The 71,218-nt window shown below is 52.3% G+C and overlaps 1 protein-coding gene across 1 annotated transcript; it reads left to right on the top strand.

Annotated features, from left to right (window-relative positions):
• The first annotated feature begins 49,870 nt into the window (after positions 1–49,870).
• LOC143171591 (olfactory receptor 14A16-like) lies at positions 49,871–50,851 on the top strand. Its single transcript, XM_076360643.1, has one exon. The coding sequence runs from the start codon at positions 49,871–49,873 to the stop codon at positions 50,849–50,851; it is 981 nt and encodes a 326-aa protein (XP_076216758.1).
• Positions 50,852–71,218: the final 20,367 nt, after the last annotated feature.

Raw genomic sequence — 71,218 nt, 5'->3', positions numbered from 1 at the left:
GAAGAAAAACAGCAAAGCCGGGAAAAGGAAACGTATTCTGAACACATTTCAAATCTTGTTATTACCTGACATAAAACAGCAAATAGGCTTGCTGCCTGAGAACTGTATCGATGCCACAACCATCCACAGACGAATCGTTCATCTCGTACCACAGTCCATTGCTGGCCTGTAAAAAAGGGCAACGATATCTGGAGATGAACTGCATGGTTTCTCAGTGATAACAGAGGCAGAAAGCAACAGAACCAAGAGTACGCTAAAACAAATCCAATGCAGCTGGTAAGGAGACCTTCTCCCCCAAAGCCTTGGCTGCCAGTAACACTGCTGTGAAAGCGTGTCTTCCCCAGCACACGTTTTTCCCCTGCTAGGAAGGAAGTTGCTCTTTACCTTTGTGTAGCAGAAATAGTGTCCCGCATCACAGCTGCCACCGCTATGCACCAGGACAGCATACAAGGCGTAGAGGAGCGGTTCTCCAGCTGCCTGAGATGTGTATGGCCGAAGATCCAAGTACTCGGGATACTCCACCACCTACGGAGAGACCAAGAGGGCTCAGAAATGATCCTGAACTACTACATGAAAAAGCCTTCAACATGTAATGGTTTGGGTGGCAGGAAACTGTTCCCGGCCAAAGCAGCTCTGTCGGAGCGGAGTACATGCTTGTCTTCCCACGGGACCTCTCCTCTCCCCTCCCCAGAAGGGAACACGAAAAACTCAACCTGAACAGCTTGTGAAAGAGCGTGCTGCTTTGGGAAATCTCCTGCTCCGGGAAGAGAAAGTTGCGCACCACTGGCGTACACACCTTGCTGATCTTCCTGCCGGTGAACTCTTCAAACCTTTTCAGGCACACCGTGAGAACCCTGGGCACGCGGTGGATTGTAAACCTCTTGGAGGCGGCAACCATCTTGTCACACCTTGAAACCAAGCACAGAGCCAAGTGCTGAAATGCACCCTTTTTCCCACCCAGAAAGCCAGGCAAGCTTTCATGTCTCGCACATCCTTACCCTATTTTAAGGCTCTTCAGTTGCATAAGGACACATTAAACAAAACAGCTGCGTGTCATGATTGTGCGTTGAACATACGCGAAAAGATGACTTATGCTCGATGACATGCAGCACCTTCACGCAGGATCTAATATTAATATGTCGATGGCAATCATCTTACTTGCTACATTTAAAGCAGTTTTCGCCGTCCAGCTGCTCGGGTTTGACAAAGTCCTCCAGAGCTGCGGTGACAGATGAGGCTGCCTGGAGGAGTGAGAAAGGAGAGCAGTGAGCTCGGGGAAACGCCCTCGCCCAAACACTTCCTAGGAGCTGACAAGGCAGCCCAGGTACCTGAGGCTGAGGAGACCCACTGTGAACCCGCCAGCAGTGTCCAGAAGGAGGCAGAAAGCGGGTATTATGCTGAACATTTCCCTCCTTTCCCAGGGATTCCTGGGGCACTCAAGAGCTACCTCCCTGTGGCACCGCACAGTTCAGCTACCGATGGTGTGCAGGGTCATCAATAATGAAACCAATACAACCCCTCAGCCTGGGAGCCAGACGGGTGTTGAGGCAGGGCAGAGGGAAGAAGGATGAGAGTCCGCCAAGGGTGCGGAGAGGATAATGCGTGCTTGTCCAGCTTAAAGCCAGCACCTACAGGGGGACCGCTGCCACGGCCTCCCCAGAAGGACACAGTCCGTTCCACCTCCCACCCACCACTCAGCTCTCTTTTGTTCACAGTATGTGTTTTTCCGCCCCCTGTGTTTATTCTGGGAAGCTACAGGGGCCTTGGGACGTCTTGAATCACAGCTACAAACCCTCTTACTTTTATATCCAAAGGGACATCCAGGAAGGCCTCGTAGGAATCGGAAACCGCTTTGCAGCTCAAGCATGTGACTGGAAGGCAAATGGAAATGCTCAGCGATAAGGGAAGTGGACTGGCTGTGCCGGTTTACGTCCTCCATACCTACTACGCCAGTCACACGACCAGCTGTTTATCACAGGCAGACAGAAGGGCACAGACAATTCCAAGGAGAGCAATAGTCATGGGAAAGTACCTCTGGATCTCAGAAAGCCCCCAAATATTTGATGGACGATGGTAGTTGCTTGAGAAGAGATGTCCAAGCTGGAAACAAATGGCAGTTGGAGCTCAGAAGTAGGGCAGAGAGTTATCTCCCCCAAGAGTTTTGCTTTGTCTGAGAACCCTGGGTGTAGGGTTTCCTTGATGGGAGTACCTCAAGGAGTCCAAAGGGCTCAGGAACATTGAAAAGGTAATTTGCTCGTGCTTACTTGCTGCTTCCACTCAGACAAGCTCTCTGCATGGCATCGACAGTGTAGCGTAAGAACTCATGGGCGTCTTCCTGCATGCCATGCCGGAAATGTTCTCCTATTCCTAAGAAAGAAGAGGTTAACAGCTCTCCCCTCCAAGAAGGGAAGAAAACCTGTGAAAGCACCTGAAATTACTTACGTGTGAGGACACGGACGACAGTCCAAGGCTGGATGGCACTGGCTGAGAAATGCAGGACCTTGTTAACGTGCGCTTCCATTATGCACATCATGCAGAAGCCTTGCTGACGACCTAAAGAGGGAGGGAGGGAGGGAAGGAAGCTTCTCAGGTGAGCAAAATATCCCTAGCCATGGGAAACCTCATGGAGGTCTTGAAGTTATAAGAACAGTCTCCACTCCTCTTCTCCCAAGGTGCCAGCGTCCCAACAAGCCCGGGACATTTTAGTGCATAGAAAACTTTCCTCAGAGAGATGCTAAACTGACAGAAGTTTTCTGTGCAACGAGCAAAGAGAGTTTAACTTGCAGGAGTAGGGACCGAGACCCGGGGCTAGAAAGAGGTGCCTTTCTGAAGATGAGCACACCTAGGCATGACAAGCGGCTCCTAGGCTTGAGTGTTCAAAGAACACCAACTCGGGGGGTTGGAAAGAAGGGCTGCTTTTCTCCTAAACCCAATTCCAGATGCTGGGAATCCTTGGGATCAGTGCCCAGCTGATGTGCAAGGAGACGTTCCTAAAAGGACTCACAGGACCGGCTGTGCTCCCGAGAGAGCAGGTAGTTGGCCAGAGGGGGTGTGTACGTCAGGCACTGCAGGACGGAGTTGAGGAAGCACGTATTGCCCAGGTTGTGGAGTCCCGCTCCAGGTCTCTGTCTTTGCTGCCAGGCCATGCAAATCTTCTCCGGGGGAAAGAGGATCCTTTGTGGCGGAGCCATTCCCTCGGCAAGGACTGCAGGGAAATGACATTTGAAAAGAGAGGAGACGATATTGTTGCACGAAAGCGTATTTAAAAGTCAAGTTGTCTACAGGAGCGCGCAGAAGAACCAGCTCCAACCTCCAACACAGAACCGTCGGAGGAAGCCTAACACTGCCGTTGACAGTTACTGGTCAAGAAGCGGTTTTGGAAAATACTCTGTTCCCCCGCTTCCTTTGCCGAAAGGCCAATGAACCCACACTGATTTCTGTGCCTTGGGCTACCTTCCTTTCCCCCTAGAGTCATGAATTGGATTATCAGGTCAAGCCTTCCCTTCTCCTGACTGTAACCTGATGAAAACAAGCAAGTACCTAGCACAGAAAGTAACCCTACTGATGTCAGAACTTTCTACGAGCAACGTCATCTTTCAAAGTCTTGTACATAGTGGCAGAGGAGTGATAAAATGCGTTTTCCTGTGTCTAATCGAAAACACCTGGGTAAGTCTGGCTGCTACCAGGAAACGCCCCAGAATTCACTCGAGGCTGTCAGCACATCAACGTTCAGGGATGGAGCACCAGCCACGTCCGTTGCCTTTGGGGATTCACAAAGTCCAAGCCTGCTGGTGAAGTCGTTACTCACAGGAGTCGTTCCCCATTGCGGCCATCGCTCCTCTCGGGAACAGAGGGGACAGCTTTGGATGACAAAGGATGTCAGGACGCACTCCAGAAAGAGATCAGTGCCAATCCCGTCACCTGATGGCAAAGAAATAATTGTAGCTCAGCAAAAGGATTAAACCCCCCCCCGCAAACACAACCCACAGAACAGCATCCACCATCAAAAGTGTTTCAGTGGTACTGAAACTGGAGCGGAACTGCTGCAGAGCTGCAGGCTGATGGCCCTAGTGTCCCTGTCACAGGACTCCGATTGACAGCAATTACCAAGGCCCTTTTGAAAGACTGCATTGCGTGTCACCTTCTCTGAAGAGGACCTGCTGCTGATCTGTGGCTAGCGTTAGCGGCAGAGCCCTCTGGCTCTCCAGCTCACGTCTGCCCACCTTGTACGCAGGGGTGACCAGCTTTCGGCCGCTACTTTAGCGGCTGCCTTTGCTGTGCTCCTTTTCTGTCTCCCTTCCTACCACGTCAGTCAGGGTGGGCTTCTTGGCATTCTAGGCTGAGCCCAAGGCCTCAGACTACACTACCACCCCCGCTACTTACCTATCCTAGCATACGGTAAAGAAATAAGAATTAGCAAATAGGAACTCTACCCACAGCGCATATCTGGCCAGCCTACAGAGGTGTAAATAGCTCAGCCTAGAGCTCAGAAGGTACAGACCAGCCTATACTTTTATCCCAGTCTACCTACTCTATGAACTGTCCCGAAAGTCGACTCAGAATTACCTTTGAAAGAGGATGGAAGGTGAGGCGAAGTGGGCAGTAAATGATAAATGCTTGGAAAAAAGTAGGCACGCAAGTAGCAAGGGAAGGAGCCGAGTTATCCCGAAGGCCGGCTCAGCCCAACTACCTTTCGCTGGCCCGCTTTTCGGGATCCCAAGCCCTGGCCAGGTGAGGTCACAAGCGCCGGGCGGGTGCCACATCACTGCCCCTTTGTGACACGGGCCTGCACGGGGATGTGTCCCCTTGAGGCCACACGGCTGCCACGGCCCGGGCACCTCCCAGACCCCAGCAGCTGGCAAAGGGCTCTTCGTCCGCCGGCAGAGCTCCCACTTCTTCCTGGAGCCGCACCAGCCAGATGAATAAAACCTGCCCAGGGCTGTAAGCGTGCCTGTTCACAGCTTTGGCTGGCACGTTTGGGTTGCTGAGGGTTGCTTTTCCACTTGTTCCAGGTCCAGGACTGCGTCCATGAGACTCGTGTAGCAAAGCACCTGGTCTCTTACAGGTTCATATTCCATACCCCATGGTGTCACGCTCAGCAATAAAAGCTGGGGGAAGAAGGAAAAGAAAGGGGAGACGTTCGGAGTGATGGCGTTTTGTCTTCCCAAGTCTCCGTTAGACGTGATGGAGCCCTGCTTTCCTGGGCTGAACAGGTTTTCCAGCTTTCCAGGCTGAACACCTGCCTGCCAATGGGAAGTGGTGAAGGAATTCCCTATTTTGCTTGGCTTGCGTGCGCGGCTTTTGCTTGAATTAGTAAACCGTCTTTATCTCAACCCATGAGTTTCCTCACTTTTACCCTTCTGATTCTCTCCCCTATCCCATCGGTGGTGGGGGGGGAGTGAGTGAGCGTCTGTGTGGTGCTGAGCTGCCTCCTGGGGTTAAACCACGACACGGGGTCAGGGCTCAGGAGCTGGCAGCGCCCGATGCTACCCAGGGAAGCAGAGGATCCTGGCAACTGGATGTCGAGCAGGGTGTGCCTTTGCTGCCCGCTCCTCACTCACACACTTCAGCTACAGCTCTTGTGCTTGGGCAGCGTGACGTTCATTGCCCTTCACAAAATGCCACAGCAGGCGGGCTTGGTCAGGTGAACGTGGCTGAAGAATGCCTGAGCCCCGAGGGGCTCCTTTTCTGGAAGGCATCTTATCCATCAGGTGACCTGGCCAGAGTTTTTTCTTATTTCACTTTTTACTATTATTCCTATGAAGGTGCCCATCACTGTGGTATCTGACAATGCTTTGACTGAGAGAAACAAAAACGGAAATGCTCTAACTTTGCCATCGTTTTTTACTCCCAAAGCTGTTGCAGCGATCCAAACTTGATGCTTTGGGATCGTCTCTCTTCTACAAGGATCAATACTCTCTAGGTGGATTTCAAACACGCGTTGGGTCACCTGAGGAGGGTCTTCCTGGCCAAGAAGTTTTGTCACCTCTGTAGCTCTCTGCAAGTTCAGAGCACAGAAGGAGACCCAACTAGTCTGTGATGTTCCTGCCAGGCACCCCAAACTGTTCCCTGGCACCGCTGGAAACCAACGACTTTGCTAAACACAGGCGTGACTGTGCAGCCGAGGAGAGGATCTGCCTCTTGGCCGTCACTGCCTGCTCCTTTGCAGCACCCTAACGTTTCACTCCAGCACCTCAGCACCGCCTCCGATGCCGTGGGGACCGAGCACAGAGGAGCGATCCACAACAGGGCAGCAGGAGGGGGCTGCTCTTCAGCCCTCTTTCAACAAACCTCCTTTCCACCTCTTTGGCCTGGTTTGCAGGTGCTGCTCTTGATCTCAGTGTGCTCACAGGAGACGGATCATCAGCGCCTGATGAGATGTAGTAGCCTGTGGGCTGCCTGATCCGCCTTACGTCTTCTCCCTCTTTGACGACCTTGTCTCCTGGCTGCAGCAGGGCTGCTGGCAAAGCGCACAGTGAAAAGACAACACTCATGCCTCGCCCTGCTCAGCGATGGGGTAAGGACAGCAGATGCTGAATACGTTCACCAAAGAAAACTCTTCTGCTGTCCTGCTGCCCCGAGCCTGTCCCCCTGCTGTCCCTCCCCATCCAATCCAGGTCACCAGTGGCCTCCCGCCTAACCTGGTATTTGGGCCCTGCATTGCTGCCATCCCAGCACTTCAGGAACCATCTGATGGAGGCAATAAACAATTGCACTTGTGACCGGTACCTCCTGCTCCTGACCCCTGGTAATATGGTTAGCTTAACGAATGCTGTTTTGTGAGGCAAACGCGTGTCAGTCCCCTTTCCCCTCCTCCTCAGGCCCTGAAGGTCCTGTGCACCAGGCAGCCTTCTTCTCCCCCTCCCTATCGGCCTCAAGGTTCCTGGGCGCCAGGCTGACTTCTTCCCTCCTTACGGGCCATGAAGGTCCCGGGCACCAGGCCAGCCAGGTTGTGATGACCCCATCCCAGAACAGGGAAGCGCAGCAGCACACAGAGCACTGCCTATAAAATCAAGCAGTCTGCTTCCTCCAAGGACTGAGAGGGCGACTCGTATTCTTTTATGTGGTTTGAGTCTAGGTTATGATTGTTATATTGACATGGCAAGCCAAGTATTAAGATGTGACCCGATCTGCAGTGGGTCCAGGTGATTAGGAACCATAAGCTAAGCTGTGCTATAAAATTCGGTGCTACGCTACTTATAAAACTGTGCTACGCCGATGCTGCTTATAGAAATCCTGTGCTGCTCTGATCATGAAATCCTATGCTACGCTGATCATTAAATTCTGTTAAAAAATAAATCTTTAACTGTAACTATGACTTAGTGCCATCATCATTCTGCCCCGGATCCCCAGAAGAACCTCTCTGTCCCCGTAGTGTCGCATGAGAGCCCTGACCAAAAGGGGACAGAGGGAGACGCAGAGTGACTGTTCAGAAATGGCGTTTGGCTTAGGGGGGCGTGCAGGGCAACAGGGACCCAGATGAACTGATAGCAAGTCCCCACGGTCACCTTTTTCCCCTTTTTCCCTTCCAGGCGATGCTGGTCAAGCCCCAGGCACCTGCAGCTGTTCGCTGTACGCAACTCCCCTGATGCTGGGTAGCTGGTACGCGTTCAATAAAACAACGTACCGCCAGAGATTTTGTGCCTTTGCCTTGAGCTGGGGTGGAGGTGCGTGTGTGGGTGAGGAAGATCTGCTCGCTCCATTGAACTTTTATGCCTCAGCAAAAACACTGCAAGATTCAGACTGGAGGACGGCACTGAAATCAAAGGGTAAGCAACACAGAAGGCTCCACCCGCGCATTTCCCCCTGATTGCATCCTGCAGCGTAGGCTTTGAACTAGCCCTGCTGACAAAGCTGACCAGCAGACTGTGTTACGTACGAAAAAGCTCCTCTGTAAAGACGGCTTCGAAGACATGCGCAAGAGAATTGACTGACAGTGACCTGGCCTATACAAGTGGGTCTATTGTTAGAAGAAACCAGACGGAAACCGGCTGAAAGCGGCAAAGTTGCAACAAAATAGTGAAACCTCAGCTGAAAAATATGCATTAGGCGTGTTTGCACGGGGGGTTCGTGTGAACAACTACTCGGAAGTGAATGGTAACAGGCGATGTCATGGCCAAAGCCAAGAGGTTTTTTAGCTTGTACAAGTGAATGAGTAGCTTTAAGATCGCATCTAAGGAATCAAGAAGTGCAACACAGGGTCCATCTCGGGCTCCCAGCTGAGGCGCACCTTTATGGACTGCAACAAAAAGTGGTTTTAGCTAGTGTGTATGCCTGCTGCCTTCCTTCCTGTACCCACACATGAAGTAGAAGAGAAGAAAAATGCAAGCAAATCCATTTCGGTAACGATTTGGTGAGTCAGATGGGACTCTGTGGGTTCCCAACCTGGTGAGCGTGGCTACCGCATGCGACACAGCCGGCACTGGGTGAGTTCACCCGACTGTCCTTGCGGGATCTGCATTCAGCGGGAAGGTACTAAAACCGTGGGAAAGTCAAGTGCAGGTGCAGGGAATTGAGGGGCACCTTGTGACAGTGGGGATAAAAATCCCTCTATTAGTAGAGGTGGGTCCACATTTATTATACCATCAGTTTCTGATAGTGGAAGGCACTCCGATGAGTTTATTGGGAAGGGATTGACTGGAAAACTTGCAGGCAGGACTTATGTTTAGAAAGAAGCTTCTGTTTGGAAATCCATTCTGGTAACAGCCCAAGAAGCAGCGATGCAAGTAGAAACCCACACAGGCAGCGATGCTGAGCCTGCCTGGCCAGATGGGGCACGGCCAGCTTGCAGATGCCTCCCTTGCACCTGCCCAGGTTAGCTGGCTGGTGCTGGCTGTTGCGGAGGAGTTGCTGTCCTCTGGAGAGTCCTCCATGCCCACCGCCGTGTCCTGCAAAGAGAGAATGAGTGGGTGGCGGGACATTCAAACATTGGGACACACATTTAGCAAAGGCCACCTGGCTAGTCAGCACGAGGGGATCTGCCAATCGAGCAGGCCCTGCCCAGTCAGAACTTTTACGTACTGTAGATGGGAAGAAAGTCCCTGTAGTGCACATAAAAAATATGTTGGGGAAAACGGTTTGGGTTATTCCTGCCCCAGGCAAAGGCAAACCCATCCGTGGGATTGCTTTTGCTCAAGGACCTGGGTGCACTTGGTGGATAACGCGGACGGATGGGGAAGTCTGATGTGTACCTCAAGGGGATTTGATTGTGGGTGAGAATAGCCAATGATCTGAATTATGTGATGTTAAGTGCTACATAATATTATATGCCATACTAATGATATTACAATAAGAATCACCCAGACTAATGAAGAATAAACCTCGATGAAGCCAAGCAAAGCACAGTGATGATGGTACCAGGACTGACTTCCACATGACACAATCCAACACCACATACCATCTCCATTTTTCCTGCCCTGGAAGATTATTACGACAGATGGAGCCCGAAGTCATGGACTAAATGAACTCACCAAACGTTTTAGAGGGATGGCCCACAGACTAAGGGAATGATATCTGTGTGTATATATTTCTATTAAAAACCAAACAACCAAACAAACCAGGAAAAGGGGTGGTGATTAATGGAAATGTATTGGAAAACATGGGACTTGAGCATGACGTAGATGGTATAGAATAAGGGGTGGATATTGTCCTGGTTTCAGCAGGGATAGAGTTAATTGCCTTCCTAGTAGCTGGTACAGTGCTGTGTTTTGGATTTAGGAGGAGAACAAAGTTGATAACACACCGATGGTTTAGTTGTTGCTAGGTAGTGCTTACACTAGCCAAGGACTTTTGAGTTTCCCATGCTCTACCGACTGAGAAGGCTGGAGGTGCACAAGAAGCTGGGAGGGGGCACAGCCAAACTGGCCAAAGAAACATTCCATACCATGTGACATCATGCAACGCTACAGGCTTGGGGAAGAGTGGCTGGAAAGCTGCCTGTCGGAAAAGGACCTGGGGGTGTTGGTTGACAGCCGGCTGAACATGAGCCGGCAGTGTGCCCAGGCGGCCAAGGCGGCCAATGGCATCCTGGCCTGTATCAGAAATAGTGTGGCCAGCAGGAGTAGGGATGTGATTGTGCCCCTGTACTCGGCCCTGGTGAGGCCGCACCTCGAATACTGTGTTCAGTTTTGGGCCCCTCACTACAAGAAGGACGTTGAGGTGCTGGAGCGTGTCCAGAGAAGGGCAACGAGGCTGGTGAGGGTCCTGGAGAAGAAGTCTTCTGAGGAGCGGCTGAGGGAACTGGGGTTGTTTAGCCTGGAGAAGAGGAGGCTGAGGGGAGACCTCATCGCTCTCTACAACTACCTGACAGGAGGTTGTAGTGAGGTGGGTGTCGGTCTCTTCTCCCAAGTAACAAGCGATAGGACGAGAGGAAATGGCCTCAAGTTGTGCCAGGGGAGGTTTAGATTGGACGTGAGGAAAAATTTCTTTACTGAGAGAGTGGTGAAACATTGGAACAGGCTGCCCAGGGAAGTGGTGGAGTCCCCATCCCTGGAGGTATTTAAAAGACGAGTAGATGCAGCGCTTAGGGACATGGTTTAGTGGGCATGGTGGTGTTGGGTCGACGGTTGGACTCGATGGTCTTAGAGGTCTTTTCCAACCTCAATGATTCTATGATTCTATGATTCGATGCTCAGCACATAAACTGGGGAAAGCTGGCCGGGGGGGCTGCTGCTCGGGGACTGGCTGGGCAGTGGTCGGCGGGTGGTGAGTAATTGCACTGTGCATCAGTTGCTTTGTGTATTATTATTATTACATTATTATTATTGTTGTTGTTGTTATTATTTTATTGAAATTATTAAACTGTTTTCATCTCAACCCACAAGTTTTTCTCACTCCTACTCTTCCAATTCTCTCCCCCATCCCACCAGGGGCAGGGGGAATGAGTGAGCGGCTGTGTGGTGCTCAGTTGCTGATTGAGGTTAAACCACGACAGGCTGCTAACAGCTCCAGATCCTTTCTAAGGCATTTCCGAGGAGACTTTCAAGGATGACATCAAAGCTGCATTTTCCTGAAAGGGAAGGAATCTGTGCTTTCAGTTTTCTACTCTTGGTGAGCTGGGTGGGCAGTGGGAATTTACTTCTCCACTCTGGAGAAGGCACTGAGGCTGCAGTTCTGGTTAGGACTTTTCTGAGCTGCTCCTTAGACCCTGCACACGGAGAGATGACCCTGTGCGGTGCCCTGCTGCCAAGAGGGGTCTGCAGGGCAGAGTGTCGTGGTGTAAACTCAGTCGGCAACTGAGCACCACGCAGCCGCTCGCTCACTCCCCCCCACCCGGTGGGATGGGGGAGAGAATTGGAAGAGCACAAGTGAGAAAAACTCGTGGGTTGAGATAAAAACAGTTTAATAATGGAAATAAAATAATAATAACAATAAAAATAAAAATAATAGTAATAATAATACAGAAAGCAAGTGATGCACAGTGCAATTGCTCACCACCCGCTGACCGATGCCCAGCCAGTCCCCGAGCAGCGGCCCCCCCGGCCAGCTTTCCCCAGTTTATGTACTGCGCATGACGTCACATGGTATGCAACGTTTCTTTGGCCAGTTTGGCTGTGCCCCCTCCTCCCAGCTTCTTGTGCACCTCCAGCCTTCTCAGTCAGTAAAGCATGGAAAACTGAAAAGTCCTTGGCTAGTGTAAGCACTACCTAGCAACAACTAAAACATGGGTGCGTTATCAACTTTGCTCTCATCCTAAATCCAAAACACAGCACTGTACCAGCTACTAGGAAGGAAACTAACTCTATCCCTGCCGAAAGCAGGACACTGCCATTGATTAATGTTGCAATCATTTTCTCCAGTGCTTTGTTAGGTATTCAAGGTTGGGGAGGTTTGAAGTAAATTCTTGGCATGGCATCTAATCCCAAGGGAGATAAATCAGAAACATCCTGGACAAACCGGGCATCCTGGCTTGTATAAATCAGGCTGTTAGGAGATATCTTGTTTTATCAGCAAAACCACAGGAATTTGGCTGCAACAGCTGAAGCATGAAACTAAAGGTGAAGGAGAGTTAATTCCGGCAAGAGGAGATCACGACCACTGACTCACGGTCCACCGACTCAAGAAACCTTCCGACCCAAAAGAAGAGAAAGACTGAGCATGCGGACTAATTAGCATAAGAGGCGAGAGAATCGTTTGACCAGTCGGAGGCAGAATATAAATAGTGTGAAGTTTTGATAATCGGGGAGCTAGTCTTTTGCGGGCTACCACCTAGCTCCCTCCTTTGCGCCAACTGGACTAAAAGAAATGGAAATACCTCGCCTCGGTGTGTAAATTTGTGTTGCGCACTGGGTGATGAGCCAGTGTGAGGACAACAGAACATCTCTCCAGCCTGCCCAGGTGCCTCGGGATGGCAGCACGGCCCCCTGGCCTAAGCGCCACTCCTCCCAGTCTGGTGTCATCGGCCAACTTGCTGAGGGTGCACTCTGCCCCGTCATCCAGGCCATTAATTAAGGAAGATGTTAAACAGGATCGGACCCAGTACTGACCCCTGGGCGACACCGCTAGTTACTTGCCTCGCACTAGACTTGGTGCCACTGAGCAGCACCCTCTGGGCCCGGCCATTCAGCCCGTTTCAGTCCCGCTCGCTGTCGGCTCATCCAGCCCATTTCTGTTTGAGTGACTTGAACTCCGTATTTAAAAAGAAGAGATTGCAAGATGGGCATATGCAAGCACACAGCTTTCAAAATCCCGAGACATACACCTCCCACACTGGGTATTTCCCAACACCTACAGAGAAGAAAACACCCCATGAATGATATACGCGAGGCCAACAAGTGTTTTTAATTCTGGCTTTGGCTTTTCTGCCTGTTGGTACCAAACGTGTGTTGTTTTTGCAAGGCGATCCCAACAGCTGAACAGGGATGAAAGCTCTTCCTCGAGGGGCCTGTGGGCAGACGGGCTAGCCGGCAGAGCTGTCCAAGTCTCTGGAAGGTCTCTCTGAGCTCTTCCTGGCCAGAGGCAGTACTGGGAGGAGGGACAGGGTGCGCTGCTGGTGCCCTTTGTGCAGCTTGGTCCCTGCTGGGGCCAGTTTTGGTGCTTCCTGGATTCTTCGTCCTCCTCCTCTCCGGCGCTGCAGGAGTCAGATGCTGTGCTCCTCCCCCATCCAGGGTCACAATCTGCCCCCGTCACCACCGCAGCGCCCTGAGTGTTTGTCCGACGTGCATCTCTGGGGCGCTGAAACCCTCCTCCTCCTCCTCCCTGCTGAGGGGTCACAGTCTGTGGTGTCCACAAACCAGCTGCAGAAATCATGGCCCCGTCGCGGGGATCTGCTCCGCTCTCTCTGCCTCGGCAGAGTTTGTTCCTGAGCAGCCCTGCGTGTGGGAGCCCACTTGGAGCTGCCGTTGGAGGGCCCTGGAGCTCCGTCATCCCTTGGGGCTCCGTCACAACGTGGAAGACTTGCTCTCCACCTCCTCCTCCTCTTTGCTGAGCGGTGGTAGTCTGTGATCTCCACGAAGCGGCTGCGGAGATTGTAGCCCTGCCGCAGGGTTCTGCTCTGCTCTCTCTGCATTGGCAGGGTTTCCTCCTGAGCAGCACTGGGTGTTGGAGCCCACTTGGAGCTGCTGTTGGAGGACCCTGGAGCTCTGTCATCCCTTGGGGCTCTGTCATGACGTGGAGGACTTGTTCTCCACCTCCTCCTCCTCTTTGCTGAGTGGTGGTAGTCCATGATCTCCACGAAGCGGCTGCGGAGATTGTAGCCCTGCCGCAGGGTTCTGCTCTGCTCTCTCTGCGTTGGCAGGGTTTGCTCCCGAGCAGCACTGGGTGTGGGAGCCCACTTGGAGCTGCCGTTGGAGGGCCCTGGAGCTCCGTCATCCCTTGGGGCTCTGTCACGACGTGGAGGACTTGTTCTCCACCTCCTCCTCCTCTTTGCTGAGTGGTGGTAGTCCATGATCTCCACGAAGCGGCTGCGGAGATCGTAGCCCTGCCGCAGGGATCTGCTCCGCTCTCTCTGCATTGGCAGGGTTTGCTCACGAGCAGCACTGGGTGCGGGAGCTGACTGTGAGCTTCCATTGGAGGGCCCTGGAGCTGCGTCATCCCTGGGAGCGCTGTCACAACTTGGAGGACCAGTTCTCCTCCTCCCTGGTGCGTGGTCATAGTCCGTGGTGTCCACGAACCAGCTGCGGAGATCATTTCCCCACTGCTGGGATCTGCTCCTGGCCCTCTCCCTGACACCGTTCCTCTGGCAGCGGGAAGAAGGGCTGAATCCACGCTCGTCTTTATTGCTGTCTTCTCGCATGGTGTGCAGCACACCACACACAGAGCTGCTGTCCTCTGGAGAGTCCTCCATGTCCACCGCCATGTCCTGCAAAGAGAGAGTGAAAAGGGCCTGCCCTTTGCTCCTGAAAGGACCAGAAAAGTGGGGCACCCCCAGGAGCTGTGTGAGGGGACAGCTAAGGGCCTCCCAAAGGCTCTCCCGGAGGGCTGCAAAGGCAGAAGGGCCAAAGGCAGACAAACGGGGTGGATCTAGGCGGGATGCTTTGAGAGGGAGCAGCGTTGTGGCTGTGAAGAAAGCTGCAGTGTGGGAGGGAAAAGAGAGTAATGCCAAGATCCCAGAAAGAAATCCACTGTCCATCTAGTGCCCTGACCCACCTCCCCAGAGTTACCTTAGTCCTGCGAGGCAGGCCCCGTGGTCCCACAGAACCCGCCTGCTTGCTGTCAGCCCCCCACTGACTGAGGAAGGAATGGGCAGATGATGGTGCCGGTGAGGAAGAAGCCCTTTCTCCAATTTTCAAATCAGAGCGCCTGGAGAAAAAAAGAGTGGTCTCCGTTTAAGGCTGTTCTTGCAGCCTCCCCTGGCGTTCAGTCATCTTCTTGGAGCGGTTTCTATGACAGAGAGAAGACGCTACCAAGACTACCAATGGGAAATTCGACTGGCGTCTTCCCACCAGGTCTACCCCTGTCAGAGCAAGTCCTCGTCTTTACACCCCCTACGGCCTCCATTTCATAGAATCGTAGAATCATAAAATGGCTTGGGTTCGAAGGGACCTTAAAGATCATCTAGTTCCAACTCCTCTGCCATGGGCAGGGATACCTTCCACTGGATCAGGTTGCTCAAAGCCCCATCCAACCTGGCCTTGACCGCTTCCAGGGAGGGGGCACCCACAACTTCTCTGGGCAACCTCTTCCAGTGTCTCACCACCCTCACCGTAAAGAGTGTCTTCCTAATATCTAATCTATATCTTCCCTCTTTCAGTTCAAAACCGTTACCCCTCGTCCTATCACTACACTCCCTGATAAATAGTCCCTCCCCATCTTTCCTGTCGGAATTTCCTCTAAGTATTCTTCTCTACATTAGCCAGCTTCAGAGAGCAGACAAGTAGCAGTTCACAGCAGGGCAGGAGCCTAAAGCCCAGCTAGGAGAGAGAAAGACTGACGGGGGGGTAGTTCACATTTGACAGCACCGAATAATGCAGGTAGTAATTGTCTCCTGTGACAGAAAGAGAAACACTCCGGAGGATGAGAAGAAAAACAGCAAAGCCGGGAAAAGGAAACGTATTCTGAACACATTTCAAATCTTGTTATTACCTGACATAAAACAGCAAATAGGCTTGCTGCCTGAGAACTGTATTGATGCCACGACTATCCACAGATGTATCGTCCATCTTGTACCACTGTCCATTGCTGGCCTGTAAAAAAGGGCAACGATATCTGGAGATGAACTGCATGGTTTCTCAGTGATAACAGAGGCAGAAAGCAACAGAACCAAGAGTACGCTAAAACAAATCCAATGCAGCTGGTAAGGAGACCTTCTCCCCCAAAGCCTTGGCTGCCAGTAACACTGCTGTGAAAGCGTGTCTTCCCCAGCACACGTTTTTCCCCTGCTAGGAAGGAAGTTGCTCTTTACCTTTGTGTAGCAGAAATAGTGTCCCGCATCACAGCTGCCACCGCTATGCACCAGGACAGCATACAAGGCGTAGAGGAGCGGTTCTCCAGCTGCCTGAGATGTGTATGGCCGAAGATCCAAGTACTCGGGATACTCCACCACCTACGGAGAGACCAAGAGGGCTCAGAAATGATCCTGAACTACTACATGAAAAAGCCTTCAACATGTAATGGTTTGGGTGGCAGGAAACTGTTCCCGGCCAAAGCAGCTCTGTCGGAGCGGAGTACATGCTTGTCTTCCCACGGGACCTCTCCTCTCCCCTCCCCAGAAGGGAACACGAAAAACTCAACCTGAACAGCTTGTGAAAGAGCGTGCTGCTTTGGGAAATCTCCTGCTCCGGGAAGAGAAAGTTGCGCACCACTGGCGTACACACCTTGCTGATCTTCCTGCCGGTGAACTCTTCAAACCTTTTCAGGCACACCGTGAGAACCCTGGGCACGCGGTGGATTGTAAACCTCTTGGAGGCGGCAACCATCTTGTCACACCTTGAAACCAAGCACAGAGCCAAGTGCTGAAATGCACCCTTTTTCCCACCCAGAAAGCCAGGCAAGCTTTCATGTCTCGCACATCCTTACCCTATTTTAAGGCTCTTCAGTTGCATAAGGACACATTAAACAAAACAGCTGCGTGTCATGATTGTGCGTTGAACATACGTGAAAAGATGACTTATGCTCGATGACATGCAGCACCTTCACGCAGGATCTAATATTAATATGTCGATGGCAATCATCTTACTTGCTACATTTAAAGCAGTTTTCGCCGTCCAGCTGCTCGGGTTTGACAAAGTCCTCCAGAGCTGCGGTGACAGATGAGGCTGCCTGGAGGAGTGAGAAAGGAGAGCAGTGAGCTCGGGGAAACGCCCTCGCCCAAACACTTCCTAGGAGCTGACAAGGCAGCCCAGGTACCTGAGGCTGAGGAGACCCACTGTGAACCCGCCAGCAGTGTCCAGAAGGAGGCAGAAAGCGGGTATTATGCTGAACATTTCCCTCCTTTCCCAGGGATTCCTGGGGCACTCAAGAGCTACCTCCCTGTGGCACCGCACAGTTCAGCTACCGATGGTGTGCAGGGTCATCAATAATGAAACCAATACAACCCATCAGCCTGGGAGCCAGACGGGTGTTGAGGCAGGGCAGAGGGAAGAAGGATGAGAGTCCGCCAAGGGTGCGGAGAGGATAATGCGTGCTTGTCCAGCTTAAAGCCAGCACCTACAGGGGGACCGCTGCCACGGCCTCCCCAGAAGGACACAGTCCGTTCCACCTCCCACCCACCACTCAGCTCTCTTTTGTTCACAGTATGTGTTTTTCCGCCCCCTGTGTTTATTCTGGGAAGCTACAGGGGCCTTGGGACGTCTTGAATCACAGCTACAAACCCTCTTACTTTTATATCCAAAGGGACATCCAGGAAGGCCTCGTAGGAATCGGAAACCGCTTTGCAGCTCAAGCATGTGACTGGAAGGCAAATGGAAATGCTCAGCGATAAGGGAAGTGGACTGGCTGTGCCGGTTTACGTCCTCCATACCTACTACGCCAGTCACACGACCAGCTGTTTATCACAGGCAGACAGAAGGGCACAGACAATTCCAAGGAGAGCAATAGTCATGGGAAAGTACCTCTGGATCTCAGAAAGCCCCCAAATATTTGATGGACGATGGTAGTTGCTTGAGAAGAGATGTCCAAGCTGGAAACAAATGGCAGTTGGAGCTCAGAAGTAGGGCAGAGAGTTATCTCCCCCAAGAGTTTTGCTTGGTCTGAAAACCCTGGGTGTAGGGTTTCCTTGATGGGAGTACCTCAAGGAGTCCAAAGGGCTCAGGAACATTGAAAAGGTAATAATTTGCTCGTGCTTACTTGCTGCTTCCACTCAGACAAGCTCTCTGCATGGCATCGACAGTGTAGCGTAAGAACTCATGGGCGTCTTCCTGCATGCCATGCCGGAAATGTCCTCCTATTCCTAAGAAAGAAGAGGTTAATAGCTCTCCCCTCCAAGAAGGGAAGAAAACCTGTGAAAGCACCTGAAATGACTTACGTGTGAGGACACGGACGACAGTCCAAGGCTGGATGGCACTGGCTGAGAAATGCAGGACCTTGTTAACGTGCGCTTCCATTATGCACATCATGCAGAAGCCTTGCTGACGACCTAAAGAGGGAGGGAGGGAGGGAAGGAAGCTTCTCAGGTGAGCAAAATATCCCTAGCCGTGGGAAACCTCGTGGAGGTCTTGAAGTTATAAGAACAGTCTCCACTCCTCTTCTCCCAAGGTGCCAGCGTCCCAACAAGCCCGGGACATTTTAGTGCATAGAAAACTTTCCTCAGAGAGATGCTAAACTGACAGAAGTTTTCTGTGCAACGAGCAAAGAGAGTTTAACTTGCAGGAGTAGGGACCGAGACCCGGGGCTAGAAAGAGGTGCCTTTCTGAAGATGAGCACACCTAGGCACGACAAGCGTCTCCTAGGCTTGAGTGTTCAAAGAACACCAACTCGGGGGGTTGGAAAGAAGGGCTGCTTTTCTCCTAAATCCAATTCCAGATGCTGGGAATCCTTGGGATCAGTGCCCAGCTGATGTGCAAGGAGACGTTCCTAAAAGGACTCACAGGACCGGCTGTGCTCCCGAGAGAGCAGGTAGTTGGCCAGAGGGGGTGTGTACGTCAGGCACTGCAGGACGGAGTTGAGGAAGCACGTATTGCCCAGGTTGTGGAGTCCCGCTCCAGGTCTCTGTCTTTGCTGCCAGGCCATGCAAATCTTCTCCGGGGGAAAGAGGATCCTTTGTGGCGGAGCCATTCCCTCGGCAAGGACTGCAGGGAAATGACATTTGAAAAGAGAGGAGACGATATTGTTGCACGAAAGCGTATTTAAAAGTCAAGTTGTCTACAGGAGCGCGCAGAAGAACCAGCTCCAACCTCCAACACAGAACCGTCGGAGGAAGCCTATCACTGCCGTTGACAGTTACTGGTCAAGAAGCGGTTTTGGAAAATACTCTGTTCCCCCGCTGCCTTTGCCGAAAGGCCAATGAACCCACACTGATTTCTGTGCCTTGGGCTACCTTCCTTTCCCCCTAGAGTCATGAATTGGATTATCAGGTCAAGCCTTCCCTTCTCCTGACTGTAACCTGATGAAAACAAGCAAGTACCTAGCACAGAAAGTAACCCTACTGATGTCAGAACTTTCTACGAGCAACGTCATCTTTCAAAGTCTTGTACATAGTGGCAGAGGAGTGATAAAATGCGTTTTCCTGTGTCTAATCGAAAACACCTGGGCAAGTCTGGCTGCTACCAGGAAACGCCCCAGAATTCACTCGAGGCTGTCAGCACATCAACGTTCAGGGATGGAGCACCAGCCACGTCCGTTGCCTTTGGGGATTCACAAAGTCCAAGCCTGCTGGTGAAGTCGTTACTCACAGGAGTCGTTCCCCATTGCGGCCATCGCTCCTCTCGGGAACAGAGGGGACAGCTTTGGATGACAAAGGATGTCAGGACGCACTCCAGAAAGAGATCAGTGCCAATCCCGTCACCTGATGGCAAAGAAATAATTGTAGCTCAACAAAAGGATTAAAAAAAAAACCCCAAACACAACCCACAGAACAGCATCCACCATCAAAAGTGTTTCAGTGGTACTGAAACTGGAGCGGAACTGCTGCAGAGCTGCAGGCTGATGGCCCTAGTGTCCCTGTCACAGGACTCCGATTGACAGCAATTACCAAGGCCCTTTTGAAAGACTGCATTGCGTGTCACCTTCTCTGAAGAGGACCTGCTGCTGATCTGTGGCTAGCATTAGCGGCAGAGCCCTCTGGCTCTCCAGCTCACGTCTGCCCACCTTGTACGCAGGGGTGACCAGCTTTCGGCCGCTACTTTAGCGGCTGCCTTTGCTGTGCTCCTTTTCTGTCTCCCTTCCTACCATGTCAGTCAGGGTGGGCTTCTTGGCATTCTAGGCTGAGCCCAAGGCCTCAGACTACACTACCACCCCCGCTACTTACCTATCCTAGCATACGGTAAAGAAATAAGAATTAGCAAATAGGAACTCTACCCACAGCGCATATCTGGCCAGCCTACAGAGGTGTAAATAGCTCAGCCTAGAGCTCAGAAGGTATAGACCAGCCTATACTTTTATCCCAGTCTACCTACTCTATGATCTGTCCCGAAAGTCGACTCAGAATTACCTTTGAAAGAGGATGGAAGGTGAGGCGAAGTGGGCAGTAAATGATAAATGCTTGGAAAAAAGTAGGCACGCAAGTAGCAAGGGAAGGAGCCGAGTTATCCCGAAGGCCGGCTCAGCCCAACTACCTTTCGCTGGCCCGCTTTTCGGGATCCCAAGCCCTGGCCAGGTGAGGTCACAAGCGCCGGGCGGGTGCCACATCACTGCCCCTTTGTGACACGGGCCTGCACGGGGATGTGTCCCCTTGAGGCCACACGGCTGCCACGGCCCGGGCACCTCCCAGACCCCAGCAGCTGGCAAAGGGCTCTTCGTCCGCCGGCAGAGCTCCCACTTCCTCCTGGAGCCGCACCAGCCAGATGAATAAAACCTGCCCAGGGCTGTAAGCGTGCCTGTTCACAGCTTTGGCTGGCACGTTTGGGTTGCTGAGGGTTGCTTTTCCACTTGTTCCAGGTCCAGGACTGCGTCCATGAGACTCGTGTAGCAAAGCACCTGGTCTCTTACAGGTTCATATTCCATACCCCATGGTGTCACGCTCAGCAATAAAAGCTGGGGGAAGAAGGAAAAGAAAGGGGAGACGTTCGGAGTGATGGCGTTTTGTCTTCCCAAGTCTCCGTTAGACGTGATGGAGCCCTGCTTTCCTGGAGATGGCTGAACACCTGCCTGCCAATGGGAAGTGGTGAAGGAATTCCCTATTTTGCTTGGCTTGCGTGCGCGGCTTTTGCTTGAATTAGTAAACCGTCTTTATCTCAACCCATGAGTTTCCTCACTTTTACCCTTCTGATTCTCTCCCCTATCCCATCGGTGGTGGGGGGGGAGTGAGTGAGCGTCTGTGTGGTGCTGAGCTGCCTCCTGGGGTTAAACCACGACACGGGGTCAGGGCTCAGGAGCTGGCAGCGCCCGATGCTACCCAGGGAAGCAGAGGATCCTGGCAACTGGATGTCGAGCAGGGTGTGCCTTTGCTGCCCGCTCCTCACTCACACACTTCAGCTACAGCTCTTGTGCTTGGGCAGCGTGACGTTCATTGCCCTTCACAAAATGCCACAGCAGGCGGGCTTGGTCAGGTGAACGTGGCTGAAGAATGCCTGAGCCCCGAGGGGCTCCTTTTATGGAAGGCATCTTATCCATCAGGTGACCTGGCCAGAGTTTTTTCTTATTTCACTTTTTACTATTATTCCTATGAAGGTGCCCATCACTGTGGTATCTGACAATGCTTTGACTGAGAGAAACAAAAATGGAAATGCTCTAACTTTGCCATCGTTTTTTACTCCCAAAGCTGTTGCAGCGATCCAAACTTGATGCTTTGGGATCGTCTCTCTTCTACAAGGATCAATACTCTCTAGGTGGATTTCAAACACGCGTTGGGTCACCTGAGGAGGGTCTTCCTGGCCAAGAAGTTTTGTCACCTCTGTAGCTCTCTGCAAGTTCAGAGCACAGAAGGAGACCCAACTAGTCTGTGATGCTCCTGCCAGGCACCGCAAACTGTTCCCTGGCACCGCTGGAAACCAACGACTTTGCTAAACACAGGCGTGACTGTGCAGCCGAGGAGAGGATCTGCCTCTTGGCCGTCACTGCCTGCTCCTTTGCAGCACCCTAACGTTTCACTCCAGCACCTCAGCACCGCCTCCGATGCCGTGGGGACCGAGCACAGAGGAGCGATCCACAACAGGGCAGCAGGAGGGGGCTGCTCTTCAGCCCTCTTTCAACAAACCTCCTTTCCACCTCTTTGGCCTGGTTTGCAGGTGCTGCTCTTGATCTCAGTGTGCTCACAGGAGACGGATCATCAGCGCCTGATGAGATGTAGTAGCCTGTGGGCTGCCTGATCCGCCTTACGTCTTCTCCCTCTTTGATGACCTTGTCTCCTGGCTGCAGCAGGGCTGCTGGCAAAGCGCACAGTGAAAAGACAACACTCATGCCTCGCCCTGCTCAGCGATGGGGTAAGGACAGCAGATGCTGAATACGTTCACCAAAGAAAACTCTTCTGCTGTCCTGCTGCCCCCAGCCTGTCCCCCCGCTGTCCCTCCCCATCCAATCCAGGTCACCAGTGGCCTCCCGCCTAACCTGGTATTTGGGCCCTGAATTGCTGCCATCCCAGCACTTCAGGAACCATCTGATGGAGGCAATAAACAATTGCACTTGTGACCGGTACCTCCTGCTCCTGACCCCTGGTAATATGGTTAGCTTAACGAATGCCGTTTTGTGAGGCAAACGCGTGTCAGTCCCCTTTCCCCTCCTCCTCAGGCCCTGAAGGTCCTGTGCACCAGGCAGCCTTCTTCTCCCCCTCCCTATCGGCCTCAAGGTTCCTGGGCGCCAGGCTGACTTCTTCCCTCCTTACGGGCCATGAAGGTCCCGGGCACCAGGCCAGCCAGGTTGTGATGACCCCATCCCAGAACAGGGAAGCGCAGCAGCACACAGAGCACTGCCTATAAAATCAAGCAGTCTGCTTCCTCCAAGGACTGAGAGGGCGACTCGTATTCTTTTATGTGGTTTGAGTCTAGGTTATGATTGTTATATTGACATGGCAAGCCAAGTATTAAGATGTGACCCGATCTGCAGTGGGTCCAGGTGATTAGGAACCATAAGCTAAGCTGTGCTATAAAATTCGGTGCTACGCTACTTATAAAACTGTGCTACGCCGATGCTGCTTATAGAAATCCTGTGCTGCTCTGATCATGAAATCCTATGCTACGCTGATCATTAAATTCTGTTAAAAAATAAATCTTTAACTGTAACTATGACTTAGTGCCATCATCATTCTGCCCCGGATCCCCAGAAGAACCTCTCTGTCCCCGTAGTGTCGCATGAGAGCCCTGACCAAAAGGGGACAGAGGGAGACGCAGAGTGACTGTTCAGAAATGGCGTTTGGCTTAGGGGGGCGTGCAGGGCAACAGGGACCCAGATGAACTGATAGCAAGTCCCCACGGTCACCTTTTTCCCCTTTTTCCCTTCCAGGCGATGCTGGTCAAGCCCCAGGCACCTGCAGCTGTTCGCTGTACGCAACTCCCCTGATGCTGGGTAGCTGGTACGCGTTCAATAAAACAACGCACCCTGTCCTGGTTTCGGCAGGGATAGAGTTAATTTCCTTTCTAGTAGCTGGTACAGTGTTTTGGATTTAGGATGAGAACAAAGTTGATAACACACCGGTGTTTTAGTTGTTGCTAGGTAATGCTTACACTAGCCAAGGACTTTTCAGCTTCCCATGCTCTACTGACTGAGGAGGCTGGAGGTGCACAAGAAGCTGGGAGGGGGCACAGCCAAACTGGCCAAAGGGACATTCCATACCATGTGACGTCATGCTCAGTACATAAACTGGGAAAAGCTGGCCGGGGGGGCCGCTGCTCGGGGACTGGCTGGGCATCGGTCAGCGGGTGGTGAGCAATTGTGCTGTGCATCACTTGTTTTGTGTATTATTATTATTATTATCATATTATTATTATCATTTTATTTCAATTATGAAACTGTTTTTATCTCAACCCACGAGTCTTTCTAACTTGTGCTCTTCCAATTCTCTCCCCCATCCCACTGGGGGGGCGGGGGGGAGTGAGCGAGCGGCTGCGTGGTGCTTAATTGCTGACTGAGATTAAACCACGACAGTCCTTTTTGGCGCCCAACGTGGGGCACGAAGGGTTTGAGATAATAACAGATTAACCGGAGTGTATTAAGGAACTTATATCTGTTAATAGTTGAGGGTCACAATGTTGGTTTCTCTGTTCTCGATATTGATTTGTATAATCTGCATCGCGCTCTTTTTCCTGCTGTACATGTTAAAGATTGGTGTTGGGTTTTGCAGTTTGCTGTGGTCTGCAGTGAATAGTGATGTCTCGCTTGTGAGGTTTGTTTTTAGAACATTGACCTTGACGTTAGTGTGGTATGTAAACTTCGCAATGAAGCCGTTACTGTACCACGGAGACCATTACATGGAGACAACTAGCAATTGCAGTAACTTTTCTGAGAGTTTTTTTACGGAGGAAATACAGAATGGCAGTGTCACTACCTTCTTCTATGATGTTTCCTCCTTCATTACAGTAATTTTTCAGTATTTTGAGCATCCTTGGGCAGTTAAGATACTTCTATTAATACTTCTTGGGAATATTGTTTCGGTTTTGTCTAAAGTTGGTAAGCAATTTAAGAATATCATCCAGAGATCTGCCCCAAGGCTGAATAATTATGAGTGGCAGGGTGTGTGGGACAAGATGGGCAAGTACCTAGGCCAATGGGCACCCCCAGTGTTTTGGAACTTCACCCCTGAGCAAGTGCAGAATCCTGAAAAGTTAGTAGAATATTTGGAAAAAGTATGCTGTCACCCTGGCAACTCCAGAGAGCTGCAGATCATTGCAACGTGCTGGGGCCTGGCCCATGCCTACCGAGCCCTGTTCAACACCATTCAGTACCCTCAAAGGGAAGAGAAGGTCTCTGGCTCTGACAGTAAAACGACACGCACTGCGGCCACTCAGACCCGGGCAACAGGCCGTGCAGCCACTCAAACCCGGGCAACACGCACTACGGCCACTCCAACCCCGGCGACAGGCTCTGCGGCCACTCAGACCCCGGCGACAGGCCCTGTGGCCACTCCAACCCCGGCGACAGGCCCTGCGGCCACTCCAACCCCGGCGACATGCACTGCGGCCACTCCAACCCCGGCAACAGGCCCTGCGGCCACTCAGACTCCGGTGACATGCACTTGCACTGCGGCCACTCCAACCCCGGCGACATGCACTGTGGCCACTCCAACCCCAGCGACATGCACTGCGGCCACTCCAACCCCGGCAACAGGCCCTGCGGCCACTCAGACTCCGGTGACATGCACTTGCACTGCGGCCACTCCAACCCCAGCAACACGCCCTGTGGCTGAACCAAAGAACGAGCCTGTGCCAGTATCAGTCGCCCCTGTACACAAGAAGAAATCTTGGAAGCGGAAGTCAGCTCGTTTAGTAAGGGAGGAAGAAGCTTCTTCTAAAAGGGAACCGGAGGAAGAAGTATACGAGACAGATGACCCTAGAGAAGGACCATCACGAGAACGGGAGGAGGAAAGCCGGCCGCTGATCGGGGAGGAGGAAGAGGAAGAACTCATAAACGAGACAGTGACCACCCGATCTCTATCCCTGAGTGAGCTGCGAGATATACGAAAAGATTTCAGCCGCCGTCCAGGTGAGCATATTGTCACCTGGCTGCTCCGATGCTGGGATAATGGGGCCAGTAGCCTGGAATTAGAGGGTAGGGAAGCCAAGCAGCTGGGATCCCTTTCTAGGGAAGGGGGCATTGACAAAGCAATTGGAAAAGGGACACGTATCCTCAGCCTTTGGAGGCGACTCCTGTCAAGCGTGAAGGAAAGGTATCCCTTTAAGGAAGATGTCATATGTCGCCCAAGCAAGTGGGCCACCATGGAGAAGGGTATCCAGTTTCTGAGAGAATTAGCTGTGCTGGAGGTGATTTATGATGACCTGAACAATGAACAACTATCCAAAGATCCAGACGAAGTCAAGTGCACACGACCCATGTGGCGGAAGTTTATAAGGAGCGCACCATCGTCATACGCCAATTCATTGGCAGTGATAACCTGGAAAGATGGAGAGGAACAAACAGTGGATGAATTGGCTAGTCAACTCCGGCAATACGAGGAAAGTCTTTCTTCCTCCATCGTCTCGGCTGTGGAGAAACTGTCCGAAAAACTGTCCCGGGAGATCCAGCAACTCAGAGAGGATAGGTCCTACTCCTCACCTATACGGACCAGTATCTCGGCTATTAGAAGTAAGCGTTCTTTTGCTCAAGAGAGAGAATATAAAGGATACACACCACGGGGCACCCTATGGTTTTACCTGCGTGACCACGGAGAGGACATGAGGAAGTGGGATGGGAAACCTACTGCAGCCCTAGGGGCACGGGTACGTGAATTACAAGGGAAAACAATCACAGAAAGAGGTTCTTCCAGGAAAATTGCTGCTCCAGTTTCCAGCGGGCAGTTCCCTAGAGAGAGTAGAAGGGCTGATCTTACTCTTGATCTTAATAAAGAAACTTCTGACTCATACGTACAAGAAATGAGAAACGAGTACTGTGATGAGGATTAGAGGGGCCCTGCCTCCAGCCAGGGGGAGGAAAGGGACAACCGGGTTTACTGGACTGTGTGGATTCGGTGGCCTGGCACATCAGACCCACAGAAGTATAAGGCTCTGGTAGACACCGGTGCACAGTGTACCCTAATGCCATCAAGCTATATAGGAACAGAACCCATCTATATTTCTGGGGTGACGGGGGGATCCCAACAGCTATCTGTATTGGAAGCCGAAGTGAGTCTAACTGGGAATGGGTGGCAGAAGCACCCCATTGTGACTGGCCCAGATGCTCCGTGCATCCTTGGCATAGACTACCTCAGGAGAGGGTATTTCAAGGACCCAAAAGGGTACAGGTGGGCTTTTGGTATATCTGCCTTGGAGACGGAGGAGATTAAACAGCTGTCCACCTTGCCTGGTCTCTCGGAGGACCCTTCTGTTGTGGGGTTGCTGAAAGTCGAAGACCAACAAGTGCCAATCGCTACCACCACAGTGCACCGGCGGCAATATCGCACCAACCGAGACTCCCTGATTCCCATTCATGAGCTGATTCGTCGACTGGAGAGCCAAGGAGTGATCAGCAAGACCCACTCACCCTTTAACAGTCCCATATGGCCAGTGCGGAAGTCTAATGGAGAGTGGAGACTAACAGTAGACTATCGTGGCCTAAATGAAGTCACGCCACCGCTGAGTGCTGCTGTGCCAGACATGCTAGAACTTCAATACGAACTGGAGTCAAAGGCAGCCAAGTGGTATGCCACAATTGATATTGCTAATGCATTTTTCTCAATCCCTTTGGCAGCAGAGTGCAGGCCACAGTTTGCTTTCACTTGGAGGGGCGTTCAGTACACCTGGAACCGACTGCCCCAGGGGTGGAAACACAGCCCTACCATTTGCCATGGACTGATCCAGACTGCATTAGAACAGGGTGGAGCTCCAGAACACCTGCAATACATTGATGATATCATCGTGTGGGGCAACACAGCAGGAGAAGTTTTTGAAAAAGGGAAGGAAATAGTCCAAATCCTGCTGAAGGCCGGTTTTGCCATAAAACAAAGTAAGGTCAAGGGACCTGCACAGGAGATCCAGTTTTTAGGAATAAAATGGCAAGATGGACGTCGTCAGATCCCAATAGATGTGATCAACAAAATAACAGCCATGTCTCCACCAACTAGCAAAAAAGAAACACAAGCTTTCTTAGGCGTGGTGGGTTTTTGGAGAATGCACATTCCAAATTACAGTCTGATTGTAAACCCTCTCTATCAAGTGACCCGGAAGAAGAACGATTTCAAATGGGGCCCTGAGCAACGACAAGCTTTTGAACAAATTAAACGGGAGATAGTTCATGCAGTAGCCCTGGGGCCAGTCCGGGCAGGGCAAGATGTAAAAAATGTGCTCTATACCGCAGCTGGGGAGAATGGCCCTACCTGGAGCCTCTGGCAGAAAGCACCAGGGGAGACTCGAGGTCGACCCCTAGGGTTTTGGAGTCGGGGATACAGAGGATCCGAGGCCCGCTATACTCCAACTGAAAAAGAGATATTAGCAGCATATGAAGGGGTTCGAGCTGCTTCAGAAGTGATCGGCACTGAAGCACAGCTCCTCCTGGCACCCCGACTGCCGGTGCTGGGCTGGATCTTCAGAGGGAGGGTCCCCTGTACACATCATGCAACTGATGCTACATGGAGTAAGTGGGTCGCACTAATCACACAACGGGCTCGAATAGGAAACCCCAGTCGCCCAGGAATTCTGGAAGTGATCATGGATTGGCCAGAGGGCAAAGATTTTGGAATATTGCCAGAGGAGGAGGTGACGCGTGCTGAAGAGGCCCCAATGTATAATGAACTACCAGAAAATGAGAAGCAATATGCCCTGTTCACTGATGGGTCCTGTCGTCTTGTGGGAAAACATTGGAGGTGGAAAGCTGCTGTATGGAGTCCTATGCGACAAGTTGTAGAAACGGCTGAAGGAGAAGGTGAATCAAGCCAATTTGCAGAAGTAAAGGCCATCCAGCTGGCTTTAGACATTGCTGATCGAGAAAAGTGGCCAGTGCTCTATCTCTATACTGACTCATGGATGGTGGCAAATGCCCTGTGGGGGTGGTTGCAGCAATGGAAGCAGAGCAACTGGCAGCGCAGAGGCAAACCCATCTGGGCTGCCGCATTGTGGCAAGATATTGCTGCCCGGGTGGAGAACCTGGTTGTAAAAGTCCGTCACGTAGATGCTCACGTACCCAAGAGTCGGGCCACTGAAGAACATCAAAACAACCAGCAGGTGGATCAGGCTGCTAAGATTGAAGTGGCTCAGGTGGATCTGGACTGGCAACATAAGGGTGAATTATTTCTAGCTCGGTGGGCCCATGACACCTCAGGTCACCAAGGAAGAGATGCAACATACAGATGGGCTCGTGATCGAGGGGTGGACTTGACCATGGACACTATAGCCCAGGTTATCCATGAATGCGAAACATGTGCTGCAATCAAGCAAGCCAAACGGTTAAAGCCTTTTTGGTATGGAGGACGATGGTTGAAATATAAATATGGGGAGGCCTGGCAGATCGATTATATCACACTCCCACAAACCCGCCAAGGCAAGCGCCATGTGCTTACAATGGTGGAGGCAACCACCGGATGGCTGGAAACATATCCCGTACCCCATGCCACTGCCCGGAACACTATCCTGGGCCTTGAAAAGCAAGTCCTATGGCGACATGGCACCCCAGAAAGAATTGAGTCAGACAACGGGACTCATTTCCGAAACAACCTCATAGACACCTGGGCCAAAGAGCACGGCATTGAGTGGGTGTATCACATCCCCTATCATGCACCAGCTTCTGGGAAAATTGAACGATACAATGGACTGTTAAAGACTACACTGAGAGCAATGGGTGGCGGGACATTCAAACATTGGGATACGCATTTAGCAAAGGCCACCTGGTTAGTCAACACTCGGGGATCTGCCAATCGAGCAGGCCCTGCCCAGTCAGAACTTTTACGTACTGTAGATGGGAATAAAGTCCCTGTAGTGCACATAAAAAATATGCTGGGGAAGACAGTCTGGGTTATTCCTGCCTCGGGCAGAGGCAGACCCATCCGTGGGATTGCTTTTGCTCAAGGACCTGGGTGCACTTGGTGGATAATGCGGAAGGATGGGGAAGTCCGATGTGTGCCTCAAGGGGATTTGATTTTGGGTGAGAATAGCCAATGATCTGAATTATGAGATGTTAAGTACTAATTATAGTTATAATAGTTATACTAATAATACACAGATATACTAATAATACTAATAATATTATATGCCATACTAATGTTATTATAATAAGAATCACCCAGATTAATGAAGAATAACTTCAGTGAAACCAAGCAAAGCACAGTGATGATGGTACCAGAACTGACTTCAACCTGAAACAATCCAACACCACATACCATCTCCATTTTTCCTGCCCTGAAAGATTATTATGACAGATGGAGCCTGAAGTCATGGACTAAATGAACTCACCGAACATTTTAGAGGGATGGCCCACAGATGAAGGGAATGATATCTGTGTATGTGTGTATATATATATATAAAAGGGGGTGGTGATTAATGAAAATGTACTGGAAAATGTGAGACTTGAGCATGATGCAAATGGTATAGAATAAGGGGTGGATATTGTCCTGGTTTCGGCAGGGATAGAGTTAATTTCCTTTCTAGTAGCTGGTACAGTGTTTTGGATTTAGGATGAGAACAAAGTTGATAACACACCGGTGTTTTAGTTGTTGCTAGGTAATGCTTACACTAGCCAAGGACTTTTCAGCTTCCCATGCTCTACTGACTGAGGAGGCTGGAGGTGCACAAGAAGCTGGGAGGGGGCACAGCCAAACTGGCCAAAGGGACATTCCATACCATGTGACGTCATGCTCAGTACATAAACTGGGAAAAGCTGGCCGGGGGGGCCGCTGCTCGGGGACTGGCTGGGCATCGGTCAGCGGGTGGTGAGCAATTGTGCTGTGCATCACTTGTTTTGTGTATTATTATTATTATTATCATATTATTATTATCATTTTATTTCAATTATTAAACTGTTTTTATCTCAACCCACGAGTCTTTCTAACTTGTGCTCTTCCAATTCTCTCCCCCATCCCACTGGGGGGGCGGGGGGGAGTGAGCGAGCGGCTGCGTGGTGCTTAATTGCTGACTGAGATTAAACCACGACACACCCCCAGAGATTTTGTGCCTTTGCCTTGAGCTGGGGTGGAGGTGCGTGTGTGGGTGAGGAAGATCTGCTCGCTCCATTGAACTTTTATGCCTCAGCAAAAACACTGCAAGATTCAGACTGGAGGACGGCACTGAAATCAAAGGGTAAGCAACACAGAAGGCTCCACCCGCACATTTCCCCCTGATTGCATCCTGCAGCGTAGGCTTTGAACTAGCCCTGCTGACAAAGCTGACCAGCAGACTGTGTTACGTACAAAAAAGCTCCTCTGTAAAGATGGCTTCGAAGACATGCGCAAGAGAACTTGACCGACAGTGACCTGGCCTATACAAGTGGGTCTATTGTTAGAAGAAACCAGACGGAAACCGGCTGAAAGCGTCAAAGTTGCAACAAAATAGTGAAACCTCAGCTGAAAAATATGCATTAGGCGTGTTTGCACGGGGGGTTCGTGTGAACAAATACTCGGAAGTGAATGGTAACAGGCGATGTCATGGCCAAAGCCAAGAGGTTTTTTAGCTTGTACAAGTGAATGAGTAGCTTTAAGATCGCATCTAAGGAATCAAGAAGTATAACACAGGGTCCTTCTCGGGCTCCCAGCTGAGGCGCACCTTTATGGACTGCAACAAAAAGTGGTTTTAGCTAGTGTGTAGGACTGCTGCCTTCCTTCCTGTACCCACACATGAAGTAGAAGAGAAGAAAAATGCAAGCAAATCCATTTCGGTAACGATTTGGTGAGTCAGATGGGACTCTGTGGGTTCCCAACCTGGTGAGCGTGGCTACCGCATGCGACACAGCCGGCACTGGGTGAGTTCACCCGACTGTCCTTGCGGGATCTGCATTCAGCGGGAAGGTACTAAAACCGTGGGAAAGTCAAGTGCAGGTGCAGGGAATTGAGGGGCACCTTGTGACAGTGGGGATAAAAATCCCTCTATTAGTAGAGGTGGGTCCACATTTATTATACCATCAGTTTCTGATAGTGGAAGGCACTCCGATGAGTTTATTGGGAAGGGATTGACTGGAAAACTTGCAGGCAGGACTTATGTTTAGAAAGAAGCTTCTGTTTGGAAATCCATTCTGGTAACAGCCCAAGAAGCAGCGATGCAAGTAGAAACCCACACAGGCAGCGATGCTGAGCCTGCCTGGCCAGATGGGGCACGGCCAGCTTGCAGATGCCTCCCTTGCACCTGCCCAGGTTAGCTGGCTGGTGCTGGCTGTTGCGGAGGAGTTGCTGTCCTCTGGAGAGTCCTCCATGCCCACCGCCGTGTCCTGCAAAGAGAGAATGAGTGGGTGGCGGGACATTCAAACATTGGGACACACATTTAGCAAAGGCCACCTGGTTAGTCAGCACGAGGGGATCTGCCAATCGAGCTGGCCCTGCCCAGTCAGAACTTTTACGTACTGTAGATGGGAAGAAAGTCCCTGTAGTGCACATAAAAAATATGTTGGGGAAAACGGTTTGGGTTATTCCTGCCCCAGGCAAAGGCAAACCCATCCGTGGGATTGCTTTTGCTCAAGGACCTGGGTGCACTTGGTGGATAACGCGGACGGATGGGGAAGTCTGATGTGTACCTCAAGGGGATTTGATTGTGGGTGAGAATAGCCAATGATCTGAATTATGTGATGTTAAGTGCTACATAATATTATATGCCATACTAATGATATTACAATAAGAATCACCCAGACTAATGAAGAATAAACCTCGATGAAGCCAAGCAAAGCACAGTGATGATGGTACCAGGACTGACTTCCACATGACACAATCCAACACCACATACCATCTCCATTTTTCCTGCCCTGGAAGATTATTACGACAGATGGAGCCCGAAGTCATGGACTAAATGAACTCACCAAACGTTTTAGAGGGATGGCCCACAGACTAAGGGAATGATATCTGTGTGTATATATTTCTATTAAAAACCAAACAACCAAACAAACCAGGAAAAGGGGTGGTGATTAATGGAAATGTATTGGAAAACATGGGACTTGAGCATGACGTAGATGGTATAGAATAAGGGGTGGATATTGTCCTGGTTTCAGCAGGGATAGAGTTAATTTCCTTCCTAGTAGCTGGTACAGTGCTGTGTTTTGGATTTAGGAGGAGAACAAAGTTGATAACACACCAATGGTTTAGTTGTTGCTAGGTAGTGCTTACACTAGCCAAGGACTTTTGAGTTTCCCATGCTCTACCGACTGAGAAGGCTGGAGGTGCACAAGAAGCTGGGAGGGGGCACAGCCAAACTGGCCAAAGAAACATTCCATACCATGTGACATCATGCAACGCTACAGGCTTGGGGAAGAGTGGCTGGAAAGCTGCCTGTCGGAAAAGGACCTGGGGGTGTTGGTTGACAGCCGGCTGAACATGAGCCGGCAGTGTGCCCAGGCGGCCAAGGCGGCCAATGGCATCCTGGCCTGTATCAGAAATAGTGTGGCCAGCAGGAGTAGGGATGTGATTGTGCCCCTGTACTCGGCCCTGGTGAGGCCGCACCTCGAATACTGTGTTCAGTTTTGGGCCCCTCACTACAAGAAGGACGTTGAGGTGCTGGAGCGTGTCCAGAGAAGGGCAACGAGGCTGGTGAGGGGCCTGGAGAAGAAGTCTTCTGAGGAGCAGCTGAGAGAATTGGGGTTGTTTAGCCTGGAGAAGAGGAGGCTGAGGGGAGACCTCATCGCTCTCTACAACCACCTGACAGGAGGTTGTAGCGAGGTGGGTGTTGGTCTCTTCTCCCAAGTAACAAGCGATAGGACGAGAGGAAATGGCCTCAAGTTGTGCCAGGGGAGGTTTAGATTGGACGTGAGGAAAAATTTCTTTACTGAGAGAGTGGTGAAACATTGGAACAGGCTGCCCAGGGAAGTGGTGGAGTCCCCATCCCTGGAGGTATTTAAAAGACGAGTAGATGCAGCGCTTAGGGACATGGTTTAGTGGGCATGGTGGTGTTGGGTCGATGGTTGGACTCGATGGTCTTAGAGGTCTTTTCCAACCTCAATGATTCTATGATTCTATGATTCGATGCTCAGCACATAAACTGGGGAAAGCTGGCCGGGGGGGCTGCTGCTCGGGGACTGGCTGGGCAGTGGTCGGCGGGTGGTGAGTAATTGCACTGTGCATCAGTTGCTTTGTGTATTATTATTATTACATTATTATTATTGTTGTTGTTGTTATTATTTTATTGAAATTATTAAACTGTTTTCATCTCAACCCACAAGTTTTTCTCACTCCTACTCTTCCAATTCTCTCCCCCATCCCACCAGGGGCGGGGGGAATGAGTGAGCGGCTGTGTGGTGCTCAGTTGCTGATTGAGGTTAAACCACGACAGGCTGCTAACAGCTCCAGATCCTTTCTAAGGCATTTCCGAGGAGACTTTCAAGGATGACATCAAAGCTGCATTTTCCTGAAAGGGAAGGAATCTGTGCTTTCAGTTTTCTACTCTTGGTGAGCTGGGTGGGCAGTGGGAATTTACTTCTCCACTCTGGAGAAGGCACTGAGGCTGCAGTTCTGGTTAGGACTTTTCTGAGCTGCTCCTTAGACCCTGCACATGGAGAGATGACCCTGTGTGGTGCCCTGCTGCCAAGAGGGGTCTGCAGGGCAGAGTGTCGTGGTGTAAACTCAGTCGGCAACTGAGCACCACGCAGCCGCTCGCTCACTCCCCCCCACCCGGTGGGATGGGGGTGAGAATTGGAAGAGCACAAGTGAGAAAAACTCGTGGGTTGAGATAAAAACAGTTTAATAATGGAAATAAAATGATAATAACAATAAAAATAAAAATAATAGTAATAATAATACAGAAAGCAAGTGATGCACAGTGCAATTGCTCACCACCCGCCGACCGATGCCCAGCCAGTCCCCGAGCAGCGGCCCCCCCGGCCAGCTTTCCCCAGTTTATGTACTGAGCATGACGTCACATGGTATGCAACGTTTCTTTGGCCAGTTTGGCTGTGCCCCCTCCTCCCAGCTTCTTGTGCACCTCCAGCCTTCTCAGTCAGTAAAGCATGGAAAACTGAAAAGTCCTTGGCTAGTGTAAGCACTACCTAGCAACAACTAAAACATGGGTGCGTTATCAACTTTGCTCTCATCCTAAATCCAAAACACAGCACCGTACCAGCTACCAGGAAGGAAACTAACTCTATCCCTGCCGAAAGCAGGACACTGCCATTGATTAATGTTGCAATCATTTTCTCCAGTGCTTTGTTAGCTATTCAAGGTTGGGGAGGTTTGAAGTAAATTCTTGGCATGGCATCTAATCCCAAGGGAGATAAATCAGAAACATCCTGGACAAACCGGGCATCCTGGCTTGTATAAATCAGGCTGTTAGGAGATATCTTGTTTTATCAGCAAAACCACAGGAATTTGGCTGCAACAGCTGAAGCATGAAACTAAAGGTGAAGGAGAGTTAATTCCGACAAGAGGAGATCACGACCACTGACTCACGGTCCACCGACTCAAGAAACCTTCCGACCCAAAAGAAGAGAAAGACTGAGCATGCGGACTAATTAGCATAAGAGGCGAGAGAATCGTTTGACCAGTCGGAGGCAGAATATAAATAGTGTGAAGTTTTGATAATCGGGGAGCTAGTCTTTTGCGGGCTACCACCTAGCTCCCTCCTTTGCGCCAACTGGACTAAAAGAAATGGAAATACCTCGCCTCGGTGTGTAAATTTGTGTTGCGCACTGGGTGATGAGCCGGTGTGAGGACGACAGAACATCTCTCCAGCCTGCCCAGGTGCCTCGGGATGGCAGCACGGCCCCCTGGCCTAAGCGCCACTCCTCCCAGTCTGGTGCCATCGGCCAACTTGCTGAGGGTGCACTCTGCCCCGTCATCCAGGCCATTAATTAAGGAAGATGTTAAACAGGATCGGACCCAGTACTGACCCCTGGGCGACACCGCTAGTTACTTGCCTCGCACTAGACTTGGTGCCACTGAGCAGCACCCTCTGGGCCCGGCCATTCAGCCCGTTTCAGTCCCGCTCGCTGTCGGCTCATCCAGCCCATTTCTGTTCGAGTGACTTGAACTCCGTATTTAAAAAGAAGAGATTGCAAGATGGGCATATGCAAGCACACAGCTTTCAAAATCCCGAGACATACACCTCCCACACTGGGTATTTCCCAACACCTACAGAGAAGAAAACACCCCATGAATGATATACGCGAGGCCAACAAGTGTTTTTAATTCTGGCTTTGGCTTTTCTGCCTGTCGGTACCAAACGTGTGTTGTTTTTGCAAGGCGATCCCAACAGCTGAACAGGGATGAAAGCTCTTCCTCGAGGGGCCTGTGGGCAGACGGGCTAGCCGGCAGAGCTGTCCAAGTCTCTGGAAGGTCTCTCTGAGCTCTTCCTGGCCAGAGGCAGTACTGGGAGGAGGGACAGGGTGCGCTGCTGGTGCCCTTTGTGCAGCTTGGTCCCTGCTGGGGCCAGTTTTGGTGCTTCCTGGATTCTTCGTCCTCCTCCTCTCCGGCGCTGCAGGAGTCAGATGCTGTGCTCCTCCCCCATCCAGGGTCACAACCTGCCCCCGTCACCACCGCAGCGCCCTGAGTGTTTGTCCGACGTGCATCTCTGGGGCGCTGAAACCCTACTCCTCCTCCTCCCTGCTGAGGGGTCATAGTCTGTGGTGTCCACAAACCGGCTGCAGAAATCATGGCCCCGTCGCGGGGATCTGCTCCGCTCTCTCTGCCTCGGCAGAGTTTGTTCCTGAGCAGCCCTGCGTGTGGGAGCCCACTTGGAGCTGCTGTTGGAGGGCTCTGGAGCTCCGTCATCCCTTGGGGCTCCGTCACAACGTGGAAGACTTGCTCTCCACCTCCTCCTCCTCTTTGCTGAGCGGTGGTAGTCTGTGATCTCCACGAAGCGGCTGCGGAGATTGTAGCCCTGCCGCAGGGTTCTGCTCTGCTCTCTCTGCATTGGCAGGGTTTCCTCCTGAGCAGCACTGGGTGTTGGAGCCCACTTGGAGCTGCTGTTGGAGGACCCTGGAGCTCTGTCATCCCTTGGGGCTCTGTCATGACGTGGAGGACTTGTTCTCCACCTCCTCCTCCTCTTTGCTGAGTGGTGGTAGTCCATGATCTCCACGAAGCGGCTGCGGAGATTGTAGCCCTGCCGCAGGGTTCTGCTCTGCTCTCTCTGCGTTGGCAGGGTTTGCTCCCGAGCAGCACTGGGTGTGGGAGCCCACTTGGAGCTGCCGTTGGAGGGCCCTGGAGCTCCGTCATCCCTTGGGGCTCTGTCACGACGTGGAGGACTTGTTCTCCACCTCCTCCTCCTCTTTGCTGAGTGGTGGTAGTCCATGATCTCCACGAAGCGGCTGCGGAGATCGTAGCCCTGCCGCAGGGATCTGCTCCGCTCTCTCTGCATTGGCAGGGTTTGCTCACGAGCAGCACTGGGTGCGGGAGCTGACTGTGAGCTTCCATTGGAGGGCCCTGGAGCTGCGTCATCCCTGGGAGCGCTGTCACAACTTGGAGGACCAGTTCTCCTCCTCCCTGGTGCGTGGTCATAGTCCGTGGTGTCCACGAACCAGCTGCGGAGATCATTTCCCCACTGCTGGGATCTGCTCCTGGCCCTCTCCCTGACACCGTTCCTCTGGCAGCGGGAAGAAGGGCTGAATCCACGCTCGTCTTTATTGCTGTCTTCTCGCATGGTGTGCAGCACACCACACACAGAGCTGCTGTCCTCTGGAGAGTCCTCCATGTCCACCGCCATGTCCTGCAAAGAGAGAGTGAAAAGGGCCTGCCCTTTGCTCCTGAAAGGACCAGAAAAGTGGGGCACCCCCAGGAGCTGTGTGAGGGGACAGCTAAGGGCCTCCCAAAGGCTCTCCCGGAGGGCTGCAAAGGCAGAAGGGCCAAAGGCAGACAAACGGGGTGGATCTAGGCGGGATGCTTTGAGAGGGAGCAGCGTTGTGGCTGTGAAGAAAGCTGCAGTGTGGGAGGGAAAAGAGAGTAATGCCAAGATCCCAGAAAGAAATCCACTGTCCATCTAGTGCCCTGACCCACCTCCCCAGAGTTACCTTAGTCCTGCGAGGCAGGCCCCGTGGTCCCACAGAACCCGCCTGCTCGCTGTCAGCCCCCCACTGACTGAGGAAGGAATGGGCAGATGATGGTGCCGGTGAGGAAGGCCTTTCTCCAATTTTCAAATCAGAGCGCCTGGAGAAAAAAAGAGTGGTCTCCGTTTAAGGCTGTTCTTGCAGCCTCCCCTGGCGTTCAGTCATCTTCTTGGAGCGGTTTCTATGACAGAGAGAAGACGCTACCAAGACTACCAATGGGAAATTCGACTGGCGTCTTCCCACCAGGTCTACCCCTGTCAGAGCAAGTCCTCGTCTTTACACCCCCTACGGCCTCCATTTCATAGAATCGTAGAATCATAAAATGGCTTGGGTTTGAAGGGACCTTAAAGATCATCTAGTTCCAACTCCTCTGCCATGGGCAGGGATACCTTCCACTGGATCAGGTTGCTCAAAGCCCCATCCAACCTGGCCTTGACCGCTTCCAGGGAGGGGGCACCCACAACTTCTCTGGGCAACCTCTTCCAGTGTCTCACCACCCTCACCGTAAAGAGTGTCTTCCTAATATCTAATCTATATCTTCCCTCTTTCAGTTCAAAACCGTTACCCCTCGTCCTATCACTACACTCCCTGATAAATAGTCCCTCCCCATCTTTCCTGTCGGAATTTCCTCTAAGTATTCTTCTCTACATTAGCCAGCTTCAGAGAGCAGACAAGTAGCAGTTCACAGCAGGGCAGGAGCCTAAAGCCCAGCTAGGAGAGAGAAAGACTGACGGGGGGGTAGTTCACATTTGACAGCACCGAATAATGCAGGTAGTAATTGTCTCCTGTGACAGAAAGAGAAACACTCCGGAGGATGAGAAGAAAAACAGCAAAGCCGGGAAAAGGAAACGTATTCTGAACACATTTCAAATCTTGTTATTACCTGACATAAAACAGCAAATAGGCTTGCTGCCTGAGAACTGTATTGATGCCACGACTATCCACAGATGTATCGTCCATCTTGTACCACCGTCCATTGCTGGCCTGTAAAAAAGGGCAACGATATCTGGAGATGAACTGCATGGTTTCTCAGTGATAACACAGGCAGAAAGCAACAGAACCAAGAGTACGCTAAAACAAATCCAATGCAGCTGGTAAGGAGACCTTCTCCCCCAAAGCCTTGGCTGCCAGTAACACTGCTGTGAAAGCGTGTCTTCCCCAGTTTTTCCCCTGCTAGGAAGGAAGTTGCTCTTTACCTTTGTGTAGCAGAAATAGTGTCCCGCATCACAGCTGCCACCGCTATGCACCAGGACAGCATACAAGGCGTAGAGGAGCGGTTCTCCAGCTGCCTGAGATGTGTATGGCCGAAGATCCAAGTACTCGGGATACTCCACCACCTACGGAGAGACCAAGAGGGCTCAGAAATGATCCTGAACTACTACATGAAAAAGCCTTCAACATGTAATGGTTTGGGTGGCAGGAAACTGTTCCCGGCCAAAGCAGCTCTGTCAGAGCGGAGTACATGCTTGTCTTCCCACGGGACCTCTCCTCTCCCCTCCCCAGAAGGGAACACGAAAAACTCAACCTGAACAGCTTGTGAAAGAGCGTGCTGCTTTGGGAAATCTCCTGCTCCGGGAAGAGAAAGTTGCGCTCCAGTGGCGTACACACCTTGCTGATCTTCCTGCCGGTGAACTCTTCAAACCTTTTCAGGCACACCGTGAGAACCCTGGGCACGCGGTGGATTGTAAACCTCTTGGAGGCGGCAACCATCTTGTCACACCTTGAAACCAAGCACAGAGCCAAGTGCTGAAATGCACCCTTTTTCCCACCCAGAAAGCCAGGCAAGCTTTCATGTCTCGCACATCCTTACCCTATTTTAAGGCTCTTCAGTTGCATAAGGACACATTAAACAAAACAGCTGCGTGTCATGATTGTGCGTTGAACATACGCGAAAAGATGACTTATGCTCGATGACATGCAGCACCTTCACGCAGGATCTAATATTAATATGTCGATGGCAATCATCTTACTTGCTACATTTAAAGCAGTTTTCGCCGTCCAGCTGCTCGGGTTTGACAAAGTCCTCCAGAGCTGCGGTGACAGATGAGGCTGCCTGGAGGAGTGAGAAAGGAGAGCAGTGAGCTCGGGGAAACGCCCTCGCCCAAACACTTCCTAGGAGCTGACAAGGCAGCCCAGGTACCTGAGGCTGAGGAGACCCACTGTGAACCCGCCAGCAGTGTCCAGAAGGAGGCAGAAAGCGGGTATTATGCTGAACATTTCCCTCCTTTCCCAGGGATTCCTGGGGCACTCAAGAGCTACCTCCCTGTGGCACCGCACAGTTCAGCTACCGATGGTGTGCAGGGTCATCAATAAGGAAACCAATACAACCCATCAGCCTGGGAGCCAGACGGGTGTTGAGGCAGGGCAGAGGGAAGAAGGATGAGAGTCCGCCAAGGGTGCGGAGAGGATAATGCGTGCTTGTCCAGCTTAAAGCCAGCACCTACAGGGGGACCGCTGCCACGGCCTCCCCAGAAGGACACAGTCCGTTCCACCTCCCACCCACCACTCAGCTCTCTTTTGTTCACAGTATGTGTTTTTCCGCCCCCTGTGTTTATTCTGGGAAGCTACAGGGGCCTTGGGACGTCTTGAATCACAGCTACAAACCCTCTTACTTTTATATCCAAAGGGACATCCAGGAAGGCCTCGTAGGAATCGGAAACCGCTTTGCAGCTCAAGCATGTGACTGGAAGGCAAATGGAAATGCTCAGCGATAAGGGAAGTGGACTGGCTGTGCCGGTTTACGTCCTCCATACCTACTACGCCAGTCACACGACCAGCTGTTTCTCACAGGCAGACAGAAGGGCACAGACAATTCCAAGGAGAGCAATAGTCATGGGAAAGTACCTCTGGATCTCAGAAAGCCCCCAAATATTTGATGGACGATGGTAGTTGCTTGAGAAGAGATGTCCAAGCTGGAAACAAATGGCAGTTGGAGCTCAGAAGTAGGGCAGAGAGTTATCTCCCCCAAGAGTTTTGCTTGGTCTGAAAACCCTGGGTGTAGGGTTTCCTTGATGGGAGTACCTCAAGGAGTCCAAAGGGCTCAGGAACATTGAAAAGGTAATTTGCTCGTGCTTACTTGCTGCTTCCACTCAGACAAGCTCTCTGCATGGCATCGACAGTGTAGCGTAAGAACTCATGGGCGTCTTCCTGCATGCCATGCCGGAAATGTCCTCCTATTCCTAAGAAAGAAGAGGTTAATAGCTCTCCCCTCCAAGAAGGGAAGAAAACCTGTGAAAGCACCTGAAATGACTTACGTGTGAGGACACGGACGACAGTCCAAGGCTGGATGGCACTGGCTGAGAAATGCAGGACCTCGTTAACGTGCGCTTCCATTATGCACATCATGCAGAAGCCTTGCTGACGACCTAAAGAGGGAGGGAGGGAGGGAGGGAAGGAAGCTTCTCAGGTGAGCAAAATATCCCTAGCCGTGGGAAACCTCGTGGAGGTCTTGATGTTATAAGAACAGTCTCCACTCCTCTTCTCCCAAGGTGCCAGCGTCCCAACAAGCCCGGGACATTTTAGTGCATAGAAAACTTTCCTCAGAGAGATGCTAAACTGACAGAAGTTTTCTGTGCAACGAGCAAAGAGAGTTTAACTTGCAGGAGTAGGGACCGAGACCCGGGGCTAGAAAGAGGTGCCTTTCTGAAGATGAGCACACCTAGGCACGACAAGCGTCTCCTAGGCTTGAGTGTTCAAAGAACACCAACTCGGGGGGTTGGAAAGAAGGGCTGCTTTTCTCCTAAATCCAATTCCAGATGCTGGGAATCCTTGGGATCAGTGCCCAGCTGATGTGCAAGGAGACGTTCCTAAAAGGACTCACAGGACCGGCTGTGCTCCCGAGAGAGCAGGTAGTTGGCCAGAGGGGGTGTGTACGTCAGGCACTGCAGGACGGAGTTGAGGAAGCACGTATTGCCCAGGTTGTGGAGTCCCGCTCCAGGTCTCTGTCTTTGCTGCCAGGCCATGCAAATCTTCTCCGGGGGAAAGAGGATCGTTTGTGGCGGAGCCATTCCCTCGGCAAGGACTGCAGGGAAATGACATTTGAAAAGAGAGGAGACGATATTGTTGCACGAAAGCGTATTTAAAAGTCAAGTTGTCTACAGGAGCGCGCAGAAGAACCAGCTCCAACCTCCAACACAGAACCGTCGGAGGAAGCCTATCACTGCCGTTGACAGTTACTGGTCAAGAAGCGGTTTTGGAAAATACTCTGTTCCCCCGCTGCCTTTGCCGAAAGGCCAATGAACCCACACTGATTTCTGTGCCTTGGGCTACCTTCCTTTCCCCCTAGAGTCATGAATTGGATTATCAGGTCAAGCCTTCCCTTCTCCTGACTGTAACCTGATGAAAACAAGCAAGTACCTAGCACAGAAAGTAACCCTACTGATGTCAGAACTTTCTACGAGCAACGTCATCTTTCAAAGTCTTGTACATAGTGGCAGAGGAGTGATAAAATGCGTTTTCCTGTGTCTAATCGAAAACACCTGGGCAAGTCTGGCTGCTACCAGGAAACGCCCCAGAATTCACTCGAGGCTGTCAGCACATCAACGTTCAGGGATGGAGCACCAGCCACGTCCGTTGCCTTTGGGGATTCACAAAGTCCAAGCCTGCTGGTGAAGTCGTTACTCACAGGAGTCGTTCCCCATTGCGGCCATCGCTCCTCTCGGGAACAGAGGGGACAGCTTTGGATGACAAAGGATGTCAGGACGCACTCCAGAAAGAGATCAGTGCCAATCCCGTCACCTGATGGCAAAGAAATAATTGTAGCTCAGCAAAAGGATTAAACCCCCCCCCGCAAACACAACCCACAGAACAGCATCCACCATCAAAAGTGTTTCAGTGGTACTGAAACTGGAGCGGAACTGCTGCAGAGCTGCAGGCTGATGGCCCTAGTGTCCCTGTCACAGGACTCCGATTGACAGCAATTACCAAGGCCCTTTTGAAAGACTGCATTGCGTGTCACCTTCTCTGAAGAGGACCTGCTGCTGATCTGTGGCTAGCATTAGCGGCAGAGCCCTCTGGCTCTCCAGCTCACGTCTGCCCACCTTGTACGCAGGGGTGACCAGCTTTCGGCCGCTACTTTAGCGGCTGCCTTTGCTGTGCTCCTTTTCTGTCTCCCTTCCTACCATGTCAGTCAGGGTGGGCTTCTTGGCATTCTAGGCTGAGCCCAAGGCCTCAGACTACACTACCACCCCTGCTACTTACCTATCCTAGCATACGGTAAAGAAATAAGAATTAGCAAATAGGAACTCTACCCACAGCGCATATCTGGCCAGCCTACAGAGGTGTAAATAGCTCAGCCTAGAGCTCAGAAGGTATAGACCAGCCTATACTTTTATCCCAGTCTACCTACTCTATGATCTGTCCCGAAAGTCGACTCAGAATTACCTTTGAAAGAGGATGGAAGGTGAGGCGAAGTGGGCAGTAAATGATAAATGCTTGGAAAAAAGTAGGCACGCAAGTAGCAAGGGAAGGAGCCGAGTTATCCCGAAGGCCGGCTCAGCCCAACTACCTTTCGCTGGCCCGCTTTTCGGGATCCCAAGCCCTGGCCAGGTGAGGTCACAAGCGCCGGGCGGGTGCCACATCACTGCCCCTTTGTGACACGGGCCTGCACGGGGATGTGTCCCCTTGAGGCCACACGGCTGCCACGGCCCGGGCACCTCCCAGACCCCAGCAGCTGGCAAAGGGCTCTTCGTCCGCCGGCAGAGCTCCCACTTCTTCCTGGAGCCGCACCAGCCAGATGAATAAAACCTGCCCAGGGCTGTAAGCGTGCCTGTTCACAGCTTTGGCTGGCACGTTTGGGTTGCTGAGGGTTGCTTTTCCACTTGTTCCAGGTCCAGGACTGCGTCCATGAGACTCGTGTAGCAAAGCACCTGGTCTCTTACAGGTTCATATTCCATACCCCATGGTGTCACGCTCAGCAATAAAAGCTGGGGGAAGAAGGAAAAGAAAGGGGAGACGTTCGGAGTGATGGCGTTTTGTCTTCCCAAGTCTCCGTTAGACGTGATGGAGCCCTGCTTTCCTGGAGATGGCTGAACACCTGCCTGCCAATGGGAAGTGGTGAAGGAATTCCCTATTTTGCTTGGCTTGCGTGCGCGGCTTTTGCTTGAATTAGTAAACCGTCTTTATCTCAACCCATGAGTTTCCTCACTTTTACCCTTCTGATTCTCTCCCCTATCCCATCGGTGGTGGGGGGGGAGTGAGTGAGCGTCTGTGTGGTGCTGAGCTGCCTCCTGGGGTTAAACCACGACACGGGGTCAGGGCTCAGGAGCTGGCAGCGCCCGATGCTACCCAGGGAAGCAGAGGATCCTGGCAGCTGGATGTCGAGCAGGGTGTGCCTTTGCTGCCCGCTCCTCACTCACACACTTCAGCTACAGCTCTTGTGCTTGGGCAGCGTGACGTTCATTGCCCTTCACAAAATGCCACAGCAGGCGGGCTTGGTCAGGTGAACGTGGCTGAAGAATGCCTGAGCCCCGAGGGGCTCCTTTTATGGAAGGCATCTTATCCATCAGGTGACCTGGCCAGAGTTTTTTCTTATTTCACTTTTTACTATTATTCCTATGAAGGTGCCTGGTGGGGAAAACAAAAAAAAAAAAGGAAAAAAAAAAGAAAGATTAAAAAAAATATATGTATTTCGTTGCTATTATTAGTAAAGGCAACAAGGAGCCTGACCAGAGCCAGCTGCCAGGGCTTCCAGGCTCTAGGAAGCTATGTCAGGCCTGTGCAGACTGTGTCTGTCCTCATTAGACATTATGGACATCGGAAACGCCAACTTAGGAGGCTGTCTTCAGACCTGATACATTGCCCATCACTGTGGTATCTGACAATGCTTTGACTGAGAGAAACAAAAACGGAAATGCTCTAACTTTGCCATCGTTTTTTACTCCCAAAGCTGTTGCAGCGATCCAAACTTGATGCTTTGGGATCGTCTCTCTTCTACAAGGATCAATACTCTCTAGGTGGATTTCAAACACGCGTTGGGTCACCTGAGGAGGGTCTTCCTGGCCAAGAAGTTTTGTCACCTCTGTAGCTCTCTGCAAGTTCAGAGCACAGAAGGAGACCCAACTAGTCTGTGATGTTCCTGCCAGGCACCGCAAACTGTTCCCTGGCACCGCTGGAAACCAACGACTTTGCTAAACACAGGCGTGACTGTGCAGCCGAGGAGAGGATCTGCCTCTTGGCCGTCACTGCCTGCTCCTTTGCAGCACCCTAACGTTTCACTCCAGCACCTCAGCACCGCCTCCGATGCCGTGGGGACCGAGCACAGAGGAGCGATCCACAACAGGGCAGCAGGAGGGGGCTGCTCTTCAGCCCTCTTTCAACAAACCTCCTTTCCACCTCTTTGGCCTGGTTTGCAGGTGCTGCTCTTGATCTCAGTGTGCTCACAGGAGACGGATCATCAGCGCCTGATGAGATGTAGTAGCCTGTGGGCTGCCTGATCCGCCTTACGTCTTCTCCCTCTTTGACGACCTTGTCTCCTGGCTGCAGCAGGGCTGCTGGCAAAGCGCACAGTGAAAAGACAACACTCATGCCTCGCCCTGCTCAGCGATGGGGTAAGGACAGCAGATGCTGAATATGTTCACCAAAGAAAACTCTTCTGCTGTCCTGCTGCCCCCAGCCTGTCCCCCTGCTGTCCCTCCCCATCCAATCCAGGTCACCAGTGGCCTCCCGCCTAACCTGGTATTTGGGCCCTGCATTGCTGCCATCCCAGCACTTCAGGAACCATCTGATGGAGGCAATAAACAATTGCACTTGTGACCGGTACCTCCTGCTCCTGACCCCTGGTAATATGGTTAGCTTAACGAATGCCGTTTTGTGAGGCAAACGGCCAGGCTCTGTGACCGAGCTGGTCACGCAGCAGTCCCCTTTCCCCTCCTCCGCAGGCCCTGAAGGTCCTGTGCACCAGGCAGCCTTCTTCTCCCCCTCCCTATCGGCCTCAAGGTTCCTGGGCGCCAGGCTGACTTCTTCCCTCCTTACGGGCCATGAAGGTCCCGGGCACCAGGCCAGCCAGGTTGTGATGACCCCATCCCAGAACAGGGAAGCGCAGCAGCACACAGAGCACTGCCTATAAAATCAAGCAGTCTGCTTCCTCCAAGGACTGAGAGGGCGACTCGTATTCTTTTATGTGGTTTGAGTCTAGGTTATGATTGTTATATTGACATGGCAAGCCAAGTATTAAGATGTGACCCGATCTGCAGTGGGTCCAGGTGATTAGGAACCATAAGCTAAGCTGTGCTATAAAATTCGGTGCTACGCTACTTATAAAACTGTGCTACGCTGATGCTGCTTATAGAAATCCTGTGCTGCTCTGATCATGAAATCCTATGCTACACTGATCATTAAATTCTGTTAAAAAATAAATCTTTAACTGTAACTATGACTTAGTGCCATCATCATTCTGCCCCGGATCCCCAGAAGAACCTCTCTGTCCCCGTAGTGTCGCATGAGAGCCCTGACCAAAAGGGGACAGAGGGAGACGCAGAGTGACTGTTCAGAAATGGCGTTTGGCTTAGGGGGGCGTGCAGGGCAACAGGGACCCAGATGAACTGATAGCAAGTCCCCACGGTCACCTTTTTCCCCTTTTTCCCTTCCAGGCGATGCTGGTCAAGCCCCAGGCACCTGCAGCTGTTCGCTGTACGCAACTCCCCTGATGCTGGGTAGCTGCTACGCGTTCAATAAAACAACGCACCCCCAGAGGTTTTGTGCCTTTGCCTTGAGCTGGGGTGGAGGTGCGTGTGTGGGTGAGGAAGATCTGCTCGCTCCATTGAACTTTTATGCCTCAGCAAAAACACTGCAAGATTCAGACTGGAGGACGGCACTGAAATCAAAGGGTAAGCAACACAGAAGGCTCCACCCGCGCATTTCCCCCTGATTGCATCCTGCAGCGTAGGCTTTGAACTAGCCCTGCTGACAAAGCTGACCAGCAGACTGTGTTAGGTACGAAAAAGCTCCTCTGTAAAGATGGCTTCGAAGACATGCGCAAGAGAACTTGACCGACAGTGACCTGGCCTATACAAGTGGGTCTATTGTTAGAAGAAACCAGACGGAAACCGGCTGAAAGCGGCAAAGTTGCAACAAAATAGTGAAACCTCAGCTGATAAATATGCATTAGGCGTGTTTGCACGGGGGGTTCGTGTGAACAACTACTCGGAAGTGAATGGTAACAGGCGATGTCATGGCCAAAGCCAAGAGGTTTTTTAGCTTGTACAAGTGAATGAGTAGCTTTAAGATCGCATCTAAGGAATCAAGAAGTGTAACACAGGGTCCTTCTCGGGCTCCCAGCTGAGGCGCACCTTTATGGACTGCAACAAAAAGTGGTTTTAGCTAGTGTGTAGGACTGCTGCCTTCCTTCCTGTACCCACACATGAAGTAGAAGAGAAGAAAAATGCAAGCAAATCCATTTCGGTAACGATTTGGTGAGTCAGATGGGACTCTGTGGGTTCCCAACCTGGTGAGCGTGGCTACCGCATGCGACACAGCCGGCACTGGGTGAGTTCACCCGACTGTCCTTGCGGGATCAGCATTCAGCGGGAAGGTACTAAAACCGTGGGAAAGTCAAGTGCAGGTGCAGGGAATTGAGGGGCACCTTGTGACAGTGGGGATAAAAATCCCTCTATTAGTAGAGGTGGGTCCACATTTATTATACCATCAGTTTCTGATAATGGAAGGCACTCCGATGAGTTTATTGGGAAGGGATTGACTGGAAAACTTGCAGGCAGGACTTATGTTTAGAAAGAAGCTTCTGTTTGGAAATCCATTCTGGTAACAGCCCAAGAAGCAGCGATGCAAGTAGAAATCCACACAGGCAGCGATGCTGAGCCTGCCTGGCCAGATGGGGCACGGCCAGCTTGCAGATGCCTCCCTTGCACCTGCCCAGGTTAGCTGGCTGGTGCTGGCTGTTGCGGAGGAGTTGCTGTCCTCTGGAGAGTCCTCCATGCCCACCGCCGTGTCCTGCAAAGAGAGAATGAGTGGGTGGCGGGACATTCAAACATTGGGACACGCATTTAGCAAAGGCCACCTGGTTAGTCAGCACGAGGGGATCTGCCAATCGAGCTGGCCCTGCCCAGTCAGAACTTTTATGTACTGTAGATGGGAAGAAAGTCCCTGTAGTGCACATAAAAAATATGTTGGGGAAAACGGTTTGGGTTATTCCTGCCCCAGGCAAAGGCAAACCCATCCGTGGGATTGCTTTTGCTCAAGGATCTGGGTGCACTTGGTGGATAACGCGGACGGATGGGGAAGTCTGATGTGTACCTCAAGGGGATTTGATTGTGGGTGAGAATAGCCAATGATCTGAATTATGTGATGTTAAGTGCTACATAATATTATATGCCATACTAATGATATTACAATAAGAATCACCCAGACTAATGAAGAATAAACCTCGATGAAGCCAAGCAAAGCACAGTGATGATGGTACCAGGACTGACTTCCACATGACACAATCCAACACCACATACCATCTCCATTTTTCCTGCCCTGGAAGATTATTACGACAGATGGAGCCCGAAGTCATGGACTAAATGAACTCACCAAACGTTTTAGAGGGATGGCCCACAGACTAAGGGAATGATATCTGTGTGTATATATTTCTATTAAAAACCAAACAACCAAACAAACCAGGAAAAGTGGTGGTGATTAATGGAAATGTATTGGAAAACATGGGACTTGAGCATGACGTAGATGGTATAGAATAAGGGGTGGATATTGTCCTGGTTTCAGCAGGGATAGAGTTAATTTCCTTCCTAGTAGCTGGTACAGTGCTGTGTTTTGGATTTAGGAGGAGAACAAAGTTGATAACACACCGATGGTTTAGTTGTTGCTAGGTAGTGCTTACACTAGCCAAGGACTTTTGAGTTTCCCATGCTCTACCGACTGAGAAGGCTGGAGGTGCACAAGAAGCTGGGAGGGGGCACAGCCAAACTGGCCAAAGAAACATTCCATACCATGTGACATCATGCAACGCTACAGGCTTGGGGAAGAGTGGCTGGAAAGCTGCCTGTCGGAAAAGGACCTGGGGGTGTTGGTCGACAGCCGGCTGAACATGAGCCGGCAGTGTGCCCAGGCGGCCAAGGCGGCCAATGGCATCCTGGCCTGTATCAGAAATAGTGTGGCCAGCAGGAGTAGGGATGTGATTGTGCCCCTGTACTCGGCCCTGGTGAGGCCGCACCTCGAATACTGTGTTCAGTTTTGGGCCCCTCACTACAAGAAGGACGTTGAGGTGCTGGAGCGTGTCCAGAGAAGGGCAACGAGGCTGGTGAGGGTCCTGGAGAAGAAGTCTTCTGAGGAGCGGCTGAGGGAACTGGGGTTGTTTAGCCTGGAGAAGAGGAGGCTGAGGGGAGACCTCATCGCTCTCTACAACCACCTGACAGGAGGTTGTAGCGAGGTGGGTGTTGGTCTCTTCTCCCAAGTAACAAGCGATAGGACGAGAGGAAATGGCCTCAAGTTGTGCCAGGGGAGGTTTAGATTGGACGTGAGGAAAAATTTCTTTACTGAGAGAGTGGTGAAACATTGGAACAGGCTGCCCAGGGAAGTGGTGGAGTCCCCATCCCTGGAGGTATTTAAAAGACGTGTAGATGCAGCGCTTAGGGACATGGTTTAGTGGGCATGGTGGTGTTGGGTCGACGGTTGGACTCGATGGTCTTAGAGGTCTTTTCCAACCTCAATGATTCTATGATTCTATGATTCGATGCTCAGTACATAAACTGGGGAAAGCTGGCCGGGGGGGCTGCTGCTCGGGGACTGGCTGGGCAGTGGTCGGCGGGTGGTGAGTAATTGCACTGTGCATCAGTTGCTTTGTGTATTATTATTATTACATTATTATTATTGTTGTTGTTGTTATTATTTTATTGAAATTATTAAACTGTTTTTATCTCAACCCACAAGTTTTTCTCACTTCTACTCTTCCAATTCTCTCCCCCATCCCACCAGGGGCGGGGGGAATGAGTGAGCGGCTGTGTGGTGCTCAGTTGCTGATTGAGGTTAAACCACGACAGGCTGCTAACAGCTCCAGATCCTTTCTAAGGCATTTCCGAGGAGACTTTCAAGGATGACATCAAAGCTGCATTTTCCTGAAAGGGAAGGAATCTGTGCTTTCAGTTTTCTACTCTTGGTGAGCTGGGTGGGCAGTGGGAATTTACTTCTCCACTCTGGAGAAGGCACTGAGGCTGCAGTTCTGGTTAGGACTTTTCTGAGCTGCTCCTTAGACCCTGCACACGGAGAGATGACCCTGTGCGGTGCCCTGCTGCCAAGAGGGGTCTGCAGGGCAGAGCTAGGCACACAGCAGGTTGGATGGAGTCTGTGAGCACTGACAGGGAGGAGATGTGGGGACAGAGAAAGAGCTGCTGGCAGGGACAGCTCCAGGCGGCGTATGTAGTCGGGGAGTGAGAGGAGAGCTGCTCCCAGAAATGCCAGGGGAAGGGGGATCTGGGCAGCTCCCTGCCATCCCCTGACATGCCGGACACCTTCCCCGGAGCAAGCCCCTGATCTCCCCTCCCACACAGCAGGACACTAGGAAAAATGAAGTAGATTTTGTTCAGAGTAGTCTAACCTAAACATTTTACTGTCTTCCTCCATGGACTGTGCTGATGCCCAACAGGACCAGATGTCCAACGGCAGCTCCACCACCGAGTTCCTCCTCCTGGCATTCACAGACACACAGGAGCTGCAGCTCTTGACCTTCTGGCTCTTCCTGGGCATCCACCTGGCTGCCCTCCGGGGCAATGGCATCATCATCACCGCTGTAGTCTATGACCACCGACTCCATACCTCCATGTACTTCTGCCTCCTTACCCTCTCCCGCCGCGACCTGGGCTCCATCTCCACCACTCTCCCCAAAGCCATGGCCTATTCTCTGTGGGACACCAGGGCCATCTCCTACCCAGGATGTGCTGCCCAGCTCTTTCTGTTAGTCTTCTTTATCTCAGCAGACTGTTCTCTCCTCACTGCCATGGCCTATGACTGCTACGTTGCCATCTGCAAACCCCTGCACTACGGGACCCTGCTGGGCAGCAGAGCTTGTGTCCACGTGGCAGCAGCTGTCTGGGGCAGTGGGTTTTTGTATGCCGTGCTTCACACTGCCAATACATTTTCACTACCACTCTGTCAAGGCAATGCCCTGGACCAGTTCTTCTGTGAAATCCCCCAGATCCTCAGGCTCTCCTGCTCAGAGTCAGACTACCTCAGGGAGGTTGGGCTTCTTGTGCTTAGTGCCTGTTTAGCATTTGGGTGTTTTGTTTTCATTGTGCTGTCCTACGTGCAGATCTTCAGGGCCGTGCTGAGGATCCCCTCCGAGCTGGGACAGCATAAAGCCTTTTCCACGTGCCCCCCTCACCTGGCTGTCGTCTCCCTGTTTTTCAGCACTGCAGTGTCTGCCTACCTGAAGCCCCCCTCCATTGCTGCCCCATCCCTGGACCTGGTGGTGTCATTTCTGTACTCGGTGGTGCCTCCAGCAGTGAACCCCCTCATCTACAGCATGAGGAATCAGGAGCTCAAGGATGCCCTATGGAAACTGGCACAATGGGCACTGTTTCACTGGCAATACCCTGCCTCCCCTTCTCTGCACATTTCCCAGAATTTATCTTAGGCCGGGAGTCTGCTGTTCTCCCTTGTGATCATCCTACTTCTAGATAATTTTCTGGGTTTATACTGCTTCTCTTGAGGCTTGATCCTGTCGTGTCTGACCCTTGGACAACACTGTGTCAGATGTGACCTGTCCACATGCAGCTCTTCAGTAAAAGGGTATCTCCCAGGTGACGTGCTTGCAGGCTGAGCTCTTTCTCCAAAGCTGCTGCCAAGACAATGTCCAAGGAATTGGTCTTTTAAAGAGTCTTTTCTCCTTGTGTTCTCCCTAAGATTGGGGTTAAGCTTGTGGTATGATTGTGTTCCACTGGACCGAAAGTTCTGGTTTTCAAAGCTCTCTTCTTTGTGTCCGATGGCAGTGGAGATGGTGCATGGGCTCCCGGTTAATTCCACAGGCTGCTTCACATATGACAGGACGGATGGCATATAGTGGAAATGAATTCATTCTGGAAATGAATTTGGAGGGCTCAGGAGAGGATGGGGACTCACCACGTGCCCTGGAGTGGGAGTGAATTGAGACACACAAGGTGAATCACCCTCAGAGGTGATGTCCCCCAAAAGCAAAACACTAAATTGAGGCATGCACAAAAAAAGACTCTGCCATGGGAGTCAGTAGGAACCCAGCAGGCACAGGGAAGGGAGACTGGAGAGATGCGGGAGCTGCCTCTTGTGCTGTCCTGGGGCGTGGGGCTGATGGGGGTAGAGAAGGAGACAAACGCAGTCAGAGTTGGGGATAACCTATAATATGAATGCAGCAGAGCTAGAGATTGAGTGGCCTCTCTTTCCTTGTGCCCTTGGGGCCAGCATCAGCCCTGGGGCTGGTGGGGAGGCTGACCCCCCTCTCTGCCCCCCAGGAGCTGCTGTGCCCTTCAGAGGGCTGGGTGCCCAGAGCTTTGCAGCACCCTGCAGTGGACACTGCTGTGGGGTGAGGGAGGTGGAGAGATCTGGGGACGGGCTGGGCTGGGATGTAATTAATGGGATGAAATTTAACAATTTAACAATTTAACAATTTGAAATGACGGATTCTGCACCTGGGACGGAGTAACACCGGGCACAAGTCTAACCTGGGAGAGGAGTGGCTGGAGAGCAGTCCTGCAGAAAGGGGTCTGGGCGTGCTGGTCGACAGCAGGCTCAATAGGAGCCAGCGGTGTGCCCAGGCAGCCAAGAGGGCAAACTGCATCCTGGGGTGCATCGAACACAGCAAAACCAGCTGGTCAAGAGAGGGGATTATCCTGCTGTATTCAGCGCTGGTGCGGCCTCGCCTTGAGTACTGTGTGCAGTTCTGCGCCCCACAATTTAAGAAGCATGTGAAGGTCCTTGAATGCGTCCAGAGGAGGGCAACAAAGCCGGTGAAAGGGCTGGAAGGCATGTCCTCTGAGGAGCGGCTGAAGACTTTGGGCTTGTCTTGCTTGGAGAAAAGGAGGCTGAGGGTGACCTCACTGCTCTCTACAGCTTCCTGAGGAGGGGACGTGGAGAGGGAGGTGCTGATCTCTTCTCCCTGGGATCCAGGGGCAGGACGCCTGGGAATGGGTCAAAGCTGTGCCAAAGGACCTTCAGACTAGATATTAGGAAACATTTCTTTACCGAGAGGGTGTTCAAGCCCTGGAACAGGCTTCCTGGAGAGGTGGTTGATGCCCCAAGCCTGTCAGTGTTTAAGAGGCATTTGGACAATGCCCTTAAGAACATGCTTTAACTTCTGGTCAGCCCTGAAGTGGTCAGGCAGTTGGACTAGATGATCATTGTAGGTCCCTTCCAACTGAACTGTTCTGTTCTGGTTTGTGCTACGCTGTGCTCTGCTGTGCTACGCTCTGGTATTCTACTCATTTAATGCAGAAAGAGCACAGTTCTGTGACAAGCAAATGGACCTACAGCTCTTCGTGGCAGTGCACATTTGAGCCGCAGCACCTCAGCTGTTGCAGCAGGATGGAGGACAGCCTTCTCCCAGGGAAACCTGAGCAGTTAGTGCTGGGCTGTTCTGTGCTGCACCCCCAGTGTGGTCTTCACGCCTGTGCTGTGCTGCACAGATCCCTTGGCCGCAGGACAACCTCAGCAGCTCATTGTCACAGAGGAGCCTGCAAGGCAGCGCCCACTCTGTGCTGGCCATTAGGCCACCTGCCTGGCTTTGCCTGTACCTAACAGTGCAGCAAGAAGTTCTCATGAGAGACGTGTTTCTGTTTGACTGTAGAAAGGATAAATGGTGTTGTCTTCCTTGTAGAAAGTCCTGTAGTAGCTTGAATGACCAAACCAGGAGACTCTTTCATGGATGGGGTCTGCACGGCATGCCGTGTGTGGGTCGGAAGCCCATTCAATGCTCCACCACCTGGGGCTCCCCCCATCTCGAGGGACATAAGATTAGCTATACGATTCTCTCCTTACAGTGTTAGCACTAATGAACAGCATTTTAAATGATACCTCACAGAGTCGGAGTGCCTTTCTTACTGGGATCATAACAGACCAGCACCTCCTGGTGAAAACCTCTCTCAGCACACGTGGATACAGCCCCTCCGGTCCCATGGACCGGTAAGGGTGTAGTTTGCTCAAGTAGCCCCTGGCTTGATCCCCATCCACCGCTGGTTTTTCCCATCCTGAGTCCTGCCTCAAAGCACAGAGGCCTGGGAGACCTCTCTGCTGGTAACTGAGGCAAAGAGGACATAGACTATCTCAGATCTACCTACACCTACTCTTTCTAAATTCAGCAGTGGTCCCACAGTAGCTCCGCTTCTTCTTTAGCTGTTCCTGAGGTACCTAAAGCTCATCTTGGTGCCTTTGAATTCCCTTTCGAGTGTCAATTGAATTTTGATATGGACCGTTGCTGTGCTTGTAGGATGTCGTCCTTGAAGACAAGATGTATGCAGGCACACTGTGAAAATGATTGGTGTGTTCCTTGACTGCATCACCAAAGGAGAGAGTAAAGACCCCAGTGTGACGTGCTGTGTGTTCACCCAATGCCTGCAGCTATTGGGTAGAGAAGGGACAGACCTTGCCTCTCCGATGGCATCTGATGGCTGATGCCTCTGACTGATGGCATTGGTGTATGGCACACAGGCACCAAACCGCACTCTCTGCGATGCCGTCTGGGATGTCTGTCACGCACTCACCCTGAATGGGAATTGCTTTCCTGTAGGTCCTGTGCTGTCCGTAACAGCCCTGGCTCCTCATGTGGCTCTATGGCCCTGCATTTGAACATGAAATTGAGCAGATACCCTGAATTCTGTAAGGCAATGTGGGGATGAACACGAGGCAACTGCCAATATCTCCACGTCAGTGGAGATCTAGTAAATACAGCAGCAGGAGAAGAGGGAGACGGAGCTCTCCCTGTGGCACATGACTCGAATCATTCCGATGAGTAACTCTATACCGAACTGAATGAGGAGGGACAGTTTTAAGGTCCAAAAGTGATTACAGAGCCCAAATTCTCTTCTTCAGGGCCCAAAGCCTCGTTTTTCGGGCCCAAACCCACATTTTTATAGCCCAAAGCCTCACTTTTAGGGATCAAAGCTCATTTTAGGGTCCAAAATATCTTTCTAGGTTCCAAAACCTCATTTTTATGGTCCAAAGGCTCCGTTTCAGTTTGCAAAGTCTTCTTTTGAGAGTCCAAAGCCGCATTTTCAGTTGCCAAAGCCTCATCTTCAGGCTCCAAAGTGGCATTTTTAGGGTCCAGCCAGTCGTTTGGAGGATCCAAGCCACATCTTGAGTGTCCAAACCCTTATTTTTTATGGTCCGAACCCCTCTTTTAGGGCTCACAGCCTCATTTTTAGAGTACAAAGCTTTGATTCTAGGGTTGAAAGCCTCATTTTTGGGGACCAAACTCTCATTTACAATCTCCAAGCCCTGCTTTTAGGGTTCAAGGACTCATTTGAAGGGCCCAGAGCATCATTTTTAAGGCCTCACGTCTGATTTTGAAGGTCCAAAGCCTCATTTTTGGAGTCTAAAGCCTTATTTATAGGGTCCAAACCTGTCTTTTATTAACAGTAGCCTATTTTTAGGACACACGCTTTCATTTTTAGGGCCTAAACCCTCACTTTTATAGCAGAAAATCTCATTTTAGGATCCAAAGCCTCATTTTTATGGTCCAAAGGCTCCACTTCAGTTTGTAAAGTCTCCTTTTTAGAGTCCAAAGCCGCATTTTGAGTTGCCAAAGCCTCATTTTCAGGCTCCAAAGCCAGTCATTTTGAGGGTCCAAGCCACATCCTGAGTTTCCAAGCCCTCATTTTTAGGGTCCAACCCCTCTTTTAGGGCTCAAAGCTTCATTTTTAGGGTCCAAGGCTTTGATTCTAGCATTGAAAGCCTCCTTTTTATGGTCCAAACCCTCATTTTCATGATCAGTGGGTCCCATGCCCAGCTCCCTGCCTGCTGACGCCGCAGGCCTTCACGTCCCTCTGTGCCTCGATAGGAAGTTCAGCCCAGAATTGGTGAATTCCTGGGTTTGCTGCTGTTACGACCTGGACAATTGTGCTATTGCTCTGTATTTATTGCTAGGCAAATATCAACAAATTCAAAGCAATAAACGGTGGACCCCTGAGGCTGTCCGTGGGGAGTCTGTCATCGCACCCCCAACACATACCCTGGTGGGGCCACCTCAAGCCCTTGCAGGAAGATCACGGCAATGGGCTTGGGGCACAGGGAGATGGTTTCAGTTCCTCCGGGGGCTGGAGGTCACTGGGCCGGACCCGCAACAGCCAGCTGGCTGAGTTGGACAGCCATGGGGCCGGGGTGGGGGCGAACGGGCCGGGCGACTGTCCAGGCTCCGGGGACCAGTTCTCTGGTGCTCCGTGGCAGGCGGGCTGGTTTTCCAGGCACAGGCGGTGGCTGCTGGCATCGGGTCCGGCTCTCAGAGGTGCTGGGGCGCGCGGGACAGCTGTGCGGGTGCTAGGGGCAGCTGCTGGTGTCGGGCCTGGCTCCCGAAGCTGCGGAGAGGCGCCTGTGAAGAGAGAAGGCTGCTGAGGCCCCGCCATGGCTGTGGTGCTGGGCGGGTGCAAGGGTGTGGGGCAGCGCTGGGTGCCCTGTGGGGTTCGGGCACGTGGCTTCACATGGGACCTGCGGACCCAGAGAGCTTTGTGCAGAAAACGGGGCACCCCGCACCCCTCGGCTGGGGCTCTGCTCGCCTGCCCATGGCCCGTCTCTTCTCAGCCCTGACCGTCCTGACCTGCCTGCTCTGCATGTGCCGGGAAGGAGACCTGACCCTGGCAGACCGAGGGGACCAAAGCTGGGCACTGCACTGCAGGGCCAAGAGAGCCTCCCGTTCCCCTTTCTCAGCATGCCTGGCAGAGACCAGCACTCGGCTCCCCTGCCCATCCCTGACCAGACAAGGTGACAGCCTCGGCTCTCTGTTCGGTGAGGCGCTCTCCATCCTCTCTTCAGAATATGTATCCAAAGAGATACCGCTGCCTGTGCTGAGAACACGCACGCTGGCAGTGTTGGGGTGCAGATGGGACCGACTGACTCTCTTTCTCCAAAGCAAAGCTGATAGCTGGGAAGGTTCGTCACCACGGTCTGAGTTGCTGGGACACCTTGGCCGAGGTGAACATCTGGGATTTACGGCATGACCTAACAGGGTGATTTCTCCTGGTAAGTTCACTGGTAGGGAGATGTCACTCCCTGTTCTCACTTTCTATGGCAACGTCATCCCTTGTTTTTACTCTCTGACCTTGCTCTGCCTATAGACATAGGTTGCTGGGTCTGCTCATGTCGAGGCAGGGTCACTTTTAACTAACGCTTGCCACAGTACGAAGGGGTTTCAGAAAAGAATGCCCATGAATTGAGAGGCCAGTTAAAACATCTTACAGCAGAAATCCCAGTCGAGTCTGGCCAATAACTAACTCGGCACTCCAGAATACCCTACCTCTAAATGCTTCATGGCTAACGGCCGCCATCTCATACACAAGTTTGGCAAAAAAACCTCCCAACAACTCACTGTTTTCTCTTCCTCCACAGACAGATCCCACAGCACAATACCATCCCAAGCAGCATGGAGCCCAAGACCGCCACGGCGCCTTCTATGCAGTACTTCTGGAAATCTTTAGGATCCACAGCATTTGAGTTTCTCTTGCCATCCACTCCTGGAGGAACAATTCTGCACGTTAGTGTGTCCTGTGCACTACTGGTAATCTCACAGGAGGCCTGACATTGCCCGGAAATGTTCTTTCTCACTTTGTTTGCATCTCTGAACCAGTGACCATCCCGGGGCTGCAACATGTCCTTGGTTTCAGTAGAAACAAAGGAAACTCCCAAAGCCGTTGCAAATCAAGGCACTCTGGAGCCTCTCTTTCTCCTCTCAGCTTTGCTTACACTCTGGGATGTCCACAATCCAGTTTTCCCAGTGTCATGGGTTCGCTCCCCCTTCTTGGCCACCCTTCACGTTTGCACACAATTTCTTTTGCTAGTGCTTGCTTGCTAGTGCTGCTGCACGGAGGCTCTCTCTGACCCTTTGGGACAAGTTGTCCCACTGAACAGAACTCCTGAGGCCAGATGGAGAGCACGTGGGGGAGCGCAGCTCTTTCTTTGACCAATCGCTCCTTTGAGCAACACGGACAAAAACCATCCCTGCGTCAGGGAGTGCCACCCCCAGCTCTCCGTCCTCAGCCCAGCACCCACCCCCTGAAGCGACGGAGTCAGGCCCTCTCAGGAGACGCCGGAACCTCGCTCTCCCCCTTTGCCTGTTCTCCAGCATGGGCACCACTTGCATGCCTCTGGTTTTCAGGACTTGTCTCCCACTTATGGCCCCCTGCAAGGCTGCTCAGTACCTGGATTCTTGTGAAAAAGTTCATATATCCCGGCGTGGTGGGCTTCCCCGGGGTTGGACGGCACTGCCAAGAAGCAGAGAAAGGTAAAGCCTCAGCATGGCTCAGGCACAGAGGATGCAGAAGGACGGTGCAGGTTCCCTCTAAGCCCGTGCCTGATCCGTCAGTGCATCCCTTTGGACCTCAGTTCACAGGAGGGCTCCCCCTCTGTTGTGCCTAGGGCCTCTAGGGACTCACAGCAAGCTCTGGGACGCAGGTACTGAGGGAGGTACATTCGATCAAGAGTCACATTTCCCAACGTCTACTGAACGTGGTTCAGATGGCCTCAGTCCCCAAATGGCAGAGTTCTGAAATTCCTGGGAACTGGGTGTAGTGGGAGGTGAGCACTTCACCACATCCACAGAGGGCTGCGACCATCTCTCTGGCACACTGCTGGCCATAACCTCCACACCCCAGAGACGACAGTCATCCTCAGAGAGCCGTTCCTGGCTTCTTTTAGAACACTTGCTCTGTACTAATAGTTTGGCTGCCGACACGATGTACAGTAGCGGGCAGCAGGGGAAGAGCCTGCCGACACCCAGTGATTTTTATTGATGGCACTGGATGACTGAGGGACAGCAATTACCTGGCATGCCTGTTGATTGAATTGCCCCTGTTTTTTCATCAGAGACCGGCACTGCGTGACTGCTTCCTTCCTGAAAGGCCTCCTTCTGCACAGTCTCACGGTCCGTCTCTTTAGAAAGAAAGAGGGTCAGTTTAATCAGAAGTAACTGTTCCTCGCCAGGAACACGGTATCTTCAGGAGGCAAAATACATTAATAACACTTAGAAAGAAAGCCCGGGCATTTGGGGGTGCACCTCATCACTAGTTCAAACAATGTGTGATTCATGGAGAAAAATCAAAGAGCTAGGCACTTTCCAGTTTACCAGTAGACAGCAAAACCTGACCTGCTGGGAAACCAGGAAACTGCATGTGATCATCTTGTTGGCACTTAGTGCATTTTTGGCAAACGGCAAGATGATGGTAAATTACTTCCTTCAGAAAGGACAGGAAGAGGCTGCAGCCAATTCAGCTGGGGAAAGAGCCCTTTGGAGAAGCACGTCCCATCATGCCAACTCCATCACACAGTAAGGGTAACAGACACACACACACACACACACACAGTGGACTGAACACCAAGCTCTTGCAACCATATTCTGGGCACTTTCACAAAGGCAGCGAAGAGCCCACAGTCCCCCAAAACAAGAGGAAAACCACAGCCAGCTTATCTAAAACACAACTAGAAACAGAAAGCTAAACCACCCGAGACTGAATTCACAGCCCTTCATTTTAGCTGCCTTCAAGTTAGGTGTCCGGCCTCAAGCTGGGTGTCCAGCTTTCACCTGTCCCTGACCCCGAGGTGGTCACCGAGAGTCCTCAAACATCAAGGAGAACAACAGGGCTGGACCAGGCTGTGAAGCTGGGGCTGCTCCGATCCTGGCCAGGGCACGCCTGCAGCCCTGGCAAAGTCTGCCAGTCTCAGCGACCCCAAGCTGCCTGCGCATCCTCTCTGCCGCCCAAGGGCACTCTCCCCTCTGGCGACTGTCAGCAAGGCACGAGCACCACCAGTCCCTGCCAGCTGGATACTGATGTCTGCCCAGAACAGCTCTGGCCAGTAATGGTATAACTGGGGCAGCAGCTGTCCCTGGGGCTCAGCTTGAACCACAAATGGCAGCAGAAACTATGGACTATCTCTGTGGCTCACCAGCACCTGCAAGGCGTGAAATCAAGTGTCAGTGCAGCGAGGCTCTGATCGATCCCTTTCTGCTTGTGTTGCCTACGGCTTGTCCATACCTGCGTCTAAAATCTCAGCTTCCCAAGTCTTCTGGTTAAGAGGGATATATACCCACCATGGGCTGCTTTCTCCAAGTCTTTCAGGATTTCCTTTAGGACTTCTGATGACCGCTGGGAAGATTTCCCTATTTTGGCTTCATACTTTGCTCTTTGAGGACCTTCACAGAAAGTGTTAAGTTAAATTTCTCACTCATAAAATACTGAAAACGAGTGCTTAGCCTGTGAAGTCAGTCAAGACTGACTGCTCACCCCTGGGATGCCAGTTGAGCTCCAGTGCAGGATCCATCCGAGGAGCTGGAGCTGGAGCCACATCTGCAACCAAACACCCATGAGAAGTTTCCATCATACATTGTGATATACACCGCCATAACTGAATAGCAGAACATATGAGGGGATCACGTAACGACATGGCACACACAACACAGGTCTATATTCTCACGCCCACAAGAGATGCCTCACTCCCATTTGGGCTTTGAGCTGGCAGCTCTCAAAGGAAGGAAAAAGCCATGACGTACCCATGCGATCTCCCTGCGCGTCAGCCCTGGAACCCATCTGGGAAGCTGGATACCCATCGCCTCCAGCCACGTCTGTAAACAAGCAGAACAGAGCAGCTCCCGTGAAATATTTCAACATACTTCTTCAGATCTGAACGGCAGTGAATGCATTTCAAACGCAGGATTGCTCCGTGGCACTCGTCTCTCCCTTCCCCTCAGGAGCATCGTGCAGACAGTTACTGGGTGCCTGGACCATGCTGATCCAAAACAAACCACGCATGGAGCTGTCGGGAGAAAGGGCTCCCTGGGGCTCACACCGTCTCTAAACTCAAGCCCAACAAGCCTGCTGGCTTTGCAGCAGGCACTGGAATCAGCGCAGGCTCGGAGCGTCTGGCAAAGACAGCTTCGCAAGGCAAAGTGTCCCAGGGCACATCACTGAGCCCGACCCATTCCCTCTCTGCTCTTCTGCATGCCTGAGCATTGGCCAAGAAAATATTACGTGAAATTTCATATGAACAGAATATTAAAACCTAAAAGCTCATTCATTCAAGTGACGTACCTGTGGGAACGCCCTGAGGCTCCTGGACAAGATCCGGCTGAGAGGTCGGGTAGCCATTGCCTACAGGCACAGCTGTAATCAAGCACGTTTCCATTAGATGTTGTGATCTACTTCTTTGTCAGTGACCTGCAGTGACTGGAGGGGGTCACGTCATGACGTGGGACCCAGACGCGGGTGGAGATTTCCAAAGCTGCAGAGGGGCCTTGGGTGACCTGTTGGCTGGCACCTGGAAGCTCTCAAAATACCATTTTCCAGGCCATGTGCAACACCCCTCAGGGAGCGGATGGACAAACATACGGTCCTTGGGGGATTTCTTACTGGGAGATCTCTACTGTGCACAAAAGCAGCCCACATGAAAGCACTGGAGGAAAAAAAAAGATCGTTTGTACATCTCGTGGAGAAGAGCCCGCTGGCCAGTGAGAGGCTGCACCAGCGCTGTCCTGCCTGTTCCCCTGGGCTGCGGGCTGGGGCTGTGTGTCGTGGACCTGGGTTTGCCCAAGGAGAGCACTGCAGGGCTAGAGCAGGAATGCTCCTGTCTTCCTGAGCGGACATCTCCCAAGGATGGATGTCCCCGAGGCTGAAAGCTGGGACCAAGCCGGGGAACGGCAGAGCCACAGCCCGAGGCATGGCCATGAGCAGCCCAGCGGGGGGAAGCGCTCCCGTGGGCTATTGCCTGGCCCTGCCGTGCAGCTCTGGCCCCGACCTGCAGGCTGGGGGAAGGCTGCCCTGGGGCAGGGCAGCTCTAGGGGCTGGCTCTAGGGAGAGTTTCTCACCCTGCGGCACTGCTCCTGGCCCCATCGTTCACCTGGAAAATGCTCCCGCAGTGCCCGTGGCCGCCTGTGCCTCCCCGTGGGGTGTCTGCCTCCTGCTTGCCCACGGAGCTGGTCACAGCTCACCCGGCTCAGCCCAGCCCTGCTGCTCTCCCGGCCCTGCCTCAGCATGACCCCAGCCCCGCTGCTACCCCAAGGTCTTGGCGCCGGCCCTCACCCGCCCACCTACCTGATCCCCACGCTCGCCACGGAGCAGCCGGGGCGTCCCGGGCTCGCAGGGCCAACAGGAGGAGGAGAATAAGGAGGCGGGTGGGGGCCACAGCCGCCCGTGCCTGCACCATGCTGCTGCCGCTGCTGGCACTGGCGGAGCGGTGCCCGCGGCACCGCACAGCACATCTCAGTGTGGCACAGCGGGGCTCTGTGACCTCACAGCCCAGCCTCCCCACTGCAGCCACGCCCCCGGGGTGCTGCCCCTCCCCCAAGCACCGCCCCCCATCATGCCCCACCCCCACATGTCACCTCGGGAGGGCAGGGCTCCTGGAGGGGAGGGAGACCGAGACTGCCCTAACGAGAACTTAATCTGGCTACTGCCGTAAAAGACGGTAAAAAACATTTCTATAAATACAGTAGCAATAAAAGGAGGGCTAAGGAGAATCTCCATCCTTTCTTGGATGCAGGGGGAAACATAGTGACAAAGGATGAGGAAAAGGCTGAGGTACTTAATGCCTTCTTTGCCTCAGGCTTTAAGAGTAAGACCAGTTGTTCTCGGGGTACCCAACCCCCTGGGCTGGAAGACAGGGACAGGGAGCAGAATGAAGCCCCCATAATCCAAGGGGAAATGGTTAGCGACCTGCTACACCACTTAGACACACACACAAGTCTATGGGGCCGGATGGGATCCATCCAAGGGTACTGAGGGAGCTGGGGGAAGTGCTCACCAAGCCACTTTCCATCCTTTATCAGCAGTCCTGGCTAACCGGGGAGGTCCCAGTTGAGGTTAGCAAATGTGACGCCCATCTACAAGAAGGGCTGCAAGGAGGATCCGGGGAACTACAGACCTGTGAGTCTGACCTCGGTGCCAGGGAAGGTTATGGAGCAGATCATCTTGAGCGCCACCGCACAACACGAACAGGCCAACCAGGTGATCAGGACCAGTCAGCATGGGTTTATGAAAGGCAGGTCCTGCTTGACTAACCTGACCTCCTTCTATGACAAGGTGACCCACTTAGGGGATGGGGGAAAGGCTGTGGATGTTGTCTACTTAGACTTTAGTAAAGCCTTTGACACCATTCCCCACAGCATTCTCCTGGAGAAACTGGGTGCTCATGGCTTGGACAGGCGTACTCTTCACTAGGTAAAAAACTGGCTGGAGAGCCAAGCCCGAAGAGTGGTGGTGAATGGAGTTCAATCCAGTTGGTGGCCGGTCACGAGCGGTGTTCCCAGGGCTCAGTTTTGGGGCCAGTTCTGTTTAATGTCTTTATCAATGATCTGGATGAGGGGATCGAGTGCACTCTCAGTAAGTTTGCAGACGGCACCAAGTTGAGCGGGAGTGTTGATGAGCTTGAGGGTAGGAAGGCTCTGCAGAGGGACCCGGACAAGCCTGTCAGTGTTTAAGAGGCATTTGGACAATGCCCTTAATAACATGCTTTAACTTTTGGTCAGCCCTGAAGTTTGTGTTCTGGGATTCTTCTTTTCTTTTGTTTTCCTCCTTCTCTCAAGCAGAATAACTCTCTGCGGCCCCCGAGAGCTGCGGGGGGTGGCGGTGCAGCTGCTCCAGGGGACAGGAGTTTTGGGGCAGGGACAACGCTCGGGGCGAGACGCTGAGCAGCAGCGGCACAGGGAGCTGCGCAGTGCCGTGCTGACGCAAACGGGACTGTGCCTGCCCAGCATCCAGACCAGCTCCCACCACCCCAGCAGCATCGCTGGGACTACCCTAAGGTGGGGCTCAGCCCCCCCCGACCCCTGGCACTGGGGACCTCACCCTGCACCTTCTGCAAGCCAGACCCGGAAAGGTGAGGCCGCTTCCTGAAGGCGCCGTTGGCTGCATCGGCCCCAAGTTGTGGAGCTCGGATGGGAAATGGTCCATGAAGAGAGATGAGGTTTCCAGGCACTTTCTGGCCAGCGCAATGATTTTATTTTCAATTGTATTTTCCCCCGTCCTGGTCTTTGCAGCTGCCCAAGGTGCAGCCAGGCAAGGGGAGCAGGGTCCCTGCCTGGCCTGCAGCTCCCACCCTCGGCATTATTGGGGTGATTTGGGGTTATTTTACTGTGGCAGTGAAGCAAAGCCAGGCTCCGGAGCTGAGGGCGGTGGGACCCAAGGAAGGCTGTGATTGTTTTGAGGCTTTTAAGGGCTTTGCACTGGGCCCTGTCCCCACTGGAGGGGACGCTGTTTGTGTTCAAGACGAAGGCGTTGCAGCCCTTGTTGTCATGTGTGTCTGTCCCACCGCCAGCCCCCCAGGTCTGTCCTTGTCCCAGGGGCTCAGTGCTGCTTTCTGCGTGGGGCTGTGTCCGTGAGTCCTGCAGAGACCCGTCTGTACTGGCTCCCCCGCCAAAGGGCTGCTTCCTCTGGGGAAGGGGACAGGGGAGTCACCCCCCGCCATTGCCTGCCTTGCTGGCGGTGACTCAGCCCTGGGGGCGGCTCCGTGCCCTTCAGGGCTCACCAGCTCTGATTTGGGGCTCAGCGGGGCTTTTGCACCTCTTGGGTGCCATTTCCCAGTGCCCCCTGCGCTCCCTCCCCCTCCCACACAGGCACGGAGCAGTTCTGGAGAAATGGCTTTTAATGGGGAAAAAAAAAAAAAAGAGCAACTGTGTGATGAAAGCTATTATAAGACACACACACACCCCCCAACTACACCACCCCCCACACACCCACCCCCCTCCAACCCACCCCCACCCCCCCATCTCCATCTTGGCTGAGCCTGAAAGAGAGCTGGGAGCCATTGCCGGCGGTCACCTCCGCTCCTTCCCCCAAGAGTGTCCCCGGGCTGCAGGGATCGGGGTCGGTCCCTGCCTTGGGGGTAGAAGGTTTCGGGATGGACAAAAGGCTGAAGCAGCCGGGGCGCCAGGGGGGGCCCAGGGGCCGCGCGGTGGGAGCTGCAGCGCTGGCAGCACCACGGTCCGTTCTGTCTGTTGGCTGCTAAGGACTCTCTGGGGTTGCCGGCTCTGACCTTCTGTTTGGGGGACTCCCAGGAGGGAATGTGGGGGCTCCCTGTGTTCCGCCCTGCCCCCAACAGCCTCCCCAGCTCCTCATGGGGACGGAAAAGGTTAACAAAAGAGGAACAGCCAGTGGCTCAATGCACAAGTGGAAACCAGCAAGGAGCGGTGTCTCTCAAGGGTCCATGCAGGGACCTATACAGTTTAATATCGATGGTGTGGATAGTAGGATCGAGTGCACCCTCAGCCAGGTTGCAGGTGACACCAAGCTGAGTGGTGCTGTCAATACGCTTGAGGGAAGGGATGCCATCCAGAGGGACCTGCTTGCTTTTCTCCAAAACAGAGGCATTTCACATCCCAGAGAGGGGGAAAAAACAGCCAAACCAAAAAACCCCAACTTTTCTTGTAAGTAAGATCCAAAATGGAGCAGGAGGTAGAGAGCATAACAGACCTTTCAGGAGGAGGAGTTTCAGGGAGAGTTTTCTGCTCACAAAGCCCCAGAGCCCCTGGGAAGAAAACTGATCATGACTACAGCCTCTGAAGACCCTTTTTCCCCTCCTCTGTTCTTACTCAGGGTTTACACCCACGGCTTGAACGTCCACGTTCTGCAGCTGCTGTACACCCTTGCACAGATCCAACACAGCCTGACCCGCATCGCTCCCCCCAAGCACGCCGACTGTCTGCGAGCAATGCAGTGAGCGTGGACTGACACTCCCAGACTCCAGCAGCCACCTGGATACGTACGATCCTTTCACCAGACCTGAAAAAACAGAGGATCCCTGGAGTTTCACACTAGATGCCAAACCTGGGAAATTCCTCTAGCACGACAGTAACAAACAAGCACAAATGGCCGTGGTTGCGAGAGCCACAGCATGATCCTCGTGCCAAGCTGCCCTTCTCTACTGGCATTACAGCTTCTGGTCTGCCCAGCATCTGCATGAACGTGTGCAGCATTACCTAAAGAGATGACTGTGCCAATGTAAGAGGCAACTCCTGTTCACAACGCTTGTGCAGGAATAAAACAGTTACTGGGCACTGTAAAGGCTGATGCAAAAGGCTGCATTCAGGCTTTACCTGCAAGACACAGGCCTGATACTGCTGCAGTTCAGGTCAACATTTAAACAGCCAAAACTCAGAACAGTTAGGCTGACCCTTACTTAGATATTTATTTTCTTTGTCCTCCTTGGATATGTCACTAAGCACATTCCCTCCTACCCACTGTCTTTCCTCCCAGCCTCACAGCTCGCTGAAAAATTGAAAAAGATGTGCAGAAAATGTAATTTATGTGTCTCTGACACAAACACTTCCCGAGCTCCTTCCCTGCTTTCATGCCCAGCCACAAATGGACCACGATTCCTGCCGGTTTGTTTGCCGCTGACAGGAGCCAGGGACCCCCGTTGGTGCTGTTTCGGCAGAGAGGATTCCCCGTGCGGCTCCCCCGATGCATGCAGGGTCCCCACCCCAGATTGCCACCACCCCGCCTCCTCTCACCCTCGCCTGCGTGCTCCCGTTCTCCCCACTCCCCTCCCAGCTGGACCAGCTCCCTGCACCAGCTCCCTGCCTCCCCGCGGGGCGCTCGCAGTCCCCAGGAGCACAAGCAGCCCCGTCTGCCTGCTCCTGCCTCTCCCCCCGTCCTGCCGGAACATGCATTTCTGCAGCGGCACCGTGAGCTGCAGGAGGTAACACACAGGTTAGGGGTAACGCTGGCTACCAAAACTACACCGCTGCTTGGGCCAAGTGAGTTTTAACCCCAGTTAAAAGTCAAAGCTCCCCAGCCCCATCCAGCAGTGCAGCACGCACTGGAGCAAGCCAGCGGCACGCGGAGAAGGTCTGTGAAGCAGCAGCGTTCACTGAAGAGCAGCCAGGGAAAGGCTGTCATGAAAGCACAGCGTCAGCTGCTCCTGGAGAAGGACCAGCAAAGGGATCTACCTCGAGATGCAGGAAAAGCAGCAGCGAAATACATCAGAAATTACCGTGTTCTAATGAAAGAAACACATTTCTGTCAAAGTTAAGTCCTTATATTCATCCTGGATAATTTCCTGTAGGTAAATAGGTTTTCAAACTCTGGCCTAAGTGAACAAAATATGTTAAAGCTGACATCTACAATTCCTTACGAGTCTTTCTACATTCCCACCCCAGACATTACCCAATCTCTCCCCTAAAACACACCGGACGACATAAATTCTCGTCCTCCCCCAAGAAACCACACGCGGTCCAAAACCACATTGGTGCTAAGCAGCAGGTAACCCGAGCCTGGGACACAACCCGGGGGCACCGGTGAGGCACAACCAGCCTGTGTTCCAGCAGTACAGAGCCCACGACTCTCAGCAAATACTCATCTTGGCAAATATTCACCTTCTGGCTAGCTGACACGTGAAGAGCAAGAAGTTGCACATCAAGCGAAACATTACTAAAAAAAGCTGTGAAAGAGTAACTTGTTCGGTTCAGAAAGAAGATTGGACAATGCCAAGTACAAACCACCACCCTACGCACAGGGAAAGCTCTACAAGTCAGATGCGGTACCCAAGAACGACAAAAAATGGCTGTCCACATCAGTTTTCCATAGGTTCAGGTCAGTACTTTTAGTCAGACACAGACATCGAAGTGATTTATTCTTCTTTTGCAGAAGTAGGCGTTTAAGTAGGAATTATATAAAGAATGCAAAACCAACCAAAAAAGTTAAAGCAGGTACATTCAGCCTCAGAAGATGCACAACACTGAAGTGTTTCTCATATTAAATTCTCTCCTCAACTCTAAAGGGTCCCCCCTTTTCTCTGCTCCCAAGGTAAACTCCAGAGCTATTTATGGGTTTCAGAGAAAGGAACATGTCGAGCAGGGCTCAGGGCTATAATGGAGAAACTTTACAAAACACTATGAAGGCAAATAAACCGGAGAGCAAACGTTAATGGGAAAACCTGGGAGCAGAATGAGAAACACCACACAAGTAAAATCGTCCCAAGCACTTACGCCTCCATCAAGGACCACAAGCCCTGAGGCTGATGGTGGCTGTTGGATGAGTTTCCCTCCCCCAGATGGAAACGCCTCCCAGTTCTCTGTGCTCAGACCAAGGAAGGAAAAGGCAATACACCCCGACATCTAACGGCATGCCGCTCCCTTCAAAGGTAATTTTTCATTTCTTTAGGTCAACTGCCTGGCCAGTTACAACACCTGCTTCTACTGACTCCATCCACCCTTACCCACGTGAAGTTGTGACATGCTGAGTAAGCGTGGAGGGTCAGGTGGACTTTGAGACACACACACACACACTGCTACCAGGGGACTGGTTTTTTAACCTATTTACATTTAGCCGTCGCTTTGAAGCCCAAGCGGGTCAGCATGCCCTTGCTACTGGAGGTTCTTGCTCCGTGCAGGCACTAGGGAAGACATTTCTGGTGATACACTATTTTAAACGGGTAAAGCACAGCAGAACATGCTGTTCATGAGCTGCTGAGAATCATCCCCCAAAGCTTGTACATTTCAGATGCATTTGAGTTATGTGACTGTTAAACTTTCACCACCACCAGCCATTTCTCTAGACTGAAGGCTGACAGCAGTGTACAAGCACAGTGTGTTCTGGACACTCCTGGGTAGAAATCCTAGAGGCTTCCTTTAAGGACAGAAATCCAAAGAGCTACAGTAAGCTTTTTAAATTAAGCATAGCAAACAAAAAGCAAACAAACAAACAAGAAGCAACAGGTAAATCCCTGAGGCACTAATGAGGAACAAAATGTCTTCCATTAAGTCCGCTCCCCCTCACAAAAGGGACAAGTGGCTTAAAGGCATTTCTGCAAAGAATCTCTGGATGGAAGATAACCCTGACAACTGCAGCACAAGTGACCAACATGGAAACGGCAGCACTGACCCTTCTCCTGCTCCTCCTACGAGCTCTTCACCAGTTACATGAAGAGGCAAAACCAAGGATGGCTCAACGGATCTGAGAAGAAGCTGGCCCCCAAAAATTCAAAATGATCAAGAAGTCTATTTGAAATACGGATTCACATCCCCTGTCGTGGATGACGAACCTCACCCTGAGCACGTGTCGTGCCTTGACACAGGAGCTAAGGACAGTATGAAGTCACCACCACGAGCAGACGTTCAAATCTGAAGCATCCAGAACATGCAGACAAACCTCCACCATTTTTTCAGTGATGTTTCAAGTCACGCAATACTCAAGCCAGGACTTCACCAAATGCCACTAAACTTCATGGTAGCAGCCTCTTGGCAGGTTTCTTACTCAAAAGCAAAAACCAAAAAGCCACGTACCCTTGGGGAAACGTTTGCCCTTCCGTGCAGCTGGTGTCTTCCCATGACTCTTCCTCAAGGCAGGAGAAAGCACCATGTATTTGGAAGTCTACACAAACTCAGGAGTACACTTAGCCCTCCGACAGGCATTATCTGTGGGCCAGAAGTCCTCCCACACCCCAAAAGTGCCCGTTAGTCGTCTGGCAGTCGTTCTCCATGGACACCTAGCTAAAACAGTCCGACACTCACCGGAAATGAGTTGGACCACAGCAGAAGCGACACTGGCCGACCTGGACAGCCTTACAAGACCAGAAATGATGGCTACAAGACAGAAAATGCAAAACAAACCACCAGAACAGCAAAAAAAACAACAGGAAGACAGATCATACACAAACCAGAGCCCCCTGTCCAAACCCTAAAAAGAAAACAACCTAAAATAGGACTCTCCAAGAAACATCCAGAACATAAGCTAAGGCAAAAAACTCCAAACAACCCAGGAAGCCAGGACCAAAAAGCCCAGATCCTGTCCCTAAAAAGAACACGCTTTAATCCTATCCCACTTACACTCTGGCATCCCGTAACCCTACCACACTATAACCCTAGCACACTGTAAGCCTAGAACCCCGTAACCCTAGCACCCAGTAACACTAGCTCTCCCTAACACTAATACATGACAACCCTAGAAAACTGTTACCCTAGCACTGCATAACCCTAGAACCCCATAGACCTAGCACCCCGTAACCCTAGCACCCCGTAACCCTAGGACATTGTAGCCCTAAGATAGCAAAACATTGTACACAAACTCCCTGGAGATCTCCTCCAGGGCCCTCAGGCGGCCCCAGAACTAACTCAGACATCACAACTTTGAAGTGGGAGGGGGACAGAGCCACCAGGACATCACCAGCCTCCATCTCCACATCATCCGTCACACCCTGAAAAAGTCCCTGGGTTAAACGCTATCAGGGACAAAGGCCGAGGCACTCGGAGACTTTGAACTGGCCCGCCATGACCAGCTTCAGCTCATCATTTCTGTGTCAGAGCCACCAGGCAGATGACCCCGTCCTCCCTGCAAGACCCCTCAGGGCAGCCAGCACCCAGCGCTGGGTGGCTGGATACTGCCCTTGTTCAATGCTTGTCCCAGGTGCTTCCTGGGAGCAGGATCTCTCACGGGGGCACTGGGAAACCCTTGTCAGGCCTGGATGCCTGAGAAGTGCTGCTCCATATCTCACCAAAAACCAGGGGCGGAGGAAGGCTGCTCTGGTGGCCTCCAAGAGAACCAGCTCACCTGGGCTGCTCTGCAGCCACCGGGAGCCTTTGCTGTCAGGCGGGTCTCAGCGCTGCTCTGCAAATGGCTGTCACCTCCCTGCAGGACACGCTCCAGCAAACGGTACGTCTCCACTGGGTTTCCCTGGGGACAAAGATCGAAAAGGAGCAATTTGGTTTGCTTTGTCCCCATTCCCAGAGTGCCGCGAGAGAGACCTGCCACCCCCAAACCAGCTGCGTGACGTGGACATAACATACAAGCTGCAGACATGGGTCAGGACAGCTGTGGGGAGCGAGCAAGACATTCTGCAGTGCCCCTGGTGTTAGCAGAAAGCAGAGCTGGGGACAACGGGGGGAAGCCCAGGGCAGCCGGTGGCCGGTGGTGGGGCCCGGCAGGGTGCAGCACCCGCAGAAATGCCTGGCTCCTTCAGCCTCGGCCCTGGGGCTGCAGCACAGGGCCGGCACCAGCTGGGGCTTCGCTGGGAAAAAACAGGCACGGGGGATCCTGACAGCCCACACGTGTACCCGGAACTGGGATCTGGCAACCTGTCCCTCTGCCCATCGCTGCCGCGGGATCCAGAAAGCAGCACCACCAGCCCTGGCGTGGTCCTGAGACATCTCTCGATGGACGAATCTTTAACCAGCAGGCCTAAATATTGCCCAGAATTAAGCAATTCTCCAGATTTTGCAGGCAGCACGTTTTTTTGAGCTGCCTGGTGGTGCTGTTCCTGGGGAGCACTCAAGAAACATGGCGGCCGCCTGTCCCCTCTTTCCTGCCTGTATCCCCTGCTCGGATGGCTGGGCCTTCTCCTCTCTGGGCCTCCGTCCTGCTCCCCATCCCCTTTTGCTCTTCCTCCGTCTCCACCCTGGAGGCCATCGCTGTTCTGTCCTTCTCCGCCTCCCTGTCCGGATCCACATCCCTCTGTTTCTCAGGCTCGCTGGAGTGTTTCCCGTCCTCCTCTTGCTCCGTGTCCCACTCTCCATCCCTGCCTCTCCCCTTCTCTCTCCCCTCCTTTTCCCTCCCACCCTTTCACCCCGTCCCTCTGTCCTGCTCCCTCTCCCATTTCTCTGTCACTCCACTCTCCTGGTGCCTTTTCTGCCTCTCTGCCCCCCTGGCCCGCTCCCCCACCCTGCCTCTGTCAGTCTGTCCCTCTGTCCTCCTTCCTGCCCTTCTCCTTCTCTCTCTCTCCCTCTGTCCTGCTGCTTACCGCTATTTTTCTTCCTGCACCCCGCTGTCCCCCTTCCCCTCCAGCTCTTTCCCGCTCTGTCCCTCTGCCGGCTCCTCAGCAGGATTTTTCCTTCCCCCACTCCCTGCCC

Source organism: Aptenodytes patagonicus, chromosome 28 (assembly GCF_965638725.1).
Source record: "Aptenodytes patagonicus chromosome 28, bAptPat1.pri.cur, whole genome shotgun sequence".
In the NCBI taxonomy this organism is placed as follows: Eukaryota; Metazoa; Chordata; class Aves; order Sphenisciformes; family Spheniscidae; genus Aptenodytes; species Aptenodytes patagonicus.
Note: the sequence above shows the minus strand (reverse complement) of the source record. Positions and strands in the feature narration are given on the sequence as shown.

Excerpts from the sequence above, each read along its gene's own strand:
- LOC143171591 (XM_076360643.1), top strand. The coding sequence starts at position 49,871 with ATGTCCAACGGCAGCTCCACCACCGAGTTCCTCCTCCTGGCATTCACA.